This window comes from Protopterus annectens, chromosome 10.part0 (genome assembly GCF_019279795.1).
Source record: "Protopterus annectens isolate FY-2018-M chromosome 10.part0, PAN1.0, whole genome shotgun sequence".
Classification (NCBI taxonomy): Eukaryota; Metazoa; Chordata; order Ceratodontiformes; family Protopteridae; genus Protopterus; species Protopterus annectens.
Genome location: NC_056744.1, coordinates 264,477,724 through 264,549,812, shown reverse-complemented (window position 1 = coordinate 264,549,812; position 72,089 = coordinate 264,477,724). Strand labels below are relative to the sequence as shown.

Here is a 72,089-nt window from a genome sequence, read left to right as displayed (position 1 = left end):
ATACTTCAATACGTTATGGTGAAACTCAATTTATAAGTAATGAGAATGTAGTATCATGCTTAGTTACTGAGTGCATGATTTTATATACAATCATCCTTAGAGTGCCACTATAGTATATCCACTGTAATTTACATATCCTTTAACTCTGCTGTAACAAGTCTAGATATTTCTATACATGTCAATGTCTTTCAAACTATGATCATAGATGTCAAAGGAAAAAACTTCAAAGACCAATTCACGTAAGGTTCAAGCAAGGCACCCTTTATTAACTTGCAGCAAGGAGACAAAGCATGCCGGCAGAATGGTTTGTCTGAACATTAATAATTAGTATGGCATTTTTATACAGTTCTTTCCATGTCACACAGAAATGTTACTTCTATTGCTGATGTAGTTAGACACAGTTTTCTGTATTGTTCTACAGAAAATGTTACTAGACTAATTGCTGACTAGTTGAGAATAACTGCTGCTTTGAAAACATATGAGAAAAACAACCTGGCCTTGGGGCTTATTTTAGCTCACTGCAAACTTTCAATTCTTCAATTGTGCAGTTCTAATATATGTGTTACATTTTGCCTAGATTCAAGGTACATTTTTAGCTTAGGTACAAGTAATGCTGACTACGGTTTGTACTTTCAAGCATCCATTGTGTTCCTTATTAAAGCTTCTAGCAGCTGTGTACTTTCTCATGGCATAAGCAGAAAACCAATAACTTTTTGTTAAGTCTCATGACACTAGTAGAAATGAATTACTTCTTGTTATTTGCTGACATTAGCAGAAAATAGAATGCTTCTTGTTAAGTTTCTAATAGCTGTGCAGATTCATGCTGTGTCAACAGAATAAATGTATTAACCCTTTTAAACCTTGAATGCACTAAGCATGCATATTACTAATACATATTTTTCTAACATTTCCCCCCTTTTAATACTTTTATTCTACTTTCAAAATAAGCATAAACATTTTTTTCTTCCCCTAACCTCTTCCTACTCAGGATTTGCAGTTAAGAGAGTCATTCAGTTTAAACTTATGAAAGCATTTTCAATTTTTTTAACAATTTTTCAAGTTCAGCACCTTGGTATAATGTTTCTGAAACTAACATGTCTATAAAGTCTTTAATCAGTCTTTTCATGCAGGGGATGCAGCAGCACACACATACCACCAGCAGGATCATTCCTACACAGATGGCAATCAGGATGTTCATTAAGATACTGCCCCAACCCCCAAAAAATCTCTGGAAAAAGTCCGTCAATGGATTTGTCCTGGCTTGGTCATAGCCGACACCTGCAGAATTACCTCAAGGTGATTGTCTATCTCGTGCTTGTGGTCAGGAATATACGAACAGCACTCCTCCTGGATTAAAGCACAAATACCTCCTCTCACCACTAGGGTGAAGTCAAGAGCCATGCGGTTTTGAAGCACTACAGTTCTCATGACAGTCAGTTCATTAGTCACCAATTTTAGAGCGGAAAAAGTTGCATTGCTTATTACTTTGAGAAGTTTAGACAATTTTTTTCAGTTCCCAGATTGATTTTGTTGCTCCATATGCTGGCAGTACATCTGCCCATGAGATGATGGTATTACCCAAGTCCATATGTGACAGTCCATTTTTTCCTAGGCTCACAGCATGATGTTTTTTCCAGCCTGCATTGATTTGTCCCACTGGGTTGACAGGCTTCTTGATTTCTCGTCGAACATTCCAAATTTTCCCCTGAGGTAAAACTGCTGTGTGTCATATGGCCAGAACCAGGTACCCCAAATAACAACTGCCGGACCAATTCTCAGGTGACCACTTATATGCTTTCCTACCACATACAAAGTAGCAATCTTTTACTTTGGTAGTAACTTTACTATGTCCTGGCTCTGGATGAAACATTTTTTTGTCAACTATAATCAGTTGTTTATAGAGGTCAGCATTATGTTTTACTTCATCAGTTGTCCTATGCATCAGTTCAAAAAATGAATCATAGCTTGTGTTGCAATAGGAACCTGTGCTATCAGTTTTATTGTAGCATCTATAGGAAACAGTCACATTGCAATTGCTCCAACCCACCTGAACTGTATTATTTTTGTAAAAACACACAGTCCCCTTCTGTCAAACAGACAAGAGCAATGCTACTTTATCTTGTGATGTGATATCTGATGTATCATAGACTAAGTTTTCCCAGGTCTTGTTGGCTCCTAGGAGGATTGAAGTTAACAATAACCCCCTGTACGCTGTTGGCAAAGCTGTGCAAATCTAGCAATTCGAAACATTGAAGGTCTCAGCATACACATATTTGATTGCCTGGTAAGTGTTGAAGTTTGGGTGCCACTCTATGTGCAACTCTCCACACTTATTCAGTTTAGTTTGTGTGGCTGGGAAAAGGAATGGCCACAACAAAAAGATTATTGTCACTAGTACACTCAACAGGATGATTATGCAATACTTCTGAGGAAACGGTTGTTCTGCATTCCTGTTTTTTCCGACTCTTCCGAGTAGGTGTATTTGGATTTTTCTGGATTCCATCATTTTTGCTTTTGACATGTGATCTTACTCTCTGCTCTAATAGGAACTTTAGCACTGATGGTTTCTTCACTGGGGTTGAGACGGATCAATCCTGTTGATCTGACCCCCTTTGTAGCCAGACATTGTGCTGAGGGCCCCGATGGAGAGGTAATATTTTTGTCCAGTTCAAAGTTCTTAACTAGTTTGCAGTGCATCAGGTGGATCCACAGAGCTCGCTCTACTATCTTGACTGCAGTGGGTGTCGAAAGAAGCACCTGGTATGGACCTTCCCACCTTGGTGATGACCAATTCTTTTTCTTTATGACTTTTATCCACACCCAGTCCCCGGGTGTCACTGCCACCTCTGATGTCTCGGTTTGCTTTCTAATTGAAACAGAATTTGACTGCAACAGATGTTTAGAATTCATGACTTTTTTCATATATTCAGCTAGTGTAAAATCAGCTTCCTGGTCTGAGGACATGAGAAATTTCCACTGGGGTGTATAATAAGCCCTTCCAAATAGTTTTTCAAAAGGAGTCAATCCTTTTGCAGTCGGAACAGTTCTCATGCTCAACAGTGCCAGGGGCAAACAATACAACCAATTCTTTCCTGTCTCAGCTATTAACTTTCTTAATTTGTTTTTTAATATACCATTATGCCTTTCAACTAGCCCTGCAGATTGCGGGTGGTATGCACAATGATTTTTTTAAAGAAATACCAAAATGCTTACTTAACTGCTGTATAGTTTGGTTTACAAATTGTGTACCATTGTCACTGAAGATCCTTTCCGGAATGCTGAATGAATTTAGGGATGACTTCTTTGACAAGTACTTTTGTTACCGTGGCTGCATCTGGATTTTTGGTTGGAAATGCTTCCACCCATGTGGAAAATATATCTACAATGACAAGACAATACTTTTTTTATTTTCACATTTGTTCAAATCTATGAAATCCATACAGATAGTGTGAAATGGATATGGTGGTGTAGGGAAACTCCCTTGCTTGGGATTTAACACCCATTGTGCATGATGTTTGTTGCAAATTTGACACATGAAACAGAATTTTTTAGAGTAGTTTGTAAATCCGTACGTTGTGAACACCTGGTTCACCAGCTGTACCATCCCCCCTGTTGAGACATGGCACTGCCCATGGCTCAACAAAGCTGCATATTTAAACAAATTAGATGGTAGTATTGGTTCCCCTTCTTTAGAGATGTACAGCCCCTTTTCGAGATTTGCTCCTTGTTTTACTCATTTTTGTTTTTCAGCTTGTGTAGTGAGTGTCTGCATTGTTTTTAACATTTCTAAGTCTAAAATCTCAGAGGGTTGTAGTTTCTCATTTAAAAGAAATACTTCTGTAGCTGCTTGTTTTTCAGCTGTATCAGCTCTTGCGTTACCTTTTGAAGTCCTATCTTGTTGCTTGTGAGCTGTGCATTTACAAATAGCTACTTTTTGAGGTAACTGAATAGATTCTAAAAGATCTAAAATAAACTGTGCATGATTTATAGGTTTGCCAGTAGATGTTATTATTCCTCGGTTTTTCCACTGTTGCGCAAAAACATGTACAGTAGAAAAAGCGTACTGGCTGTCAGTAAAAATGTTTATACGTTTACCCTTTGCTAAGGTACATGCCCATGTCAAGGCAATCAACTCTGCTGCCTGTGCAGATAAGTTGTGTGGTAAAGGTTTTGCTTTTATAATTTCAGTGTCAGAAACTACTGCGTATTTTACTAGGTTTTGTCCTGCAGGACCCCTTTTGCACGAACCATTCACGTAGTATTTCACCTCGGCATCATCCAAGGGGACATTTGTGAGATCTATTCTAGGTAGTTTTTTTTGCTCAATTACCTGCAGGCAGCAGTGCGGTGTGCCATCTGCAGAGGTCGGGAGCAGAGTAGAAGGGTTTAAAGTCATGCATCACTCAATTATCATATGAGGTTGGCTTAACAATATAGTCATACAGGAAAGATGCTTAGCAGGGGAAAGATATGCCACCTTTTCTTGTAGTAAAATAATCGTGACTGCATGAGGCACTCTCAAGGTGAGAGGGTGGAATAAGACTACTGAGGCCGAAGCCTGTACTGCCATTGCAGCTGCAACTACTGCTTGTACACAGTGGGGTAAAGACTGTGCCACTGGGTCTAGTTGTGATGAATAGTAAGCAATGGGGCATTGCTTATCACCATGCTGTTGTGTTAACACTGATGTCATATAACCTTGCTTACAATCTACAGTTTGGAAAAAACATTTATGGTAGTTTGGTAATCCTAGAACTAATGAGGATGCTATTAACTGCTTCAGTTTGCAGAAAGCAGATTTTGCTTCTGGTGTCCATTGTAATAAATTCTCTGCTGCCATAGGCTTCTTATATATAAGGTCAGTTAGCGGTGCAGATTCCAAAGCATAGTTTGGAATCCAGCTCCGGCAAAAATTAGTTGTACCCAGGAAGGACATCATTTCCTTCTTGGTGGTGGGTTTTGGTACTTGCAAAATTGCTACTTTTTTGTCCTTATCTAATGTTCTACCTTCCTTGGATATTACATATCCCAGGTATTTGACTTGTTTTTTCCAAAGATGCAGTTTATTTTATTTACCTTATGTCCTTCAGCGGCTAAGAATTGTAGAAGTGCTATGGTATCTTTTCTACAATCCTGCTGGGTGGGGCCTGCCAGCAAGATGTCATTAACATAAAGTAAAATCTGATTGCCTCTTGGTGGGGTGAATCCTGCCAAGTTGCTTGCCATTTCTTGTGAGAATATTGTTGGACTTTCACAATATCCCTGTGGTAGTCGCATGTATGTATACCTTTTTCCCTGAAATGTGAATGCAAACCAATACTGGCTGTCAGGGTGTATCGGTATCAAAAAGAATGCATTGCTAATGTCTACCACAGAAAAATATTTCTGTTGAGGTTTTAAATCATTCAACAGGGTGTGTGGGTCTGGCACCTTAGGTGCCCTTGGTATTACTGCATCATTTACAGCTTGTAAATCTTGGACCATACACCATTCTCCATTTGCTTTTTTAACTGGAAATAAGGGTGTGTTACATGGTGAATCAGGAGATTCTACTGGTATCCCTCCTTTAAGTAAGGCTGCTATAATAGGCTTTATCCCTGCCTTTGCATCTTTTCATAAGGGTTACTGCCTTTTTTGTGGTCTAAATGCTGACTTTGGCATGATGGTAACTGGTCCTGCTGTACAAATAAGTCCTACATCTGATTTTCCTGTTGACCAGAGAGTTTCTGGTATATTCTGTAAGGCATTCTTTTTCTCCTTTAATAGGAGCACTAGTCAGCTGTCCTTGCTAGACTGCAAGTGCATGGCTGGGTGGGTCTGAGTTATTCAATTCAACTTCTGTATTTGTATTTCCTGTTCTGACAGTTCTAATTTTGTCTGTTTCTCCCATTTCATGACTTTTTTTCTTAGGTCTGCCCATTCTATATTTTTGTTTTTGGTTAAGCTAACATGTGTTAATTGATTAGATTTATAAAGTGCAAAGAACTCCTGAGGCAATGAACAGCTGGCTACACTGTTTCCTTCTGTGTCCCAGTAAAGGTTACGTAATATCAATCTGTTTGCATCATTTCTAAACAATTCTTGCTCATATTCCTTATCAGGTCCTGGTGTGTTACAATAATACAGGGTACAGTGCAACAGGTGTTGCTTATCAGTGTCAAGGGAGGGGAACTTGCTGATGGCTACATTCATTAATTCTTCGGTCACAGTCCCTGGACCAGTCGTAACCAAGTCCTGGCTGAACCAATAAAACATTTCACCCACCGATTGCACTTCAAGGGTATCAATTTGTCACTGTGCTTTTATACCCTGCATGGTTGGGACTACTGCTATACCAAATAGTTGCATGAGGTCTTTGCCCAAGAGGTTTACTGGGCATTTTGCAGAAACAACAATTTTGCTTTTTTGTGTCAATCTGAAACTGGATCAGTTATTGCAATGTTACGAGAGAGGGGCTCCCGATACAGCTGTCCATTAGCTGCTTTGACCAGTATGAAATTAGGTGACTCTGTGTTTTTTGGCAGTTTGGAGGGATGTATCAGGGTTCGTGATACCCCTTAGTCACACAAGAATTTGACTTTCCTCCCTTTTACTAGGAGTGTAACTTCTGGTTTCGTGTCTGCTAAATAGAGCTCCAAGCTCAATAAAGCTAGGTCTAATATTTCATTTTCTTCACTGTCACTAATTTTTTTCACTTTCTCTATCGCTTCTGTCACATCCTCTACTCCCTCTATCACATTCTCATTTGTCCTTTCTTCACTATCCCCTTCTAGTAATTCCTGACTACCATATAGTCAGTCCTCACCCTCCTTGTCTTCCGTGGTTGCCTTCTTGTTTTTCCTGCAATCCTTTGCCAAGTGTCTCTTTTTACCACATTTAAAACATTTACCCCTTTTCTTTCGCCCTTCAAAGTCCTCTGATCGTTGATCAGATTGTTTGTTTCCCTGTGCATTTCTCTTGCCCTTTTTCCTGGACTGTACTACGTAAACTTTTGCTCCATCTTTTACAGAAAATACTTGAGCTTTTTTTTTTTTTTGCTATTAAAATGCCTTTTGTCATGCCTAGCATATTCAAGTAATGACTGTAACCTGCTTGTACGATAGTCTACAATGTGTTTTGTAATAAAACTGCTTATGGGTGCAATACTGCCCTTTAAAAATGCATTTTTTAACTGCTGTTCATATGAGGAATTTTGTGTTTGATCTTCAGGAACTTGCATTTCACAGTGGTTATTAAAACATTTTAATAGTCCGGCATAATACCGGTCAATAGTTTCACCTTCTTGTTGGATGCATTGATTAATGCATGTCCAGTCTGCTCTAGGCTTTCATTTTTAGAGATGCGGTCTGTAAGACCTTTTACTCTGTTGTCTAATTTTGCGCTGCTATGTGGGAGGGGTCATTGTGCAGCGTCACAGGGATTCCAGTTGCCACTAATCATGTGCCAATCTGGCCCCACAATTTGTCTAACTACTTTTTCTACCTCTTCTTCATTTAAGTTATAACTCAGCTTCATTTCTTGTAAATCTTCAGAGAATTTTTTTAAATTAACTTTTGGATGGGGAATTCCCTCAGTGGCTTTCCGGATATCCTCTGGAGTCCAAGGTCTATACACTAAGATAGTTGGGTCCTGATTGTCCTGACCTGCCTGAGGGTTGGATACTTCTATTAGTGGGCACATTTCTTTTTCACTCATAGATCATGAATTCTTAACCATTTGATATAACTCGATGCCTTTATTTGAGTTACCTGACCTTGTTCGAGACTTGGTCCCAATGGGATCTCTAATATGTGGTTTTATTTTTATAGTGCCTTTTTCTTCAGTGACCACAGGATATCGTGGGGGTGGACTAACCTGTTCACTTGCTTCATATTTTGGTAAGGGAGGCAGAGGTACTGATGCTATTACTAAGTTATTGTTCTCCTTATCTAAAAACATTGTTTTTGAATTGTTCTTTTGTTCCCTGTGGTTTGCTTCCTTAATTCACCTGTGTGCCTGAGGAATTCCTAATTTACATTGCTATTTACCCAACCTTTGGAATCAGTTTTGAGCTGTTTGACAAGTTTGATAAGTGAAGATTTTTTTAATTTTCCGTTGAATTCATATTTGTTAACCTATTTTGAATAATATTTAATATTGTCGGCGCGCTGCGACTGCATGTATTTTGAGTCTTCTATTAACGGCGGATTTTGGGGTCTTTTTGTGTAATTATTACCCATTTTGTTCTACCCTTTTGATCGTTACGTAACTTCTCTTAATTTTAATGTGGTACCATGGATTTTGTTATAGTCTCTTCAGAATGACTGCCTACTTATTCTGTTTCTCCTGATCTATGACAAGACAGTAATCTTTTTTTGTCCCTGACTTGTAAGCAAAAATACAGTCCTGACAAAAACAATACAAATCTGGTCCCTGATCTAAAACAGAAAACAGGAAAAAGTAGATTTACCTTACCTGAGCCTACGTGATTGATCACCTGATTTGCTGAGACCCGTCCTTCAGTCGCAGATCAGAAAGTGGCTGGACTCTTTTAAACGACAATTCAGTCGGAGGGCTTTTCAGATAAGAAGAACCGATTTGGTTTCTTCCCCATACGGTTTCAAACACCTGGCCCGTCTGATCCGAGGTGAAGAGAGGATTCCGGTCCGAAGGTCCAATCTGTCAAAGGAAAAAACTTCAAAGACCAGTTCACGTAAGGTTCAAGCAAGGCGCCCTTTATTAACTTGCAGCAAGGAGACAAACCATTCTGCCAGCATGCTTTGTCTCCTTGCTGCAAGTTAATAAAGGGTGCCTTGATTGAACCTTACGTGAATTGGTCTTTGAAGTTTTTTCCTTTGACAATAGATATAATGATTTAATTCACTGAATAACTCACTGCCTTCCCCTAAACATTATATTATATGCACATACTTATTTACATCTCCGGTAAGTTAAGCCCGCTTTGTTCTGCATGTTGTAGGTTCATAAGTTCATAGGGTAATACCAGGCTATTGACCTCTGAAGAGACCCTTACAAGAATTTCACCCATGTTCCCACAAACTCAGCACCCATTTCCCCTTTCCTGCAGGGCCACAGATGGGATCCCAGGGGTGCATTTTCTGTTTACCATTTAATCGTCCAGGTTCTTGTTAAAGAGGGCCAGTGAGGTACTCTGCTTGACACGGAGAGGGAGTCTATTCCACAGATGAAGGAGTCTTTAGTACACAAGTCTATCCCACCAAGTTCTATTAATGTCACTGACCAAGTTGAGGCCTTGCATGCAGGTTGCGCAAGTGGAGTTTGACTTATGAATATGCAGCAACTCCATCAAGGCTGGGTCTGAGACAGTCTTGTATGCCAGACATAGGTCACCTCTGAGCAGTCTGTATGAGACTGAGTAGAGGGACAGGGCTTTTAGCCTATCTGTATAGAATAGGTGTCTGAGACCCTGGATTTTCCTGGTCAGGAATCTCTGTGCTCTCTCCAGTTGCTGCATGTGCTTGGCAAGGTACATGCTGAAGGGGGCATTGTACTCAATAATGGGTCTGATAAGGGAGGAGTACAAGGATGTTATGACTTCCTTATTCCTGGATGAAATATCATTATTATGAGGTGGGACATGTAGAAAGCCTTCTGTACAATGGAGGCAATGTGGTGGTCAAATGTCAGGTTGCTATCAACCTGGGTGCCCAAGTCCCTCATGTCTGAATAAAAATCACACCGCTACTCCACAGCTATTATAAGTTTAAAATGAAATATTTATTAAAATTGCTTAAAAAGCATTCTAAATGTTTGGTTAACCTCCAAACAGAAAAGTTGTTCTTAATAAGACCACTGTCGTTTTCAAAATACAGAAGTCCGTATTGTTACAAGTTTAAAAAATGCAGCTTGTTGCAATTGAAATCCCTGAATGCGTATAACATGCCTAGATGTTTATGACCAAAAAGCAAATGCTCATATAAATGCAGATTCCAATTTAAAAACAGAATAAGCTTACAATTCCTGCTGTTGTTCCAAATTTGCTCATAAAGCAGAACACTGTATAAGGAGCACTGGTGTTCCTGTTTGCTATATGCAAATGTAGAAACTTGTAAACATCACACAAATTTCAAAATAAAATTCTTAGGCTTTAAATACTCAGCACCAGAGTGTTTAAGCAGCAAAATGTGACAGGCTGAAATGCTAGGTTTCTTTTAAAGTAAAGCTTGGGTAAGCTTAAAGCACTCGAGTGGAATCTGCACCTGGAGTGTCTCCTGTGCATCATACTGTTTGGAGGTGTGTATGTCTTTTGATAAATATTTGATAAATATTGAAACTCCACCTCTTTTGGCTTTGTAACTCTCCGTTTATGCTCTGAAAGTATGATAGGATGAGTAACCTGGTAAGGCTGGTGTGCTCTCTGCAGCTTTGAACCAGGTTTCAGTGACTGCACAAATGTCAGTATCTTCCAGGGTGAGGAATGCTTGCAATGAGTGCAGTTTCATGTTAAGACACCTAGCATTTAGCAGCATGACCTTTAAATTTCATTTAGAAGAATTTTTCATGTTGGTAACTTTGCCCTCATGACTTTGCCTAAAAACCAAGATGGAGAAGGGGTTAGGACAAGTAAATCCAGTACAATCTCTACTTTGTATAGGCCAGTTTACATGAAATGGATATCATTCCTGGAAAACCAGAGAATTGTATATTGAAAATGAATACTGTATGCTTATTTAAGCTTCATTTTATTTTGTTCAAAACAAACTTTGGTTATAGTCTTTTTATTCATGCAGCTTCCTGTTCCAACATATACCACTAATGTAGTGTTACCTTTAACTCCTTTAACAGTGGATCTTGCTTTAACAGTGGATCTTGCTTGCTTTCTTACTTAAGAGGCTCTTTTTCATCTTCTGAGCAGTTGTATCATGGATGTTTGTGGGGACTTTCCATTGTAATCTAGATTCTGTAATCCATGTTTGGTATGCCAGCATTATTCTACTAGTGTGTCTGAGTCTGATTTCTTTGCTTCTCCCCACTGCTACTTAAAATAATTCCCTCTTTCTTTTGTGACTGGTCTACAATGGCAGTGTGCAGTATGACCTCTGTTTTGTTTTGCTAATTGGAGGTGTTTGGTCAATTTGTCTGTTCCCAAAGTATGTTTATGTTTATGTCCTCCAGATTGCAAGCTTTGCTTCTTAGGTCTGACAAATCCTATATGTGATCTGTCCTTGGAATCATTTGATTCTGCTTTATTATGCAGTTTCTGTATTTTTCCTGGATGATTTTCCTCCATGTTATCTAAATTTTCTGAAGTGTTTTCCTCCTGTCTGTTTTTTTTTTTTTTTGTCTTGCAGATTGCTTCGGTGACATCTCTTCTGTTCATCTGTATTTATTTGCTTTCCATTCCATTTCTTTATAGATCATAATGTCCTCCAGTGCCTTCCAAAAAAATGTATCACTTTTTTTCTTTTTCGTTCTTTATAAAACTGCCATGCATCTGCTATATCTCCGTGTCTTTTTATCTAACACCTGGTTGAAACCATCAGCATAGCAGGGGAAATTACTGCCATTAGAATGTCCAGTTGTAGTAGCCTTTTCATTGAGTCATCTGCTTTTTTTTCAGTGATCATGTAATTCTGTTTAGTAGTCCTTCATAAAATTAGATATATTCTTGCCATGGACATACCTCTCAACTTCTTAGACCAAGAAATCTGGACAAAGCCTGACATAATGGGGGACAATGGCCCCCAAATAGGGACAGATTTTAAATATTGCTCTTATAAACTAAGAAAGTAGCTAGAATAACAGAACTCATGCTAAAATGCATTTATAAACTAAGAACATAGCTAGAATAACAGCACTCATGCTAAAATGCATTTTCTAAATCATATGAAGTCTAAACCTCAAATGTATTTCATTATTTAGTGATTTAATTCCTCACAGTGATTTGCCAGAAAACCATAAATTTTATGAGGAACACATTGGAATTTTGAGGCAAAAATCTGGACATTTTGTGAAAATCTGTACAATTGAGAGGTATGGGAACCTTCTCTTTCTTCTGCTGTATCTGATAATCCACTCACTTGCTGAAATCAGCTAAGCACCATAAGCTCATGCCTGGGGTTATTTGTGTACCCTTTACTCCTTCCAACACAATGAATCTGTTCTTTTCTGATGGTAAACCTTGATGGGATTTGCACCTCCTTTCTAACCAGGTTTTTAATTAAATCTGATAGTTCTTGAACATTTACACTGTCTGGAATACCAATAATTCCCACTTTACATATTTGTCTTCTGTTTTCCCAATCAAGCACTTAATAGTTGTAATATTTGCACTTTCTTCTCTAACTCTTGTCATGTGATTGATTCCACCATTATTTTTTGTTGTCTTTGTTTACTTTCTTCCACAGCAACATTTATCTGGCTCTGCATGTGTTGAAGCATACCTTGTTCATGCAGTATTGTTGTGTGATGGGTCTCCATGTTGTTCATGATCACCAAAAAGCACCCAAACAGTGATATCCTCATTTCTTCAGAGTTAGCCTCCTTTGTTTTTCAATTACTGCGGTACTCCTGCCTCTTTGCATCTGATTTCTGCTGGTCTGATATCATTGTACCTGTATTTATTTTGCTGAGCCACTGAGCTGGTGGGGAGAAAGAACCAAATAAACTGCCATTTTTCCCCCTGGTCAAGGCATTCCCTATCTGCTTCTCATTGATTGCCACATTCACACTGGTCAAACCAGATTACTGCTCCTGGCTATTTACCAGATGATACTCAACCAACAAGGTTTTACAGTGGTAAACCAGGATTAGGACAAAGTAGTAAATCAGTACAAAAAACAACTTCAAGAATGCCACAACTCTGATGATCAGAACTAGTATCTAAAATATGTAAAATAATTGATTTGTATTAGCACTGAAGAAGGGAGTAGTCGGGTTTTTTTTTTTTTTTTTTGCCTTGTAGGCTGGTTGGGTAACATCTCTTCTGTTCATCTGTATTTATTCATGGGTTTTCCTACAAATATTAAATTTGTGCTCAGTTATTCTTTCTTTTAACTTATGAGTAGATATCCCCACATAGAAACAAGAGCATTTATTAGAAGTAGCAAGGTAAACCACGTAAGTGGTGTTACATGTTGCAGAGAGGTGAACGAAGTCTTTTCTTTATCCTTGGATGTTGAAAGACATTATTGTTAGAAAGAATATCTTTACAACAAATGCAGTCCAGACATGGGAAGGTGCCAATTCTATTAATAGTATAGTGATTGTTAATAAGTTTAAAATCCTTATAACACAATCTCCTTTTTAAATTTTTACAATTCCTATATGGAAAACTGGGCTTATCATCCAAAACCTGCTGTAATTCTGGTAAAGCTAATAAAATGGTCCAATTTTTTGTAATTATTTTCTTAATTTCATCAGTTCTCATATTGTAAGTTGTTAGGTACCTAATGTTATTATTCTCTCCATCTATAGCTGTATTATAAGTCTGACCTGCATTAAATGTAGGTTTTGTAGAACTACATCTATTGTTAGGAAAGCCCAGTCAAATGCTTTGAGTAAACATGTTTTAGATACTAGTTCTGGTCATCAGTTTAAATTTAAGGTAATAGATATGGCTTATAAGCATGCTAGGAGTGGTGATATTAATAATGCTCTGGAAAATGAGGAATACAACTGGATTATAATACTACAGGCAGATATGCAACCAAGGTTAAATAGTACTGTTCACATTAAACCTGTGTTAGCTAAGAGACAAATGCAATTGTACTAAGTATGACTTTGTATATTTTTTACATTGTATTGTTTGAGAATATTTGTAATTGAACGTGATTTACAACTGGCTGGCTATGATCACATTTTAAACATTTTGTATTTAAAATGGATGAAATTATTGATTTGTATTAGCACTGAAGAAGGGAGTAGTCCCAAAAGCTTTGCAATCAAGTGGAGTTGTGGCATTCTTGAAGTTTTTTTTGTACTGATTATTTACCACATAATCTCATTACAGGCCAAAAGCCAAACCAACCATCTCAAGAGACTTCTCCTAGGCAATCTACTTGCCCTTGATAAAGATTTGAAATGATTCAACATCCTTCACCACTTGGAGACCCAATAGCAAGCAATGCTGCATATATCCAAAGTCTATACTCCCACTTCATTTCTTGCATAAAGGTTCATGCACGTATGTGCAACAAATACTGGCAAGTTTGGAAATAAATCCCTCTGATGGAACTCCACTATGAATAAATTCTGCAATAAAAGGTAAATGGCTTGTAGCCCTGAAGAGTGCTACAATCAACATCAAATAGGTTAACACAGAATTCAGGAGCAAGATCAAATCCTGCACAGCGAATTATGAACTAAACATTGTTATATCAGTGATGCTTAACTGCAATACATCCTTTAATCATGTAAAGACCTCGGAATAATACCCAGCATTGTACTGAGCTTATCACTAATGGCAGCACCCACTCAAACCTTAAAAATATTGCTAGCATTATTGATGATAACCTCTTCTGTAACATTTCCCCTCTGTCATCTCCCAATTTCTCAACATCGAGTATCTGGTCCATACCACAGCAGCAATTGCCTTCGAGCAAAAACTAAAGCTGCTCCTCTGTAAGACAAAAAATACTAGATAATATATCAAGTGCTTTATGTTCAGTATGAAATATCCCATATCAGACTCCCCTCAACCTTAGCATCTTCACTAGATATGTACCAGAATCCTGGAGAACAGCTGTAGTAGTTCCCATATACAAAGCAGGCTCCTCAATGAACCCTGATAACTACACCAGCATAATTTGCAATGTGATGCAAATGTAAATCAACTGGTTTACATTTGTATATATCTATATTGATATATATATATATATATCTATATGGTTTACTATCAAAATGTTGAAATTCACATGGTCGATGCTCATAACATCAAAAGTCATTACACCAAATGTTCAATACCAGGAAAAAAATGGCTAAATTTAAATGGTCGAAAAACACCTGTAAACTAACACTAGTGTTTTTCCGGGAGAGCTGTGCATCCCCCTCACTCCCTGCTATTTATATATTACAACTCCGAGATTGCACAACAGTGCAGTCAAGGGAAAATCCTTGCCCTGTTTGCAACATAATGTCGACAGGTAATTGGCATACACTTCCTGTCGACCAAATGAACTACTTAATATTCATGTCGACCATATGGGTTGATCATATGAAGGTTAGACCAAATGAATTTCAACATTTTGATAGTAAACCTATATATATATATATATATATATATATATATATATATATATATATATATATATATACATACACACACACACACAAATGTAGAGTGCTGAAAAAAGTAAAAAAAAAAAAATGACTGCAAACACAGAAGAGCAAATCTCAAAAAACTCCCTTCTCTTTAAAATTTCTTTTTGCTGGGTGTGGGTGAGGAGCCCTACTGCAACCTCCATACTCCCCCAACTTATATATACCAACTCCAAGATTTCCATACCTTGGAGAAAAGGGAAGATTACAAGAAATGCCATCTCGGACTTAACATATATAAGTCCATTCTTTCTGCAATTCAGTCTCCGTATTTCAAAACTCACTCTACTGGGTCCCAACATTTGAATATATATATATATATATATATATATATATATATATATATATATATATATATATATATATACACACATTCCCGGTTAGGGGTTGCCACAGCGGAACTCCGGTCCACTAATGATTGGCAGTTGATTTTTACGTGCCAACTTGCCAGCTCTGACACACAACATTCAACGAAGGTACGCCCATTCACGCATGTCTCTACACAGAAGACGCTCTAGCTGAGAATCGAATGGGACGTCTTACTGTGAGGTGACAACTCTACCGCAGCACCACCACCGCAGTATATACACACACACACACACACACACACATATATATATATATATATATATATATATATATATATATATATATATATATGGTTCCCTATCAGAAGCCTGAAACACTATAAGCCTGAAAATCAAAATCCTGAAACCAAAAGCCTGAAAATTCAAAATCCCGAAAACCCAAAATCCTGAAACTCAAAATCCTGAAAACACAAAATGGACATACTGACGTCATTGTGGCTTTGCTGTTGTTAGCCCTGTGGTGTTAGGTCATGCGTTGGGTTCAGGTAAGTGTGCGGTTGGTTTTATGTTAGGGTTAGGGGCGGTTTAAGTGAGTTAGGGTTAGGGCGCAGGTTAGGCATGTATGCAGTAGTGACAAATATTGGGGTTAGGGGCGGTTTAAGTGAATTAGGGTTAGGGCACAGGTCAGGTGAGTGTGCGATAGTGACGGACCTTAGGGTTAGGGTTAGGGTCAGGGTCAGTTGGTAGATATTAGTGTCTTTATAATGACATATTAGCATTATTTGTGTTTTCAGGATTTTGAGTTTCAGGATTTTGGGTTTTCGGGATTTTGAATTTTCAGGCTTTTGTTTTCAGGATTTTGATTTTCAGGCTTATAGTGTTTCAGGCTTCTGATAGGGAACTATATATATATATATATATATATATATATATATATATATACGCACACACACATAAATATATGAGTTGTGTGAAATTAAATAAAAGACCCAAACAATGACCATAAATTGCAGACAATGCAAATGTCGAAAGGCTACTCTGCATGCACCAATCAATAACCTCAGTGCATGCAAAATTAAACTTAAAAAAATAGAAAAAAAAGTTGTTCCTTTTGCAGGTGGGGCTTGCCCTGCTAATTATATATACTAGTTGCATGCTCTAACAATATCAGGGAAAGAGCATATTTCCTAACAATGAGAATTGTATAATCTTACACACCTGTTGACCATCTGCCTAGTCGACCATACTTTGTCAATTAAACAGATATCAACCAAACACACTTTCAAAAAAATTCAGTGCTCCCATATCTATCTATCTATCTATCTATCTATCTATCTATCTATCTATCTATCTATCTATCTGTCTGTCTGTCTGTCTGTCTGTCTATCTATCTATCTATCTATCTATCTATCTATCTATCTATCTATCTATCTATCTATCTATCTATCTATCTATCTATCTATCTATCTATCTATCTATATGGGTTCCATTAGTTTGGCCAGTGAGCACGTTTATCTCATGGGTCATGATGAGTTTTGTGAAAAATCTCATTGGTGGTAAAGGTTTGCAAGTACTACAGATAATAGGGGGTCTGCAATATTACCACAGAACCAAAAAAGATATGTTGTATGGAAGGAGAGAAGGTAAGAAAAAGATGAGACACTAACTAGCCCAAGGAATGAATAAGGGATGGTAGCTGGACATATAAAGGAATAAAATATTAAAATGAGAGGGAATGTATCTTTACAAGTAACATTTTAGTGCAGGCAAATAGATTACACAGATCCTCAGATAAGGAAAACCTAATGGTAATAACAGAAGAGATGCAACTATAGAAAAGACACAGATTAGGCAGCAGTGACACTTAAGGTAGGTGTGCAGGAACAGAAAACAGTGAAAAGGGGCAGAGGGGGGCTAGCAATAAATAGGAGAAAGATGACACGAAAACACTTCAGGGATAATAAAGGAGTCAATAGAGGACAATATGAAGGGATAAACTAGAAGAATGCTGGTAAGATGGAATCATAAATTCCTTGTTATTTCATGGTTTTGAGGGCAAAATAATGGTGTGCTACAAATTCCCAACTGACTTTTTCAAATCCCGATTTTTTTGGGTAGGCTTAAAAAAAGTTAACATGTTAAACATTTTACTTACTATTGCCTTACTATTTCTATGGCAACCTGAACCTGCTGAGGAACTCTTGAGAATATCATACATACAACTTTACTTTATAAGCAATAGTACATATGGGTGATCTATTTATCAATCTTCATGGTGTAATACGTATACTGAGTTGAATGTAAACTGAAGTGCATCGCTCACAAAAACTGACAACTGTCTACCTTATACTCTACTGCCTGTTCCATGAAGTACTTTGTTCCTTTTGTCCTCTTTAGACAGTCCACTGACCACACATAAGAATTTAGCATTGCTTTTACAGAAGAGCTGCAGCAACTGTTGATCTATATAAATTTACAACATACTCTGGCAATCTCGACCATCTTGGCAGTTGGCATTTGGCAAGTTTTCTATTCAACCAGAGTATGTGTTGTCCTAACAAAACAACCCTATATTCAAGACAGGTAGCATTTCTTTACAAGCCAACCCAGCAAGTGTCAATACACTGCTGACAGAAGTTGTACTGCCCACAATCTGTCATCATGGGATTACTGAAGAAATCGAGATATACTGCTGCCAGCCATTCTCTCAATATGAATTTGCAACTGGATGTGTAACATGCTAGCAGTAGTTGCATTAGATATGCTAACAATTAAAATTTATTTACGTTCAGTGACCCAGCTATCTTCTGTGAAAAAAATGACAGAAAAAATATACTTGAACAATTAATGCTGTTAGATACTTTAAGCTTTTAATGTGTGCAAAACGAGTGCAATTTGTTTAAACAAGTGCTTTCACTTTTTAGCTTCATCAAATCTGCCTGTGTTTACACTGACTCATGAACCAAGTCATTGTTGCTGCTAAAGAGCCTGGGGGTGGAGAGTGTTTGATCAGCAAAAAGAAATCAGTCAGACTTGTGTCATTAACTCATTACAGCCAAAGTGATGTCACCAGGCATTTTTGCAGTTACATCCTACTGCGCTTCTAGGTGTCAAATATTGCCTGTTCATATTTGAATTAATAATTCCAAAACCATGCTGCATACATGGTATCAGAATACTTTTTCTTGATGCATACATGATGGCAAACACAGTTGTATTGGTATACGACCTCTGTCAATGAGTATTTGTTAGAACTGTAAGGTGATAACTTCATTTTTTAAAGGTTAAAGCCACACCCACTGGGAGTTAAAGGTACACACTCAAAAAATCTGTACTGCAGGGAATATGTTAATAAAACATATCCAGTGAAACTCAGAACGTAGAAAGGAAAGAAGAGGATTTGCAGACAGTAAGTGGTTGCTATAAGTAGTTATAACAAAACAAAGAAAAAACAAAAAACAAAAGAGCCGTGGGAAGCTGAATCACCAATAAATTCACTGAAACTGCAGTTAAATAGACTTATTTCAAGCACTTTCACTCCTTTATTAAAACACAGGACTTCATCATTTTTCTGATGACGTTCCTTGCTCTAATAAAGGAACAAAAGTGCTCAATAAAAGTCTGTTTAACTTTGGATGTTGTGTTGTCCTATCTCGCTGTAATTCTTGCAGGTTGGGTTCAGAGCCGATCATGGCTCTTACTTGGACGACTACTAAAGCTCGAGAATTTCCAATGACTCAAGGCTAATCCCTATCCCATGATGCTCTGGGCCACAACCCCAGATCTCATTTGCTGCTCAAGCAATCGAGAAGTGTTCTTGCTAGCTCATTGGCTAAGTATAGGCTTTGTTGGTCTATTTTCTCTCTAATTTCTCTCTTGTACCCCCTTTACCTCTCTAGAGAGTTAGTTTTCGTGTGGTCTGCATTAGGTTACCATAGTTAGTCAGAAACCCCCTCTTCCCAACCCGATGAGAGTTTCCATTTAACTTAGAGGGCTCTTGCGGCCCGTTTAAGTTAGAGGGCTGCTTCCCCTGTGTTTTCCCTTGTCTTGTCTGTGTAGAAATTAGAATCCAATTAGGTTAGAGGATTCTTCTTCTTCTTCGTCTTCCCTCTTTCTACTTTCTTGTTGTTAATTTAAAAAAAAAAAGCAGTTTTCCCCATATAGTAGCTTTTCTGTTGAGTTAGTTTAACTGTCTTTCAATAGTTATGGCCTTATTTTTTTAGCTGCACAATGTCCAAAGACAAGGATAGAGAAAAGGAACCCAAGGATCATAAACAGCCAGGGTTCAAAAAGTGTGATAGATGCACACAAATAATGTCTCTTATGGACGGGCACATGAGTTGTGTCTATTGCCTCATTGCCATCCATTTACAGGACCCCTGCAGCATATGTCATGTGTTCAGTAGCAGGGTGCTCTATGAGCATAGGAATAAACTAATGGCAAGGGGTTTATTGAAAGGGCCTTTTCAGAAAGCTTTAGACAACTCTCAGAGCTCCAAATCTTCCTCCCCTTCTTCAACCCAGTCTAAATCATCCAAAATACCATTTTATATTGTTATATAAAAAATGCACTTTATTCGTCTGCTTTTACTGTATTTGTGTTTCTTCCTACTTTATTGCATTTATTCTGCTGCATTTATTACTGCTTTTTAGTAGCCTAATTAAATTGTAACTGTTATTTTAAGCCTTTGGTTGAAGCACTTGGGCTTCAGATAGTTGTTTTACATTAAGAAGGCTTGTGGTCTGCACTGTTGTGGCAGGACAGGTAGCTTACATCCTTCTTAGTTGGGAGTTGTTGATTGAAGGCTTAGTGTCTGTTATTCTAAAAGTGTATTATTCTGGTTTAAGCACTTGGGCTTTGGGCCAGTTATTTTACATTACGAGGGTGTGGTCTGCACTCTTGTGGGAGGAGAGGGTAGATTCTGCCCTTCTAAGCTGGGAGTTTCTGGTTAAAGGCTTATTGTGCCTGCTTATTTGAACTGTTTCTTTCTGAAATTGTTACACTCTGTTTGCTGTAGCATATACTAAATTCAGACCTGCTGAATCTAGCTTTGTTTGTATAACTTAAGCAGTAATCCAGACCATCTTTTTTGGAGAAGGTTCCCCTGCACCCTAGAGGCAGGAGTGTGCAGTTAGAACTTGTCTGATCAAAGACTGCTGGAACAGGGCTCAGTTCTTAGCTTTTTATTGGTTAATTGGTTAATTTGTTTAAACCAGTTTGCTCATTTGCTACTGTTATATTAAAAAAAAAAAAATATATATATATATATATATATATATATATATATATATATATATATACACACACACACACACACACACTTTATGCATCACCACTTAGCTAGGGTTAAACTATTCCCAGCGCCATAAAGTCTGCTTTTCAACTTTTCCGTTAGAACTAACCAGTTTTTAGTTTTAGCACTCAAATCTGTTTCTTTGAGCTCACCACTTGTTCAGAACCCATTGTAAGCACTAAATAAGCTACAAATTACTATAGCACTCAACTTTCCTCACTTGTCTAGAGGAAAACAGTTTTTAGTACTTAATAAATAAGCACATATCCAGGCATGTCTAAGGGTCAGCTCCTGGTTTTGTCTCCTGTCTGTCTGACGAATCTGGGCATCCTAGGGCAATGCAGCAATTGCCTCATGTACACAGACAACCCTCTCCTCCTACCACCCAACATTACAACCTGTGAGAGATGCATTTATATAGCCAAACTGGAAGCAAAGCTCTCTTCACCCAAGACTGGACTAGACAGTCAAGAGGAGAAGGCAAACACTTGCACCACACCAAACCCATCACATAGTCCCTCAAAACCCACACCACCAAAACACACATAACACAAAACACACACCTACACTCACAGAAGCTCTCAATAAAAATCTGCTCAAGCAACAGAGACCTACAAAGCAGAAATGCAAGCAACCTCCACCCCCAACACAACCCAAATGACACATAGCCCACAACCTCAGTGTACCACTCAACCACAGCCTATAAGGCTTAACAATGTATCCAACACTCTAGTCATAGGTGACTCTATAGTCAGGCACACTGATGTTCCACTCACCAGGCTAAACAAGAAGAAACTTACTGTCAGCTGCCTGCGGGTGCCAGGATCCACCACATAACTCAGGTCACTCCACAAGAAGTACAAATATGATTGTCATTTTCCATGTTGGTGTGAATGACCTGAGATGTACCTCCCTGGACTACATGAAAAGAGACATGGAGGAGCTCTCTCATCTTGTAGCCCAGGCAGATATGACCCTAGCCCTGAGTAGCATCCTGCCATCACCCAGAATGATACCACAGTACAAGGACAAAATGATTGACTTCAACAATTAGCTAAGCTTCTGGTGTCATTCTAAGGGGATACAGTATCTGCCTGCCTGGGATGACATGACTGACAGACCATGATGCTTTGCCAGAGATGGCCTGCACCTATTGTCCTTGGGATTCCGGATACTGGCTAAGGCTCTTGCCATCCCTATAGTGCCTTTTTTAGGCAAGGTTCAAATGAGAAAACTCCACGGCACAAAAAACTATTAGTAACAGAAAACAAGTCCAAGCAACTGTAGAGTCAACACTCTAATTTAATTTGATAAAAACTTGAAGCGCTTTTCGTTTGCATTCATGCAAACTTCATCAGAAGTGAAAATACATAAAATTACGTCATCCTTTAAAAACACTTGATCCAAAAAAACGCAGGACAATTAGCTAATAATTGCTACTTAACTGACAATTACTAAAATTACATAATACCTGTATCAAGTGGGACTTCAAAACTTCCTATTGTACAATCTATATGTTATACAACTTCATATACACACATACTAATCCATAAGTGAAAATAAAACACTACATTATATAATAAAAAATATTATTAAATAAGAAATACACTGTTACCCTAAAGAACCTCATGTACATTACTAATAACCAATGTCAAACGCAAATTAATCTAGTCACTGTACTAATAAACTAGTGCAATAATATCAAACTATTACACTTTAATAATATCATCTTTGCAAACTCCTCAGTTTAAGAATACTACTGATGGAACAGGATTCATTTAAACCTGGAACACTGTATGTATTGAGTTTGATCTGCCACAAAAACTCCAATTCTTCAAGTTTAAGAGGGAAAGGTCCACCTCTAATGTCCTGTAATACATTATCAATTGCCATGAATTTAAACTGATGGTCCACATTAAGATGAATGTATTTTGCTAATGCATTATTGGTCTTATTATGGCTAATTGCATACAAATGTTCATACATTCTGTCTCGGAGTCTACGCTCTGTCTTACCTATATAAAAGGCTGTACAGTGTGTACATCTAGCCAGGTAAACTGTAAACCTGGAATTACAATTAAACGTAGATTTTAATTTGAATTGTCGTCCATTTACCACAAAGAAATTAGCTACCTCCACATTTTTACAGTAATTGCAGTTCTCAAATTTGTTCATCCCAACTATTCTGGGAATCTTAATATGCTGTTTTTCCAATAAGTTCTTGAGATTTCTTCCATGTTTAAAAATAAAATTTGGTGTATTACCAAATTTATTAAATAATGCTTGATTAGATCTAAACAGTTCCCAGTTTTTCCGCATAATTTTAGTGCAAAGGTTACTTTGTGCATTAAATGTAGTTATAAAGCTATAGTATGATGTTTGGTTGTTGCGTAAAATGGACTCACAAAAAACTGTGTGAACTGACATATCTGAATCTATTAAGTTATTACACACAGATGGTTTAATAGCCAAAATGGGTTTGTAAACTTGATTTGCTCTCTTAAAGTTGACTTCCTCAGTCAAAGAATCCAACAAAGATTCTGGGTAGTCACAATGTAAAAAAAAAGTTATTTAAGAATGTGCATTCTTGTACAAAATCTTCCTCCTGGCTAATAATATGAGAAGCCCTAACTAGCTGACCCTTGATGACAGACCTTTTCTTATGAAAAGGATGGCAGCTAGAAAAATGGAGGAAAGAATTAGAATATGTATTTTTCCTAACAATTTTGGCCGTGTAACAACCCAATGTTCTGTTTTTACTTAACCAGATGGCTAAATATGCTATGGCTTCAGTGTTGAAAGTGTAAGTAAAATGTAAAAATTCAGTTGATTGACTGAACATTTCCAACATCCCTGATCTCCTTTCAACAAAATAAATATGTCATCCAGGTATCTGGTGTAATATATGAGGTCTTTTTGTACATTCATGTTGTTCAGTACAAATTTGAATTCCCAGTGCGCCATGACCAGATTGGCTACACTGGCTCCACATGGGGAACCCATTGCTATCCCCACTTTCTGCAAATAAAATTGGTTGTTGAACATAAAAAAAAATATTTGTTAGTACTAAGTCAAGGAATTCCATCACTAAAGAAATCTTCGAACTGGGAGCTCCATGTTTCTTCATCAGTAGAGCTACCCATTCGGTACTGACCTCATGTGGAATACATGTGTACAGGTCCCTGACATCAAGCGTGAGAAAATTGTGGTTTTCATTATATTCTAAGTTGTCAATTTTAGCCAAAAAAGACCAAGAGTCTTTACATATTTCATTGGTAAAATCAGACCATAAATTAATCTCACTGGACATCCATATTCTGTCCCCACCTCCCCACCCCCAACCAAGGAAACCACGGTGAATAACTTCTCAAAAGCAAACTTCACACGTCTCAAAACCAAGGTGGAATCTTTCAAAGGCCCTGGGCCAGTGGAGACTATGACCCAAAATGCAGAATCCTTTACAAAAGCATTCTATGGACACCTACAGAAATGCATGGAGCATGCTATCCCAAATAAAACCAAGACTCAGTCCTCCAAAGGCAGGAGACCTGTCTGGTGGACCCCGGCCATAAATAAGCTATATAACAGAAGGAGGAAGCTACTACATATAGAGCAAAATCCCAAAAAGGGAAGGCGTCTCTGATCAGTACTAGCAAGAAACTACGATCCCTCATAAAACCATCTAAGGCAAACTTCGAAAGAAAAATTGCATAAGACACTAAGGATAATCACAAGGCCTTCTTTAGTTATGTCAGGAACCTGGGTGGCAACACCCAGATATGCTTGCCAACATCCTGGCAGAAAGGTTCAGTACAAACCCCCCCCCCTTCTCCTCCAAAAGAGCAAGTGCCTCTCCTAACAGAATGTAGCCTCCCTGTGATCACAGATGCACAGGTGAGAGCTGCCCTCTCCAAAGCAAAAAACACAGCATCAATGGGACCAGATGGTGTCCTGGGCTGTGTCTTACATGAGCTCCAAGAAGAAGTAAACCCTCACTTAAAGACACTGTTCAATCTCAGCCTTACTACAGGATATTTACCCAAGAAATGGCATACAGCAACAGTGGTCCCACTCCACAAAGGTGGTGCCACAAAGGACCCCGGAAACTATCGCCCTATAAGCCTGACAAGCCTAGTCTGCAAGGCTATTGAGTGCATCATCATGGAAATCATAAAAAGGGACATTGGGAACCTCCAGACACTGGATCCTACCCAATTCGGCTTTGTTAAAGGCAGATTTTGCCTCTTGAATCTGGTAGACTTCTTTGAAACTGTTACCAAAGCCATAAATGAAGGGAAGGTAGTCCACACAGCCTACCTGGACCTTGCAAAAGCCTTCGACACAATACCCCACTCGGGCATCATAAATAAGCTCACCAGCTTAAATATCAGCCCCTATGTCACAAGATGGGATGCAAACTGGCTCAGGGATAAAACCCACATGGTCAGAATTACAGGTGCCATGTCAGACTCTAAACCAGTTACAAGTGGCATCCCACAAGGCTCAGTCCTGGGACCTCTCTTGTTCAGTATATATTTCTCCGAGGTACAGGCTAACACGGGTGGACCATGGCTGACAAAGTTTGCAGATGACTGCAAACTGGGTGCCATAATCGACTCTCCGGCTGACACGAGCATCCTCCAAAAGGGTCTCACAGAGACGCATAACTGGTGCCAGACCCATGGCCTAAAGCTAAATGCCAAAAAGTGCATTGTCATCCCCTTTGGGAAAAACAAAGTGCCCACAAATTACTACATAGGTGGTAATCCATTAAGTACAGAAGAAGTAATTAGGGACCTGGGATCCAAGTAGATAGTAATCTCTCCTTTGTCAATCATGTTGCCAAAGTAGTTAGAAAGACCTTCTATATAGCCCACCTTATCATGAAAAGGTTCGCATCTCGATCAAAAGAGATCATTGTGCCCCTCTACTCATCACTTATCAGACCCATAATTGAATACAATGCCCCATTTGGGATGTACCTTACCCGACACCTGCAGCAACTGGAAAGACCCCAAAAGTACCTCACCAAGAAGATCAAGGGACTCAAACAGATGCCCTATGCACTTCGGCTAAAGAAACTCCAGCTCTACTCAGTTGCGTACCGCCTACTCAGAGGAGATCTGTGTCTGATGTATAAAGCCATGTCCATCCCAGAATTAATGGACATGCTCCACCTCAATAGGTTCATAGGTTCATAAGTTCATACTAGGCTATCTGCCTTGAGGCAATTATAAGCCTAGCCAGATTCTGTATGGCTTACGCCACCCCTTGATTTGAGCATACTGTGCCCTTTTTAAGGTTTAGTTTACTGTGCCTCTGTCTAATAGTGACTCGGGAGTAATCCCTGGGACAAACCTACAATCCCCCATCCACCTATCGAGATTCTTCTTGAAGAGATTCAGTGAGGTGCTCTGCCTCAGATGAACTGGAATTCTATTCCAGAGCAAAGGGAGCCTCTGGGTTATGAAACTGTCCCTCCAGCAAGTTCTATTTATTACTGTGCTGAGGTTCAAGTCCCTCGAGCATGTGGCTCTAAGGGATTTAGATTTACTGAGGTGGAGCATGTCCATTAATTCTGGATTTGACATAGCTTTGTATGTCAGGCATAGATCGCCTCGAAGTAGGCGGTATGCAACTGAGTAGAGATGGAGTTTTTTTAACCGAGCAGCATATGGCATCTGTTTGAGACCCTTGATCCTCTTGATGAGATCCTTTTGGGGTCTTTCTAATTGCTGCAGGTTTCGGGTAAGGTACATCCCAAAAGGGCCATTGTATTCTATGATGGGCCTGATGAGGGATGAATAAAGGGGCACGATTACCTCTCTTGATCTAGATGTGAAACCCTTTGTGATGAGGTGGGCTATGTAGAAGGTCTTTCTAACCACTTTGGCAATGTGGTTTTCAAAGGAGAGGTTGCTATCAACTTGAGTCCCCAGGTCCCTAATACCTTTCTCTGTACTTAATAGGTTTCCGCCTATGTGGTAATTTGTGGGCACATTGTTTTTGCCAAAGGGTATGACTATACATTTTTTGGCATTTAGCTTTAAACCATGGCGCTGGTACCAGTTATCTGTCTCTGTGAGACCTTTTTGAAGGATGTTTGTGTCAGCTGGAGAGTTGATTATGGCACCCAGTTTGCAGTCGTCTGCGAACTTGGTGAGCCATAGTCCTCCCACGTTTGCCCGTACCTCGGAAAAGTATATACCGAACAAGAGTGGTCCCAGGACAGAACCCTGTGGGACACCACTTGTGGCCGGTTTCGAGTCTGACATGGCTCCAGCAACTCTCAGTATGTGGGTTCTGTCTTTGAGCCAGTTTGCGACCCATCTTGTGACATAGGGGTTTATGTTTAAGCTGGATAGCTTATCTATGATGCCCGAGTGGTGTATTGTGTCAAATGCCTTTGCAAGGTCCAGATAGGCTGTGTGGACTACCTTCCCTTCATCTATGGCTTTGGTGACTATTTCGAAGAAGTCAACCAGGTTCAAAAGGCAGGATCTGCCCTTGACAAAGCCGAACTGGGTAGGATCTAGTGTCTGTAGGTCCCCAATGTCTTTGTTTATGAGCTCCATGATGATCCTCTCCATAGCCTTGCAGACTAAGCTAGTCAGGCTTATGGGGCGATAGTTTCCAGGGTCCGTAGAGGCTCCACCTTTGTGGAGTGGGACCACTGTTGCTGTACACCATTCTGTGGGCACATATCCTGTAGTGAGGCTGAGATTGTATAGCTGTTTTATTTGAGGGATTAGTTCCTCTTGGAGTTCATGTAGGATGCGACCTGGGATGCCATCTGGTCCCATGGAAGCAGTGTTTTTTGCTTTGGAGAGGGAAGCCTTCACCTGAGCATCAGAGATGTTTGGGAGGCAGCCCTCTGCTGGGATAGATACTTGCTCTTTTGTGGGGGGGGTGGAGAAGTTTGCACTGAACCTGTCTGCCAGGATATTGGCAATGTCTGTGGGTTCAGTGTATTTTTTGCCATTTAGAATCAACTCAGAACAAGTCTGGGAGTTGCATCCCAGGTTTCTAACATAACTGAAAAAAGCCTTATGATTGTCTTTGGTGTCCTGTGCAATTTTTCTCTCGAAGCTGGCCTTGGAGGATTTTATGACGGATCGTAATTTTTTGCTAGTACTGATCAGAGATGCCTTCCCTATTAGGGATTTTGCTCTATTATGTAGTAGCTTCCTCCTTCTGTTGTACAGTTTATTTATGGCAGGGGTCCACCAGACTGGATGCCTGCCTTTGGATGATTGGGTTTTGGTTTTCTTTGGGATAGCATGATCCATGCATTCCTGGAGATGTCCGTAGAATGCGTTTATATAGGATTCTGCAGTTTGGGCCGTAGTTTCCACTGGCCCTGGGGCCTTGAAGGATTCCACTTCAGTTTTGAGAAGTGAGAAGTTTGCTTTTGAGAAGTTTTTCACTGTGATTTTCTGGGCTGGGGGTGGGGTCGGGATGTGGACATCCAGTGAAATTAATTTATGGTCTGATCTTACCAATGAGGGATATACTTCTGGTGTGGAGCATAGAGTGCCCATGTTGGTAATGATCAGGTCTAGTATGTTGTACCCTCTTGTGGGAGTGGTGACTAGTTGTTCCATAGCATTTGAGTTTATAATTTCCAGGAACCTTTGGGCTACGGTGCTGGTGCTTGAGTAGTTCTCCCAGTCAATGTTTGGGTAGTTAAAGTCGCCCAATATAATGGTGTTCGGAGAGATCTACATGTTCTCCAATGTTTTCAGGAAAGCTGAGTGAGATTCCTGACTTTGAGAGGGTTGTCTGTAGGATGCTATAAACTGAAAAGCAGTCTTGCCCACTGTTAGTTGCACATGGATGGTCTCCAATACTTCGTGCAATGCCACTAACCTGGAGGTGTGGATATCCTTGATAAATATGGAAACTCCCCCTCCTTTTGTGGTTCGGTCCAGGTTTTGGGGCCAAAAAGCATGATATGAGGTATAGCCTGGTAGTGCTGGGGTGCTCTCTGGAGCCTTGAACCAGGTTTCTGTCACTGCACAGATATTGATGTTCTCCATACTGAGGAGAGCTTTGAGTGCGTGCATCTTGAGGTTAAGACTTCTGGCATTTAGCAGCATTACCCTTAGTTTCTTGTTCCTTGTGCTGTCTATGGGGGTGGGTTTGACTTTTGAGCCTTGCCTAAAAAAGGCACAATAGGGTTGGCAAGAACCTTTGCCAATATCCGAAAGCCCAGTGGTGACAGGTGCAAGCCATCCCTAGTGAAGCAACGTGGCTTGTCGAGCATGTCATCCCAGGCTGAAAGACACTGGATCCCCTTTGAATGACACCAAAATTTTAGCCAATTGTTAAAATCAATCATTTTGTCTTTGTACTGTGGCATCATTCTAGGTGAGGGTAAGATGCTGCTCAAGGTCAGAGTCATACCAGCCTGGGCTACATGATCAGAGAGCTCCTCTATGTCTTTTTTCATGTAGTCCAGGGAGGTACATCTCAGGTCATTCACACCAGCATGTACAATGAATGAGTCATATTTGTATTTGCTTTGGAGTGACCTGAGTGCTTGTGTTATGTGGCGGATCCTAGCACCTGACAGGCAGCTCACCGTGACCTTTTCTTTATTCAGCCTGGTGAGCGGGACGTCAGTGTGTCTGACAATAGAGTCACCTATTACAAGAGTATCAGGTGTGTTATTCAGCCTTAAGGGCTGTGGCTGCTTGGCACACTGACTTTGTGGGCTATGTGTTGTGCGTATTTTGTTTTGAGGTAGCGTTTGCTTGGATGTCTGCTTTGGAGGTCTCTGTTGCTTAGGTAGATTTTTATTTAGAGCCTCCGAGTATGTTTTTGTGTATTTATGTGTTTGGTTCGCTGATGTGGTGGGACAATGTGATACTGGAATTGTGTTGTGTGAGGTTACCTTCTCCTCCTGACTGGTTACACCAGTTTTGAGATGAGAGAGCTCAGCCTCCAGTTTGGCTAAATAGTTGCATCTCTCACATATATTTGAACCTGTTTGGAGGAGGAGAGGGTTGTCCATGTACATGAGACAGTTGTAACATTGCCTCAAAATTCCCAGATTCACCAGCTGGACTGGATAGGAAACCATTGACTGACCTTTGGACATGCTAGAGTAATATAGGGAAACTGAATTTAAGACGGACCAATAGAGGACAGGGTAAAGAAATCCAAATCCCTTAGCGCTACATGCTCCAGGGACTTGAACCTCAGCACAGAAATAAATAGGACATGCTGGAAGGACAGATTCATATCCCAGAGGCTCCCCTCACTCTGGAGCAAAATCCCAATCCATATTAGGCAGAGCCCCTCACTGACCCTATTCAAGAGAAATCTTGACAAGTGGATGGGAGACTGTAAGTTTACCCCTGGAATCTCTGCTGTGACCTTGATAGACAGAGGTACAGTAAATTAACCTTAATATGGCTACCTTCTGTGACCTGCTCTACAGAGGCACAGTCAACTAATCTAAAAGGGTGGCAAAAGCCAAACACACTCTGGCTAGGCTTATAAGTGCCCTAGGGCAGACAGCCTAGTATCAACCTATGAACCTATGAACAGACAAATGACAAATTCACCACCATAACAGGTACAAGCAAGCAAAATCTGAGGGTAATGCTACTCAGAGCCAGAAGTCTAAACCTCAAAATGCAGTCACTCGAGGCACTTCTTAAAATTGACATCTGTACAGTGGCAGAGACCTGGTTCAAGGCTCCAAAAGGCATCCCTGCATTACCAGGCTATAATTCATATCACACCTTTTGGCCACCTAACCTGGACCAAAACACTAAAGTCGGAGGTGTGTTCATATTCGTTAAGGATATCAACACCTCCAGGCTAATGTCTCAGCATAAGGGATCCAAAATTATCCAAGTGCAACTAACTCTGGGTAAGATTGCAATCCAAATTGTAACTTGCTACGGATCCCCCGCCAAACCCCAGGATTCCCACTCCTCATTTCTTGATACACTGGAAAATATTAGGGTACAGCCCAAGAGCCTAATAATGGGTGATTTCAACTACCCCACCATTAACTGGAAAAACTAATTATGTACCAACTCATTTGCTCAACGTTTTCTGGAATTCATAAATTCCAATGCCTTGGATCAACTTATCCACACCCCCACCAGGGGCAGCAATATCCTAGACCTCATCATTACCAACATGGGTGACCAGTGTTCCACACCAGAGGTCAATTCCTCGTTGGTCAGATCCGATCACAAGCTAATCACCCTAGACATCCACATCCCACCCCCACCCCCCATTAGGGAAACCACCATAAAAAATTTCTCCGAAGTCAACTTCACGCTTCTTAAGACAGGAGTGGCAAACTTCACAACACCCATGCAGATGGACAATAGAGGTATGACTGCTGAATCCTACACAAATGCACTTTATAACCACTTACATGAGTGCATGGATCACGCTATCCCTAACAGAACCAAGATGCTATCCTAAAAAAAGGAAGCCAATCTGATGGTCCCTTGCCATAAACAAACTTTACAACAGAAGTAAGAAACTGTTGCAAAAAAGAGTAAAATCCCATGATTGGAGGAACTCCCTGTCACCCTCAGTAAGAAGCTGACATCCCTCATAAAATCCTCGAAAACATAGTTATGAAAACAAAATCACCACTGATTCTAGAGACAATTACAGAGCATTCTATAGCTATGTCAAGAATCACAATGGCAACACTCAGATCTGCTCTGAGTTACAGTACAATGACACTAAATATACAGAACCAACTGATAATGCCAACATCCTGGCAGATAGGTTCAGTGCTAACTTCAACCCCCTCTCACCCCCTAAAGGGCCCATCTCTATACTGGAAGAATGCAAAGTTCCTGTAATCACAGCTGCACAGGTAAAAAACAACACTCTCCAAAGCCAAGAACACAGCATCCATGGGACATGACAACATTCCAGGCTGTGTTCTACATGAACTACAGAATGAACTGGCACCCCACCTAAGCACCATGTTCAATAATAGCCTCACCTCAGGCTTTGTGCTTACTGAATGGTGTACTGCAATGGTTATCCCACTCCACAAAGGGGGGAGCAACCATGGACCCCAGGAACTACCGCCTCATTAGCCTAATGAGCCTGGTCTGCAAGGCCGTGGAATGTATCATCATGGAACTTATAAACAAAGACATTGGTAATCTCCAAACTCTGGACATCACCCAGTTTGGGTTTGTAAAAGGCCGCTCATGTCTCCTAAACCTGATAGACTTCTTTGAAGAAGTCACCAAAGCCGTAGATGAGGGTAAGGTGGTTTACATAGCCTATCTGGATCTTGCCAAGGCTTTTGACACCATCCCCCACTCTGGAATTATAGATAAACTCACTAAACTAGGTATAAATCCCTACGTCACAAGATGGGTTGCTAACTGGCTCACTGACAGAACCCACACTGTGAAAGTTCTGACTTCAGAACATTGACAAGTGGAGTACCACAGGGTTCAGTCCTGGGTCCTCTGCTGTTTGGGATCTACTTTTCTGAAGTACAGGCTAACAAGTTTGCAGTTGACTGCAAACTAGAAGCCATAATTGAAACTCCTAATGATGTGGACATCCTACAAAAGGGCTTCTCTGAGACAAATGCCTGGTGTCAAAGCCATGGCCTCAAACTCACTGCCAAAAAGTGCATTCTCATCCCCTTTGGTAAAAACTCTGTACCCATGAGCTACCACATAGGTGGTAGTCTACTTAACACCAAAAGTGTGATAAGAGACCTTGGGACACAGGTGGACAGCAGTTTCTCCTTTGATAATCACATTGCCACAGTAGTCGGGAAATCCTTCTATGTGGCACCCATCATCACAAAAGGTTTCTCATCCAGGAAAAAAGAAGTCATTCTTCCCCTTTACTTGTCACTCATTAGACCCATTATGGAGTACAATGCCCTTTTGGTATGTACCTCACAAGACATCTACAACAAATGGAAAAGGCCACAGAAATTCCTCACAAAGAGGATTACCAGCCTCAAACAGATGCCCTACGCAGACCGTCTAAAAAAACACCAGCTTTACTCCGTCACATATCTCCTACTCAGAGGTGACCTCTGCCTAACATACAAAGCTATGTCAAACCTAGAGCTGTTGGACATTCTCCACTTAAAGAAATCCCAATCCCTCTGAGCTACACATTCTAGAGACCTACACCTTGTCACCACAATAAACAGAACATGCTGGAGGGATAGATTCCTGTCCCAGAGACTTCCCATACTGTGGAACAAACTACCTAGCTATATCAAACAAAGCTTCTCATTAGCACTCTTCAAGAAAAATATTGATGATTGGGTCGGAAATAGGAGATTCACCCTGGGGATCACCTCTGTGGCTCTGCTCGATAGGGGCACAGAAAATAATTTTCTTGGGTGGCGAAAGCCAGGGTACCTTTTTGGCTAGGGTTATATAGGCCCAAGGGCCAATAGCCTAGTACATACCTATGAACCTTCAACAGCTCCAGTTTCAGAGCCAACAAAAATGATTGTGTCGTCGGAACCGAGGGCTCTTGACTCCAATAGACCTGGAACTTCTTCTTCAGTGCCAAAACTGTCCATGGAGCTGACAGAAGTATCAAGGAGTCGTCTCCTTTATTGGAGCTGATATCTTCGACTCTGAGATCTCCTATTCTGGATAGAGGTAGAGCTTCTTCTTTGTCCATCCGTTCTTCCAGGAGTTTATCTGATGAAGATGTGGAGCGGGTGGTGAAGAGATTGCTTTGAACTCCAGCCCTGGCAAAAATGTTGTTGTTTCTGGACTCAAAGGAATTGGAGCCAGCCCATATGATGCTTGCTTCATTGATTCCTCCTCAGATCACCTAGGAGTCTTGGAAGCCAGAGTGCTTGGATACAATAGTAGTGGAACTGTCGGCACCAAGACCACTGTTGGAATCTTCAGTTCCAACTTTGGCTCTGATTTCCTCAACTCCTTCTAATGTCAAGGAGTCTAGGAGCCAATGCTCACCAGTCAGATCTGGGGAAGGGAGTCGACGCAGACAGTCGTCCGTTCCAACTGTGCCCCTCAGTGCCTTGACTAATTTGAGCTCAGTTAGTACCTCAGTTTTGGAGCCACCTGCTCTGCCTCGGAGTCAATCTTCTGTCTTTTCGGAGTGGAGGGTCTCCTCAGAGTGGGGTGGGGGGGCCTTTTGAACTGATGGAGAGAGTGGTGTCTCCTCAGATGGCCCCACTCTTGGAGCAAACGTTTTGTCCCACCCTGGAGCCAGTGTCTATCTCATCACCACTGCTCCCTCACAACAGCAGAGATGTAGAACCTCAGGAATCCCCTGCAGGTGGCATTGTCTCTTCCAAAAATTCTCTGGAATACCCCTCTGAAGAAGTCCCTCGGAAGAGACTGTGCAAGAGGAAGCACATAGTCTCCCCTGAGTCTGTCACTTCTGATACTGATTTGGCTGAGTCAGAAGGGTCTCCACGGTCTCCGTCTGAGGATGTTTCCTTTGCCGACATCCTTGAGATCCTGAAACAGAGGGGTGGCTGGAAGCCCACCATCCCTTCAGAGGATGAATCTGTATACCTGGAGGCTTTTAGATCTCACCCTTCCAACTCCTGGGTGACTCCCCATATGACCAGCTGTTACGTGTTATATTCCGTAAGGCATGGACATTGCCTGATACAGTGGAGCCTGTTCTGAGGAGGCCTAACAAATTTATTACTGCACCCTCAGAGAAGGAATTTTTGATTAAGGGTGTCCCTGTAGATGTGATAGTGGTGGCGGCCACCAAGAAGGAGCTATCAGAGACCTCTTCATCTGTTCACCCTCCTGACAAAGAATCTAGGACTATGGACAGATATGGAAAGAGTGCCTTTTCTTCAGCGGTCTTCACCCAATGGTCACTGACTTACCTTACACATTTTATGAGACTTCAAAGGAATCTCCTCAAAGAGCTGGGAGATACCCTTCACGGTACCATAGCTTCGGGGTCCACGGACAAAGTATCCTCTCAGCTCTCTACCCTCAATTCCATCGTAAACTCCTCCATGAGACTAATTTCATATGTGTCTGTTGGAGCGAGTAGAGCAGCTGCAACAGGAATTTCCCTGAGGAAACATTCCTGGATGCACCTTTGCAACTTTGCCGAACCCTTCATGTCTTCCTTCACCAATGCCCCCTTTGATAATTTATCCCTTTTTGGACTGAAGGTGAAAGATACTTTGACCAGGTGTGAGCAGGAAGGGAAAACCTTATCTGCCACTGGAGTCTGTTTTTTTGCCCTGTCTAGACTCTTCCCCCAGGGGCAGAGGGGGAAGTTATAAAGAAAGATGCTGACCTCGCAGCAGAGGGGGTCTGCAGAGTCATAGTTACAGAGATACATTTTCTGACATGACCTTCCAGTGCTCCTGAAAGGAGGCCCATCTGCTCTTCTCTTGGAGGCAGTTGGAGGTCGAGTGTCACTGTACCCAAATGCCTAGCAAGAAATCTCCCAAGACAAATGGGTGCAAACAATTATATCCAGAGGCTATTGCATGCCATTTTCCATTTCCATCCAGTGAATCAGTCCTTACCAGAGGTTCCACCCTGTCAAATGGACTATGCAACACAAGAGATACTCACGTTGCTAGAAAAAAAGAGTCATCCAAGAGGTCCCCGCAGACCAAATGGTATCCAGAACTTACTCAAGATTCTTTATAGTTACAAAAAAAAAACAGGAGACTGGAGATCCATTCTAGATCTCAGCAAGCTAACCAAAGCAGTGAAGAAATCAACATTTCGGATGGTAACTCTACAGTCAATATTCTCATTTATCAGGAAAGATGATTGGATGTCCTCAATAGATCTCCAAAATGTGTACTACCATATAAAGATGGACAGGCAATCCAAGAAACATTTATGCTTTTGGCTGGGAGCCAGTCATTACCAGTTTTGAGCCCTGCCCTTTGGCCTCACTACAGCCCCAAGAGTGTTCACCAAATGCATGGCAGTGGTCATGGCTCACTTGAGACATCAGGGATTCCATGTGTTTCCATACCTAGATGACTGACTCCTCTTCGCCACCGCCAAGCATCTACTACTATGAACAAGAGATGAAACAGTGTCACTTTGTGCGAGACTAGGCATCACAGTAAACTTAAAAAAAAATCTGCCTTGCCGCCGTCTCAACATATTACCTTCTTAGGTACAGAATTGGATTCAAGAAATATGATTGCAAAACTTACCCCAGACAGAATACAGTCCCTTCATCAACAAATCAGGATTTTGATGTCAAAGAAGAAAGTTCAGGCCAGATATGTGCTGCAAGTTCTAGGTACCATGGCAGCAGCTATTCTTCTAGTTCCCTTAGCATGACTACACATGAAGGTTCTGTAGTGGTTGCTATTTTATCAGTAGTCAATGCAAGATCTTTCTCTTTCACATCAGATAATCATCATGGAATCTTGCAAAAAGATCTTTTTTGGTGGTTGCAGACAGACCGGTTGTATCAGGGCTGCCCCCTTGTCTTTCCTCAACCAAATGCAGTACTTACCATGGACGCTTCCCAGATCAGGTGGGATGGGGCATTATCTGGGGATGACAGTCCAAGGCCTGTGGCAAGAACATGAAAGTAGATTGCACATCAACGTTCTGGAGATGAGACCGGTGCTCTATGCATTGCAGGTATTTCAGAACTCTACCAATAGGGACGGTTGCAGTTCAGACAGACAACACGTCGGTAGTGTGGTACATAAACAAGCAGGGAGGAACCAAATTCTATCCACTACATTGGAAGGCACAACAAGTTTGGCAATGGGTGATCACTTCTCAATGCTTTCTGATAGCAATGCACATCTCGGGGAAATCCAATGTGATAGCGGACAAACTCAGCAGAGCTATTCTATTGACTCATGACCGGCCCCTGAAGACAGAGATTGTGGAAAAGATCTTCCAAAAATGGGGCCAGCCTTGCTGCGACCTTTTTGCCACATCCATGAATGCCAAATGCAGTAAATACTTTGCCCTCATTCCTCCTCTGGGGAAGTCACCAAGGGTTGCACTAGTTCATGATTGGCCCCTGGGGCTACTTTATGCCTTTCCCCCTTTTCCACTGATTTCCAAAGTACTGCAGAAAGCCAGCTCATTGAAAAGCACTATGATCCTCATTGCTCCTTACTGGCCTCGACAAGTTTGGTTCTCCTTTCATCAGACCCATCTGCTGGAGGAACCTTGGATTCTGGATCCATTTCCAGATCTCTTAACCCACTCTTCGGTGGATTTCCATCTGTCTATCCAAAACCTCAAGCTGACAGCATGCCTGCTCCAATTCCACACTTAGTCAGGTGTTACTCGTTTTCCCCTGCAGTGAGTTATATTCTTTCCTCATCCCATAAACCATCCATGAGGAGATTGTATTCCAGTAAGTAGAAAAGATTTTCATGCTGGGCTGCGGGATAGAACATAGAACCTTTTACAGCTCCTAATACGGCAGGCCTAGAATTTCTTTCCAAACTTTTTGATGAAGTAGCTGCAGCAGCAACCATCAAAGTTCAGTTGGCAGCCATTTCTAATTTCCATACAGGAGAAATGGAAGTTCCTATTATGTCTCATAGCTTATGTAAAGCTTTCCTCAGAGGTACTTTCTTACTCAGATCCCCGATCAGAGAACCCCCAGCCCCTTGGGACCTAAGTCTTGTTCTAAACTCTATGATCTTACCACCCTTTGACCCCACATCATTTTGTGATTTGAAGTATTTGTCATGGAAAACTCTCTGCCAAAAGGGTATTAGAATTACAAGTTCTTTCTATTCGTTTCCCTTATATCATTTTTCACAAGACTAGGGTATCCTTGAGAATGAATCCATCATTCCTTCCAAAAGTCTGTTCAGAGAATACTATAAACCAATCCATTGAATTGCATGTGATTTTTCCAAACTACAGAGCCAAGGCAGAGTATAAATTGCATCAGTTGGATGTACATAGGCAGTTACGTTTTTACCTGCATAGGACAAAAGACCTCAGGAAATCCAACCAGCTTTTTGTGTCCTTTTCTGACAAAAAGAAAGGATTGCCAGTTTCCAAAGTAACTTTGTCAAAATGGCTGACTGATTGCATTTCCTTCTCTTACAGTAAGAATAATAAACAACTACCAGGGAAGATAAGAGGACATTCCACAAGAGCAGTCTCAACATCATCGGCCTTTCAGGCCAGACTTCCTATTGACTCTATTTGTGCAGCTGCTACATGGGAGAGACCTCATACCTTTATCACTCATTACAAAGTAGATCTTCCTTTGGATCCACTGTATTGAAGAGTATTTTTTCCTTAGCCATCCTGGGATAAAGGTGTTAGGGACACTGTCCCAACCAGCAAGAATTAGGGTGAGACAGGACAACATAGCATTAAGAAGTTATGTACTTACCATAACGTCCCATGTTTGTTGTCCATCTCACCTACATTCTTGCTTCCCACCCTCTGGAGTCTCTGTTTTTTGTCTCATGCCAAACATCTGTAGATATATATATATATATATATATATATATATATATATATATATATATATATATATATATATATATATATATATATATATATATATATATATATATTTTTTTTTTGGTGTAGTTATTTGGGTTAGTCTAAATCTTTCACTTGCAAACAAGATCTGGGGATGTGGCCCAGAGCATCATGGGATAGGGGTTAGACTCGAGCCAGTGGAAGGTGTTGAGCTTTAGCATTCGGCCAAGTCAGAGCTTTAATCAGCTCTGAACCCAGCCTGCAAGAATATTGGCGAGATGGACAACAAACATGGAACGTTATGGTAAGTACATAACTTCTTATTTCAGTGAATTTATTGGTGATTCAGCTTCCCATATCTGTTTTGTTTTTTTTAGTATTAAGTTCTTTAACATTTTGTTTTACATTTTAGTTATAACAAATGTTTTTGGTGGATGATGGGCTCAAGAGACAAGTGTGGTGGTACGAGCATACCTCTCAACTTCTTAGAGCAATAAATCTGGACAAAGCCATAAATAATGGGGGAGGGGGTCAAAGGCTCAAAAATGTAGGTGATTTTTAAATATTGCTCTTAACAAAGTTAAAACAATTGGTAGAATGACAAGCCTTGCATTAGTGCGGTGCTAGGCATGAAGCTTCCCATTTCAGGAGCTCTGAGCTAGAGGTTTTCCTTTTCTGCCATATTGAGCACTGACAAACTGTACAAAGAAGAAAGACACCATGGATATTCGGGAGGTAAACACCTGCATTCAATTTAAATAAAGTGGGATTCCTTAAATTTTATGGAACAGTAAAGCAGTGGTTGGTTGTTATAAGTCACGTCTGTCAGTAATAAGTGTGAAAAGCTTGCAGTTGCATCACAGTTAAAGTGTGTTATTTTACTTTGACATGATTTCATTTGTGCACAGTGTTTCTATCAGATTTGGAATGGATCAGTAGCACTGTAAAATACTCGGGTTTACTGTCTTTGCTGAAACATACAGTGACACTTTCTTTGCTGGTGTAGTGACAGTCCAAGAACTCGCTGCCATTAAGAAATGCAACTTGGCACTTGGCTACATCCCAGAACTTGGCTGGCAAACTGCCCACCATTTCAGTAGATGTCTATTTTTCTTTCAGAATTTTTTGGAACAATTATGTTATTAATATGATGACTGATAAAAAAGTCTGAAACCATTATAGTTAGGAACAAATAGTTTTATGTCTGAAAGTGAATCAGCTTTGCAAGTGGTAACAAAGAAGTCTGACATCAGCAAATATGAAGCATGCGTACCTCAGGCATGCCTGGCTAACTAAAAACTTGCAATTAAGAATTTCCAAAGCAAGACATATACCTTGCAATGTCCAAAATAAGTTATGCATGAACAAAAGTCACTTTTTTTGGGATAGAAACTTTTGATTTGAAACTGTAAATTAGTTTTAACTATGATGTAAATTGTGCATTCAGAAACTATAGTGATTTTCTAATTTAAGACATTCATTTCAACATACCCCTCAATCACTCAGAGCAAGAAATGCTGACAAAGCCAAAAATAATGGTGGGATGGGACTGGGACAAGGGACGAAAACAAGGGAGAGAGCCAAGGGAGGCAGTGAGTGGCAGATTTTATATATTGCTCCTGTAAACTTGGATAGTTGCTTCAATAACAGGTTTTTCATTATGCATTTTTCTGAGGGTATAAAGTCTGAAATACAAAAATCTGCCATTATTTATTATTATTTAGGACTTCAATCTTCATGTTGGTATACCGCAATTCCACTGGAGTGGGTGGGGTTACATAATAATGTATGCAAATTTATGTAAATTAGCACACCCATTTTTGGTCAATTGTATCTACTTTTCATGGGCCTTTGCCCAGATTTTTGTTGTTTCCAGATTGAGAGGTATGGATGGAATTGAGGTCACTGTCAGGGGGAAACTGATGACTGCAAAAGGAAAAAAAAGAAGGGAAGAAGGAAGAGTGATTGAGGAGCTGGATATAGAGAGATAGTTCTGGTACAGAAGGAAGCTGGCAGTAATGAAAGTGGAAGGGAAGCACTACGGATAAGAGAAAAGGCAAATAAAATTTAATTACAGAATAAAATTATTAATGACCAAGAAATTGAATAGTCAAGAGACACAAAAGGAAACACCTAGCCAATAAATACAAGAAGAAGCAAGCAGACAAATACAAGAGATTAGGGGAAAATGGAGACTATTTAGAAGAGGATGAGCTAATAAGGGAAATATTTAAGGAATTCTACAGGGAGATTTATAAACAACAGAAAATGACAGAAGTCTCAGAATGGAACTGGGGAAATAATGTTGAGGGATATGTGTATATATATATATATATATATATATATATATATATATATATATATATATATATATATATATATATATATATATATATATATATATATATATATATATATATATATATATATATATCCTATATATATATATATATATATATATATATATATATATATATATCCTATATATATATATATATATATATATATATATATATATATATATATATATATATATTAGAAAGCTTCCCCAGACCAAAAACAGCAGGCAGGATGCTGGTCTCAGTCAATATTCACTTCCAATGAATAATTATCCAACGACCAAACGGTAAAAATACATAAATTTATTGAGAATGTAAGCGCTTTCGCGGATTCAGTGTTCCGCTTCATCAGACATAGTAAAATGCAACAGATTCAGTATATTTAAACACCTAACCTCCAACTTATTAATCAATTAAACAATTAATACATAAAGTCATTAAATTTTAAAGCTGTATTAAATCACTACACTCTTATATGAGCATAAATATAAAAATATAAAGATATAAAAATAAAAATAAAAATGTATAGGTGAGACTCAGTATTGAGTTCCATTTCCTATTGAAAACTAGGAATCTTAAACATTAGACAAAAAAATCTACAGATTTATAGTAAATGGAACTCAATACTGAGTCTCACCTATACATTTTTATTTTTATTTTTATATTTTTATATTTTTATATTTATGCTCATATGAGAGTGTAGTGATTTAAAACAGCTTTAAATTTTAATGTAATATTAATGTCTTTATGTATTAATTGTTTAATTGATTAATACGTTGGAGGTTAGGTGTTTAATTATACTGAATCTGTTGCATTTTACTATGTCTGATGAAGGGGAACACTAAATCCACAAAAGCAGATACATTCTCAATAAATTTATGTATTTTTACCATTTGGTTGTTGGATAATTATTCATTGGAAGTGAATATTGATTGAGACATGCATCCTGCCTGCTGCTTTTGGTCTAGGGAAGCTTTCTAATATTATAAAGGTTTTTCCTTTTTGTTTACCATATATATATATATATATATATATATATATATATATATATATATATATATATATATATATATATATATATATATATTTATATATATGTATATATATATTTATATATATTTATATATATACACACACACACACACACACACACACACACACACACACACACACACACACACACACACACACACACACACACACTCACACACACACCATATTTCCCCAAAAATAAGACCAGGTCTTATACTCTTTCCCCAGGCGAAATACGCTTTAGGGCTTATTATCAGGGGATGCCTTATTTACCCCCACCATACAACAATCGACATTTATTCATGTACAAAAATTGACATTTATTCATGTACACAAATTGACATTTATTTGGTAATTTTCTGTTATTGGACAACAGTTCTAAGTAACCCGTTAACAGTTGTGTGAGAATTCTACATAAGCAGTGGAACAAACATTTCAACTTCAGAATATCTACACCTTGGCTTTCACATTTCAATATTTTTATGCGTAACAGAAAGTGCAGAAAAATCTCAATACATGTGTATTGGAGGAGGGGACTAAAAGTGAAAGCAGAAGCAATCCATTCTGTTGCCCCGATAATGGAAAATTATTTAAATACAGTCATGTCATCTCCTTCTGGAATATTGTCATAAGTCTCCAACCCCTGAATTCTGGCCTGAATTTCTTGCGACTCCATTTCCTGTAGAACAATTGGCTCCAATCTGTCATGCCTAGCAATAGAGCCCTCCTTAAATGAGCACTACTTGTCCAAGTAGCCTGTTTGTAGTACATTGGCAACACAGCTGTCAGTGATTTTATCCCATGAATTTTTCACCCAAGTCACGACCTCTTGCAGGCTAGGCTTCACGTTTCCATACTGATTTGTCTCCATCCCATTTTCAATATAGTCTTTGAGTTCCATGTGCAAATGGTCCTTGAATAGCTTGTTTATTGTAATATCAAGAGTCTGGAGATAGGCGGTCATTCCTGCAGGAATCAATATTTGATCTGTTCTTCTCTGTGCAAGGAATTTCCTAATTTCTTTAGCACAGTGAGTGCTGTCTGAATCCCAGACTAGCAGACCTCTTTTGCCACCTCGCAAAACAAGTGGCAACTTTACATCAACCCACTTCCTTATAACTGCTTGTGTGCACCAGGCTTTTTGGGTTTCAAGAATGTAAATGCCTGAAACATGTTCAATCTTATCTTTCTTGCCCTTACTAATGATTAGAGCTGGGTTTTTCTTTCCATCTTAGATGAATTGCCAAACTACATGTAACATGTGCACTCTCATAACCAGTGGAGGAAATGTAGATTGATGAGGCACCCCTCTGATCAATTGTTGTTTGAAATCCTTGGCCCATAAACACTGCAGTTTCATCCATAGCAATCATGTTGGAAAGCTGGTATTTAGAAAAGTCGATGCCTTCAACAAAGGACTTTACTGCAAGTGCATGTTTTATAACTTTAGTATCTTCTAGCTTGAACAGTGTTCTTGATCATCTTAGAGACAGTTCATATTGCTGAAGAAAGCCATCCAGCCAATGTTCTGATTCTTTGAATTCTTCTGGGGATATTTCTAACTGTGGTGCCATTGCAAGGGTAAATGCTTGAATATCAGCCCTGCACACAACCAAAGCCTTTGCTCTCCTGTTAGCAATCCATTCACAGATGACATCTTCCAGCGTAGGAAATAATGGTTGCCAACCTGATCCACACTTGCACTTCTTAGCATTTCCCTCGCCGGCCTATTGACTGAGGTTATTGTACACTGCAAGCCATTTTTTGGACCATTTGGAGATCTAACTTCTTCTCTTTGCAGAAAGCCATCAGATTATTTCCCCGGGAGTCCTCAATGATTCCTTTCGTATACTCGATGGAATAGCTCTTTCTTTTTGCACTCATCTTGTCTGGGGGGGTTAACTGAAGACTTACAAGACCGGAGTGGGAACACAAAATGGCGACGGTTAAGAGGAGAAGACACAACCACAGCCATCCATTATCAAGTGCACTTGCTTTATGCACGTTGTCTGTACTTTGACCAATCAAGTACACCTGCCAGTGTTTATGGGCCAAGGATCTCAACCGTCAAGTGTGAGTGATGATTAGTAAGAATTGTGAGGACGCCCAGGGAAAGAATCTTACGACTTTCTGCAAAGAGAAGTCGGGTGTCTGAATGGTCTGAAACTGGTGAGCAGAGTATGATAACCTCAGTCAACGGGTGTCAGTAATATTATTTTATAATTCAACACGTCCGTCGTGTGTTGTTGACAATCATAACTGGGTCTTATTTTTGGGGTAGGGCTTATATCTTGACCACCCTGTTAAACCATGCTAGGCCTTATTCTCTGGTTAGGTCTTATTTACAAAGAAATATGGTATGTAACTCAGGAAAAGAGCTCTCCCAACTTAGGTAGAAGTGGAAGCTATGAGAGGGTCCCTCCCGAAGGAAGTCCTTAAGACTGCATCCCCAAAATATTGCATAGTCTCAGGAGGTGCTCTGGACGGGAGAGCAGGGGCACATGGAGTCTTGATGAGGGTCTGGCTGAGGCCTTGTGGCCCAGCAGAGTTCCACGAGGCTGGGAAGGAAGCTCCCCTGAGAGGCTCCGAGGGCAGGGTTGACACATTATGATTTAGCAGCCTCCACGAGTTATGTAATGTGGGAAAAGAGCTCTCCCACCTGGTTAGAATTGAAAGCTATGAGGGGGTCCATCCTGATGGACGTCCTTAAGGAAAAGAGAGGTGGAAAATAGCCAGGCTAAGAGGGCTGCCACCTGGGTGAGCGGGTCTGGACTGTGGCCCCCTCTGGGATGGAAATCCAGAAGGGGGAGAGAGGTGGAAAGCAGCCAGACAGGGAGCGCTCACTCCTGGGTGGGAGGGTCAGGATCGTGCCCCCCAGTGGGACAGAAGTCCCCAAGGGAGCATCTGGCAGAAGGCTGCAGGGCCAGGAGTGCTAATGCCTAGGTGAGTGGGATCAGGTGGAGTCCCCCATGACAGAAATCCTCAAGGGAGCATCTGCCGCATAGCTGCTGGGCTGGAGAGCTCCTGCCAGGCAAGAGGAAGGTGTCCAACCTTGCCCAGTACCTGACGGCATCCCTGAAATGTCATGAAGTCCCCAGAATGGCTCTGGACCAGAAAGGAGGGGGATGTGGAAGTCCCAATGAGAGCAGGCCTGCCCCTCAACAGACGAGGAGAGTTCCACGAGGGTGGCTGGGATTGGAGGGAGGTCTCTCTGAGAGGCTTCAAGGGCATGGGGATATAACACAGTTTGGCAGCTTGCAGGGGATATGCAGGAGGCGGGGACTGTGTTGCTCTGGACAGGAAATGAGGGGGATGTGGAAATCCCGATGAGAGCGTGCCTGCTCCTTGGTGGCTGAGGAGAGTTCTGTGGGGCCAGGTGGGATCTGAGGGAGGTTCCGCTGAGAGACTCCGTGGGCATGGGGAGACGGCATCGCTCGGCAGCCTCCAGGAGATATGCAACCCGGGAAAAGAGCCCTCCCACCCGGGTCAAAGTTGAAGTCCAGAGGGGCAGTCCATCCCAGTGTAAGTCCAGAAGGGAGAGATAGGAGGAAGGTGGCTGGGCAGGGAGTACACCCTCCTGGGTGAGAGAGTCCAGATCATGCCATCAGTGGGATGAAGGTCCCAAGGGAGCATCTAGTGGAAGGCTGCAGGGCCAGGAGTGCCCCTGCCCAGGTGAGTGGAGTCAGGCAGAACCCCCCCATGACAGAAGTCCTCAAGGGAGTGTCTGGCAGAAGGCTATGGGGCCAGAAGTGCTCCTACCAGGAAGGGGGAAGGAATCCGACCTCACCCGGTACCCAGCTGTATCCCCAAAATGTCACAAAATTCACAGAATGGCTCTGGACTGGAAAGGAGGGGAACATGGAAGTTCCGATGAGAGCAGGCCTGCCCCTTGGTGGCTGAGGGGAGTTCTGCGAGGGTGGCTGGGATCGGACCATTTGAAGATCTAACTTCTTCTCTTTGCAGAAAGCCATCAGATTCTTTCCCCGGGAGTCCTCAATGATTCCTTTTGTATACTCGATGGACTATCTCTTTCTTTTTGCACTCATCTTGTCTAGGGGGGGTTAACTGAAGACTTACAAGACTGGAGTGGGAACACAAAATGGTGACGGTTAAGAAGAGAAGACACAACCACAGCCGTCCATTATCAAGTGCACTCGCTTTATGCACGTTGGCTGTACTTTGACCAATCAAAGTACACCTACCAGTGTTTATGGGCCAAGGATCTCAACCGTCAAGTGTGAGTGATGATTAGTAAGAATTGTGAGGATGCCCAGGGAAAGAATCTTACGACTTTCTGCAAAGAGAAGTCGGGTGTCTGAATGGTCTGAAACTGGTGAGCAGAGTATGATAACCTCAGTCAACGGGTGTCAGTAATATTATTTTATAATTCAACATGTCCGTCGTGTGTTGTTGACAATCATAACTGGGTCTTATTTTTGGGGTAGGGCTTATATCATGACCACTCTGTTAAACCATGCTAGGCCTTATTCTCTGGTTAGATCTTATTTACAAAGAAATATGGTATGTAACTCAGGAAAAGAGCTCTCCCAACTTAAGTAGAAGTGGAAGCTATGAGAGGGTCCCTCCCGAAGGAAGTCCTTAAGACTGCATCCCCAAAATATTGCATAGTCTCAGGAGGTGCTCTGGACGGGAGAGCAGGGGCACATGGAGTCTTGATGAGGGTCTGGCTGAGGCCTTGCGGCCCAGCAGAGTTCCACGAGGCTGGGAAGGAAGCTCCCCTGAGAGGCTCCGAGGGCACAGTGACACAGCACAGCTTGACAGCTTCCAGGAGATCTGCAACCCGGGAAAAGAACCCTTCTGCCCAGGTAGAAGTGGAAGCCCAGAGGGGGAATCCATTCTGGTGGAAGTCTAGAGGGGGAGAGAGGTGGAAGGTGGCTGGGCAGGGAGCACTCTCTCCTTGGTGAGAGGGTCTGGATCATGCCCGCAGTGGGAGGGAAGTCCCCAAGGAAATGTCTGGCGGAAGGCTGCAGGTCCAGAAGTGCTCCTGCCCTGGTGAGTGGGGTCAGGCAGAGCCCCCCCACAATGGAAGTCCTGAAGGGAGCATCTGGCGGAAGGCTGCGGGGCCCAGAGTGCTCCTGCCAGGCAGCAGGAAGGCATCCGACCTCGACCGGTACCCAACAGCATCCCCAAAATGTTTTGAAGTCCCCAGAATGGCTCTGGACCAGAAAGGAGGGGGACATGGAAGTCCCAACGAGAGTGGGCCTGCCCCTCAGGGGCCAAGGGGAGTTCCGCGAAGTCATCCAGGATGAGAGTGAGGTCCCTCTGAGAGGCTCCAAGGGCATGGGGGACACAGCACGGTTTATCAGCCTGCAGGGGATATGCAGGAGACTGAGACTGTGTTGCTCTGGACAGGAAAGGAGCAGGACACGGAAGTCCAGATGAGAGTGTGCCTGCCCCTTGGCCGCTGAATGGAGTTCCGCGGGGCCAGCCAGGATCTGAAGGAGGTCCCCCTGTTAGGTTCCAAGGGCATGGGGGCATGGCATGGCTTGGCAGCCTCCAGGAGATATGTAGCAAGGAAAAAGAGCCCTCCCACCAAGTGGATGCCCAGAGGGGGAATCCGTCCCAGTGGAAGTCCAGAAGGGGAAAGAGGTGGAAGGTGGGCGGGCAGGGAGTGCTCTCGCCTGGGTGAGAGGGCCTGGATCGTGCTCCCAGTGGGATGAAAGCCCTCAATAGAGCATCTGGCAGAAGGCTGCGGGGCCAGGAGTGCTCCTGCCAGGCAGGGGGAAGGTATCCAACCTTGCCAGGTACTCAATGGTATCCCCTAAATATCACAAAGTCCCCATAATGGCTCTGGACCAGAATGGAGGGGGGGCTTGGAATTCCAGATCAGAGCATACCTGTCCCTTGGCGGCCGAGGTGAGTTCCACGAGGCCAGCCAGGATTGGATGGAAGTTCCCCTGAGAGGGTCCGAGGGCACGGGACACAGCACGGCTTGGAGCCTGCAGGGGATATGCGGGAGATGGGGACTGTGGTGCTCTAGACCAGAATGGAGGGGGATCTGGAAGTCCCGATGAGAGCAGGCCTGCCCCTCGGCGACCGAGGGGAGTTCTGCAGGGCCAGCTGGGATCTGAGAAAGGTCCCCTGAGAGGTTCTAAGGGCACAGGGACATGACACATCTTGGCAGCCTGCATGGGACTTGGAGGTGGTGGGGACCCCGAGGTGAGCCTTGGGCCACAGCTGGTTAAAGAGATCTCTCTGCAGGGTCGAATGGGATGGCCACTGTGATAGGCCTTGATGGAAGTCCTTATGATAGCTTCATGTGGAGGTCTGTGAGCCTGGAGAGCTCCTGGCCAGGCAGAGACATTCGACCCCACCCTATTCTCAAAGGCATTCTTGAAAAATTGCAAAGTCCCCAGAATAGCTCTGGATCAGAATGGGGGTGGACTTGGAAGTCCGTATGAGTGCGTACCTGCCCCATCTCAGCCAAGAGGAGTTCCATGGCGGTGGTCGAAACATGCAGGTTTCTTCCCTTGATCTCCCAGTGGGCACGCGTGATCTGGCACAGTTTAGCAGCCTGCAGGAGTTAAGGGACTACAGGGCATCTCATTAGAGTATGAGTCTGGGTCCCAGCCCCGGGGGAGAATGTCCTCTCAAGTGTCTGTGTGGGGTCGAGGCTCCCTCATGGGCCTCTTCTTCCCAGCTGGAAGTCCGTATGAGAACGTATCTGCCCATCAGTGGCTGAGGGGAGTTTTTTGGGGCAAGTCGCACCCTGCAGGCTTGCTCCCCCAGTCACCCAGTGGGCATGATTTGGCAGCCTACAGGAATTAAGGGATGATGGGGCATCTCATCAGAGTGTGAGTCCAGGTCCCAGCCCCGGGGGGAGAACATCCTGACAGGTGTCTGTGTGAGGTCAAGGTGCCCTCATAGGCCTCTTCCTCCTGGCTGGAACTCCGTATGAGAGCAGATCTGTCCCTCAGTGGCTGAGGGGAGTTCTGCAGGGTCAGTTGGACCATGCAGGTTTGCTCCTCCAATCGCCCGACAGGCATGTGTGATCCAGCATGATTTGGCAGACTCCAGGAGTTAAGGGACAATGGGGTGTCTCATCAGATTGAGAGTCCACGTCCCAGCCCCAGGGGAGAACATCCTGCTAGGTGTCTGCATGGGGTCGAGGTGCCCTCACTGTCCTCTTCTTCCCAGCTGGAAGTCTGTATATGAGAGCAGATCTGCCCCTCAGTGGCCAAGGGGAGTTCTGCGGGGCCAGTTGGACCCTGCAGGTTTGCTTCCCCAATCACCCTGCGGGGCAAGCATGATCCAGCATGATTTGGCAGCCTCCAGGAGTTAAGGGACAATGGGGCGTCCCATCAGAGTCTGAGCCCAGGTCCCAACCCCGTGAAGAATGTCCTGCCAGGTGTCTGCATGGGGTCGAGGCTCCCTCTCTTGAGTCTCTTCATCCCAGCTGGAAGTCTGTATGACAGTGGATCTGGCCCTCGGTGGCTGCGGGGAATCCTGCATGGCCGGTCGCACCCTGCAGGTACATCCCCCAGAAGGGCCAGCGGGCATGCATGATCCAGCATGATTTGGCAGACCTTCGGGAATTGAGGAATGCCGAGGCATCCTGTCAGAATGTATGAGTCTGAGTGCCCCAGTCTGGGTTCCAGCCCAGGGAGAGGGAAGATGGCGTGTCCCATCAGAGACCAGGTCCCAGCCATGGGTGATGTTCCGCCAGGTGTCCACATGGGATCGAGGTGCCTTTACCTACCATCCATCGATTGATCGGGCAGACTGACTCCCACTGGCAGAGGGTCCCTCTGATGTGGCTCTGTGGGTAACGGCTTGTGGGTTGAGCTTCTTCACCCTGGGAGCGAGGCATGGGTTGGGGAGCAGAGCACTCTGTGCCACTCAGGGTGGAAATTGAGGTGAGACGAATGAGCCCGGGCCAAGGAAAATGAGTCCTGTGACACGGCCGCCATCCCTGGCATCCATGCATGGCTGGTGTGTGTGGGGGGGGCTCTCTCCCACCTTTCTTTGGCTATGAGTGCTGATGCACACTGCGCCAGCCCATGGCCCTCCGGGGTTGTGGTCACTGGTGCACAACCAGCACCCGGGGTGCCCTCTCCACAGGGAGAGAGACCCCTCCTGTTGGTGGAGGTGCAAGCTCCGGCCCCTCCTCTCCACCCGCCCGCCGAGTTGCTCCTATCTTGTTGATCCTCCCAGTAGCATATGTTTGTCTCAAAGATTAAGCCATGCTAGTCTCGGTGCACATGGACACTACAGTGAAACTGCAAATGGATCATTAAATCATTTATGGTTCCTTTGATCGCTCCACCGTTACTTGGATAACTGTGGTAATTTTAGATCTAATACATGCTGACAAGCACTGACCTCCGGGTATGCGTGCATTTATCAGACCAAAACCAATCCGTTTCTTGGCCCCGCAGTTTTGGTGACTCTAGATAAAGTCAGGCCGATCGCGTGCCCTTGTGGTGGTGACACGACATTCGAATGTCTGTCCTATCAACTTTCGATGCTACTATCTGTGCCTACCATGGTGGCCACCGGTAAAGGGGAATCAAGGTTCAATTCCGGAGAGGGAGCCTGAGAAATGGCTACCACATCCAAGGAAGGGAGCAGGCGTGCAAATTACCCACTCCCAACTCGAGGAGGTAGTGACGAAAAATAACAATACAAGACTCTTTTGAGGCCCTGTAATTGGAATGAGTACACCTTAAATCCTTTAACGAGGATCTATTGGAGGGCAAGTCTGATGCCAGCAGCTGTGGTAATTCCAGCTGAAGTAGAATATATTAAAGTTACTGCAGTTAAAAAGCTCATAGTTGGATCTTGGGATCAGGGTGGCAGTCCGCCATGAGATGAGTTACCGCCTGTCCCAGGCACTGCCTCTCGGAGCTCCCTCGATGCTCTTAACTGAGTGTCCCGGGGGTTTAAAATGTTTACTTTGAAAAAATCAGAGTATTCAAAGCAGGCCGGTCATCTGAATACTTCAGCTAGGAATAATGGAATAGGACTCCGGTTCTATTTTCTTAGTTTTTGGAACTGGGGCCATGATTAAGAGGGATGGCCGGGGGCATTCGTATTGTGCCACTAGAGGTGAAATTCTTGGACCGGTGCAAGACGAATGAAAGCAAGAGCATTTGCCAAGAATGTTTTCATTAATCAAAAATGAAAGTTGGAGGTTCGAAGACGATCAGATACCATTGTAGTTCCGGCCATAAACAATGCCAACTAGCAATCTGGTGGTGTTATTCCCATGACTCGCCAGGGAGATTCCCGGAAACCAAAGTCTTTGGGTTCCAGGGGAGTATGGTTGCAAGGCTGAAACTTATAGGAATTGATGGAAGGGGACCACCAGGATTGGAGCTTGCGACTTAATTTGACTCAACACGGGAAACCTCACCTGGCCTGGACACGAAAATTATTAACAGATTGATAGCTCTTTCTCGATTCTGTGGGTGGTGTTGCATGGCCATTCTTAGCTGGTGGAGCAATTTGTCTGTTTACTTCCGATAATGACTGAGACTCCACCATGCTAATTAGTTATGCAGTCCAGTGTGGTCGTCTCCAACTTCTTAGAGGGGCAAGTGGCTTTCAGCCACACAAGATTGAGCAATAACAGGTCTGTGATGCACTTAGATGTCCGGGGTTGCACACATGCTACATTGAATGGATCAGCGTGTGTCTACTCTTGGCCGACAGGTCCGGGTAATCCATTGAACCCCATTCATGATAGGGATTGGAGACTGCAGTTATTCCCCATGAACGAGAAATTCCCAGTAAGTGCAGGTCATAAGCTTGCATTGATTAAGTCCCTGCCCTTTGTACACACCACTCGTCGCTACTGCCGATTGGATGGTTTAGTGAGGTACCCTGGAGTTGGGTCATGGCCCCGAAGGTGCGCCGAGAAGACAATCAAACTTGACTATCTAAAGGAAGTAAAAGTTGTAACAAGGTTTTCGTAGGTGAACATATGGAAGGATCATTAATGCTGAGAGTCCCGGGATGGTGCCATCCTTGGGTACCAGGGCCTTTTCTCGCTCCACTGCCCTAACCTTCTACATCTCTCTCTCTCTCTGTGTTTCTTTCTGACTCCTATCTCTCCATGCTTCCTGGTGGAGGCCAGCGGGACTGAGCCCGTGGCTCTCAGATGGAGGGAGGGATAGTGGAGGGAGTGAGAGGAGGGGTGGTGTCTGTCTACCTTGCCTCCCGGTGGTCGGAGGGAGGGGATCCATCCATGTGGTGGGAGGTGTGGGCACTACCATGAGGGGATGGTGGCAGAGGGTGCACCCGGCACAGAGGTGTGGTCCACCTTGCTCCCCAAAGATGGCTGACTCCCCATGCAGTAGGGGAGGGAGAGGGTGCCATCCCAGTGGGGAGGCTGTGGCATCCCCTCTGGCCATGCGGGGCCACCCTGGGGTGGCACACCGGAGCCCTCTCCCCTCGATGTCGGTCATGGGTACCTGTGGGTACCTGTGGTTCAAAGACCCGGAAGGTCAGCGGTGTGGCCATGTGCCAACTGCCACGGGACTCCCTGCTGTCCTGCGGCATTGTCCAGTAACCCCAGTCTGGGCATCCACGCTGCCGTCCATGAAACCTCACGTGCTCATCTTGAGGTGTGATGCCACACAGGCAGTGGTGCCCCTGGTGAATGAGAACTGTATGACTCTGAGCGGTGGATCACTCGGCATGTGCGTCAATGAAGAACACAGCTAGCTGTGAGAACTAATGTGAATTGCAGGACACATTGTTCATCGACACTTCAAATGCACTCTGCAGCCCTGGGTTACTCCTGGGTTATGCCAGTCTGAGGGGCGTCGTGCCTTCCATCGCCCCCGGGGCTGTCTGTTGTCCATCGAGGGCATGGCCGGGAAGTATGGAAGCCCACTGTGGGCCCTCCGCTCCCCCAGGGAGAGAAGCAGACGGAGGAGATGAGTCCCCTGCTGCCTCGAGCCAGGAAGCCCATCCGAGGATGGAAGGAGCAGGTGCATGTCTGGCCCATGCCCAGAGGCTGTTGGTTGTACAACCACCCAGCTGCCCTCCCAGGACAGAGTCCAATGCCCACCCTCTTAGTTCCTGTGCATTGGGGCCATGTTGGCCATCCTCCTCCTCAAAGCGGAGTCTGGCAGCAGGGAGTGTGTGCATGGGCGCTAGGCAGGACGGGTCATTTGTCTGCCCCCGAGCTCCCTGCTGTCCTACTCCCCCAAGACCATGCTTGGAGCATGACCTCAGATCAGACGTGGCGACCCACCAAATTTAAGCATATTGCTAACGGAGGAAAATAAACTAACCAGGATTCCCTCAGTAACAGCAAGTGAAGAGGGAAGAGCCCAGTGCCAAATTCCCACCCAGGTAATAGGTGTAGGGAAATGTGGCGTACTGAAGTCCATTTCCCCAGTGCTGCCCAGGGGCCCCAAGTCCTTGTGATCGAGGCTCAGCCTGCGGTTGGTGTTAGGCTGGTGGCGGCCCCCAGCATATCAGGATCAGGTCTTCCTGGAGTCGGGTTGTTTGTGAATGCAGCCCAAAGTGGGTGGTAAACTCCATCTAAGGCTAAACACTGGCACAAGACCGATAGCGGACAGGTACCATAAGGGAAAGTTGTAAAGAACTTTGAAGAGAGAGTTCAAGAGGGCGTGAAACCATTCAAAGGTAAATGGGTGGGGTCTGCGTGGTCCACCCAGAGGATTCATCCCAGTGGTTGCACCAGCCGCCTGGGCGAGGCGGATCCCCTCCCCCTCCAGGGGGGTGGGGACCATCCTTGGGCGTGCCGACCACTATCGTGCGCACTTTCTTCACAATTGTGTGCCACGTCCAGCTCTGGGCTGGCTAGGAAGGCCGCCCAGAAGGTGGCTCCCCTCCCAGGATGGGAGAGTTACAGCCCATGGCAACAGCCCTCGCCATGCCCTGGGGTCATGGGAGATGACTGCCGCTGCCCCCACCCTCACGGTGTGGGGTGCCCAGCTCCTGATGGGACTGTTGACTGGGCTGGACTGCCCTCAGTGCAGCCCGATGTGTCCTGTCACCAGGCCGATGGACTCATCTTGGGTGCCCAGGAGTTCACGATGATGTCGGTGACCCACCCATTCCATCTTGAAACATTAATTAAGGAGTCTAAAAGGTGCGTGAGTCTGAGGGTGGGCAGGAGACCCCACAGCACAATGAAACTGAGGGCTGGCACATGCCGGCTGAGGAGGAATTCCCCCACCCCACGTGAGGGGTGCACCGCTGGACCATCTCACCCATCTCGTTGGGGAGGTGGAGCGTGAGCGCACCTGGTGGGACCCAAAAGACAGTGAACTATGCCTGGGCAGAGCAAAGCCAGTGGAAACTCTGGTGGAGGTCCATAGCGGTCCTGATGTGCAAATCAGTCATTCGACCTGGGTATAGGGGCAAAAGACTAATTGAACCATCTAGTAGCTGGTTCCCTCTGAAGTTTCCCTCAGGATAGCTGGCACTCGGCGGATGCAGTTTTATCTGGTAAAGTGAATGATTAGAGGTCTTGGGGGTGAAAAGATCTCAACCTATTCTCAAACTTTAAATGGGTAAGAAGCCTGACTTGTTGGCTTGGAGCCAGGCATGGAATGCGAGTGCCCAGTGGGCCGCTTTTGGTAAGCAGAACTGGTGCTGCAGGATGAACTGAATGCCGGGTTAAGGTGCCTGATTCCAGTGCTCATCAGACCCCAGAAAGGTGTTGGTTGATATAGACAGCAGGATGGTGGCCATGTAAATCAGAATCCACTAAGGCATGTGCAACAACTCACCGGCCGAATCAACTAGCTCTGAAAATGGATGGCACTGTAGTGTCAGGCCCATACCCGGCCATTGCCAGTGCTGGGAGCCGAGAGGTCTATGCCACAATGAGTAGGAAGGCCCCTGTGGTGGCACTGAAGTCCAGGACAAGGGCCCGGGTGGAGCCACCACTGGTGCAGATCTTGGTGGTAGTATCAAATATTCAAACGAAAGCTTTGAAGGCCAAAGTGGAGAAGGGTTCCATGTGAACAGCAGTTGAACATGGGTCAGTTAGTCGGTCCTGAGAGATAGGTGAGTGCCATTCTGCAGGGATGGGCAGTGGCCTCCATCACCCTTGGCTGATCAAAAGGGAGTCGGGTTCAGATCCATGAATATGGAGTGTCGGAGATGGGCAGCTCATGGTATCCAGTGCGGTGATGCAAACGATACTGGAAAAGCTGGCGGGGGCCCCTTGGAGAGTTCTCTTTTCTTTGTAAAGGGCAGGATGCCCTGGAATAGGTTTGACTCGAGAGAGGGCACCATGCACTGGAAATGTTGCGGTTCTGGTTGTGTCAGATGAGCTCTTGCCGACCCTTGAAAAACTGGGGGAGAGGGTGTAAGTCTCACACTGGGCTGTACCCATATCCACAGCAGGTCTCCAAGGTGAACAGCCCCTGGCATGTTAGAACAATGTAGGTAATGAAGTTGGCAAGCCAGATCAGTAACTTCAGGATAAGGATTGGCTTTAAGGGCTGGGTCAGTCAGGCTCGGGCATGAAGCGGTGCTGGGTGTACACTGCGGCTGGATGAGGCATTGCCCCCACCTCACCACTCCCCCCTCCTGGGGGGCTGGGGGGATGGCAGCAGCAACTCTGGATATGCGGTAGGCCTTCACTGTGGATCACGCCAGCTGTGGTGGGCGCCGGTCCCGACCGGCATCCCACATCATCCACCAGCTAGCAGCTGACTTAGAACTGGTGCAGACTGGGGGAATCTGACTATTTAATTAAAACAAAGCATCACAAAGGCATGAGATGGGTATTGACGTGATGTGATTTCTGCCCAAGCTCTGAATGTCAAAGTGAAGAAATTCAATGAATCACAGGTACATGGCAGGAGTAACTATGACTCTCTTAAGGTAGCCAAATGCCTCATCATCTAATTAGTGATGTGCATGAATGGATGAATGAGATTCCCACTGTCCCTACCTATTCTCTAGCGAAACCACAGCCAAGGGAATGGGCATGGCAGAATCAGTGGGGAAAGAAGGCCCTGTTGAGCTTGACTCTAGTCTGGCACTGTGAAGAGACATGAGAGGTGTAGAATAAGTGGGAGGCCTTGGCCACTGGTGAAATACCACTACTCTTATAATTTTTTCACTTACCCGGTGAGGCAGGGGGTAAGCTCCAGGGGCTCTCGCTTCTGGCTCCAAGTGCCCGGGTGTCTGGCCGTGACCCGCTCCAGGGACAGTGTCAGGTGGGGAGTTTAACTGGGGTGGTACACCTGTCAAAGAGTAATGCAGGTGTTCTAAGTTGAGCTCAGGGAGGACAGAAACCTCCCATGGAGCAGAAGGACAAAAGCTCGCTTGCTCTTGATTTTCAGTATGAATACTGACCATGAAAGTGGGGCCTCACAATGCTTCTGGCTTTTTGGGTTTTAAGCAGGATGTGTCAGAAAAGTTACCACAGGGATAACTGGCTTGTGGTGGTCAAGCGTTCATAGTGATGTCACTTTTTGATCCTTCGATATCGGCTCTTCCTGTCATTGTGAAGCAGAAATCACCAAGCATTGAATTGTTCACCCATTAATAGGGAACGTGAGCTGGGTTTAGACCTTCGTGAGACAGGTAAGTTTTACTCTACTGATGATGTGTTGTTGCGATAGTAATCCTGCTCAATATGAGAGGAATCACAGGTTCAGAAATTTGATATATCTGCTTGACTAAGGAACCAATGGTGTTAAGTTACCATCTGTGGGATTATGACTGAACACCTCTAAGTCAGAATCCCGCCTAAACGTAACAATACCACAGCACTGTGGATCTCCGGTTGGCCAGGGATAGCCGGCTGCAAGGTTGGCGATGAGCGCTGCTCATCACTGAGTCAGAGCACGGACAAAAGGGGGCCGCCTCTCTCCAGCAGTGCAACACATGTTTGTGGGGAACCGGGTGCTAAATCATTCGCAGACAACCTGATTCTGGGTCAGTGTTTCATGCATAGCAGAGCAGCACAAAGCTGAGATCTATTAAATGTCAGGCCTTCAGCCAAGCTTTTGTTGCAGGTGGGAGGATAGGCTCTGCACCCTCATGGGAAGGGGGGACCCATCCTCGGCTGGCCCACCCTGCATGCTGCCCCCCTCCACTAACATCTAGAGTGTCAGTGGGACTTTGTCCTTTGGCGATGGGCTTGGGGTCTGGCTGGGGGGATTGAGGGAGCGGGGTCTGTGCATGACCCAGCAGTGGGGTGTCCCCATGGGAGGAGGTCCCTGGTAGCACCCCTCACTCTGCACCCCCCAGCGCCTCTGTCCAGATATCCAGAACACCTGCAGGCATGGAAGGGGCTGAGGATTGTGTACTCAGGCTTAAGGGTCATTCCCAGAGTGGTGATCTGGCGGCAAGGCCTCCCATGTGACAGGATGTCCCCCATTGCACCCCTCACTTCACACCCTCCGATACCTCCACCCAGGTCCAATATGTTGTCACCTCTGGTGGGGGTGTTGACCAGTTGATCCAGGGCATTTGAGTTTATAAATTATAGGAAATGTTGAGCAAGGGAGTTCGTACTTGAGTAGTTCTCCCAGTTAATGTATGGGTAAATGAAATCACCCAATATCAGGGTGTTTGGTAAGACCTTTATGTTTCCCAGTGTTTCCAGGAATGTGGACTGGGGGTCCTGGGACATGGTGGGTGATCTGTGGGAAGCTATAATTTGAATAGCAGTTTTGCCCATTGTTAGTTGCACGTGGATGATCTCTGAAGCATCGTGCTGTGCCACTAACCTGGAGGTATGGGTATCCTTGATGAATATGAATACTCCCCTGCCTTTTGTATTTCGGTCTGGGTTTTGTGGCCAAAATGTATGGTATGAGTTGTAGCCTAGTAGTGCTGCGGTGCTTTCTGGAGCCTTAAACCAGGTTTCTGTTACTGCACATATATCAATTTTCTCCATACTGAGGAGTGCCTCGAGTGTATGTATTTTGAAGTTTAGACTTCTGGTATTGAACAGCATTACCCTCAGTTTTTTGTTTTTGTGCTATTTACAGCAGTGGGTTTGTCTTTTGAGCCTTGCCTAAAAAAGGCACTGTGTGGGTGGCAAGAGCCTTGGCTGTTATTTGAAAGCCTAAGGGTGACAGGTGCAAGATGTCTCTCGCAAAGCAGCGTGGCTTATCGAGCATGTCATCCCAGGCTGACAGACACTGGATCCCCTTTGAATGACACCAGACGTTTAGCCAATTGTTGAAACTGATCATTTTTTCATTATACCATTGTAACATTCTTGGTGAGGGCAGGATGCTACTCAAGGTCATGGTTATAACGGCCTGGGTTATGTGATCAGAGAGCTCCTTCGTGTCTCTTTTCATGTAGTCCAGGGAGGTACGGCTCAGGTCATTCACACCAACATGGACAATGACAGAGTCATATTTGTCCTTGTTCTGGAGGGACCTGAGTACTTGTGTTATGTGTCGGATCCTGGCACCTGACAGGCAACTAACAGTAACCTTCTCCTTGTTCAGCCTAGTGAGTGGGACATCAGTGTGCCTGACTATAGAGTCACCTATTACTAGTGTGTTGGGTATATTATTTTGCCTTAAGGGCTGTCATTGTGTGGCACACTGGTTTTGTGAAGTATTTGTTTCATGGTTTGTATTGGGGGGTGGAGGTTGCTTGGATGTCTGCTTTGGAGGTCTCTGTTGCTTTTGCAGATTTTTATTTAGAGCATCCGAGTATATTTTTATGAATTTATGTGTGCTTTTTACCAGTGCTGGTTTCATAGGTCTATGTGAGACTGGTAGTGTGATGCAAGTAATTCCCTTCTCCTCTTGACTGCCTGGTCCAGTCTTGGGTTGAGAGAGCTTAGCCTCCAGTTTGGCTGTATAATTGCATCTCTCGCATGTATTAGTGTTTGGTGGAAGGAAGAGAGGGTTGTCTGTGTACATGAGGCAATTGTAACATTGCCTCAAAATGCCCAGATTCACCAGTTGTACTGGAGAGTACACCTGAAACTGCCCTTTGGACATGCCTGGATAGGTACAGTGAGCTGTTTTACTGATTGGCTGGTAAGGTCGAATAGAGAGCCTTGTCCTTCTCTACAGCATACGGGGGTCTAGTGCTAAGGTTTATTAGTCCTTGCTATGAGTTTTGGGCAAGTGCCGGGATGAGAAGTGAATGATTTAAGTACTTAAGTTTAAAGTTTGTCCAGTTCCAAGGGAAAAATTGAAGAGTAGACTTTGTGGAGCTGGGAGTAGTTATACACTAGCTAACCGGCACTGCTCGGTGTGCAAAACTGCTCAAATGCGGGTTTTATAGCAGAGAAATGAAAGAGATAGAAATTATCCCAAAATGGCCAATAAACTACTAATTTCTGGGCTGAAACTACTCCTCCAGGGACAGATAGGCTGCTCAAAGCTCCCTCTCTCACAGTGAACAGAGAAACTTCCTTCTATCCAAGTAAGGTATGAGCAAACACAGCAACTTATAACACAGCCCTGAATTCAGCACTAACCTGAAAACTGGACTAAACAAGCTTAGAAAGGTGGGAAAACAAGTATTTTTTGTTTGTTTTTTCAGATAATAAAGCAAATACAATAAAAAAAAAACACTTTAAATGCACAGAAATTTTGCAGAAGTGGAAGCCCGGAAGGGGAGTCCATCCTGGTGGAAGTCCAGAAGGGGGAGATAGGTGGAAGGTGGCCTGGCAGGGAGTGCTCCTTCCTGGGTGAGAGGGTCTGGATCATGCCCCCAGTGGGACAGAAGTCCTCTAGAGAGCATCTGATGGAAGGCTACAGGGCCAGGAGTGCTCCTGCCAGGCAGGGGGAAGGCATCCAACCTTGCCCAGTACCCGACGGCATCCCCGAAATGTTGCAAAGTCCCCAGAATGGCACTGGACATGGAATTCCCAATGAGAGTGAGCATGCCCCTCACTGGCTGAGAGGAGTTCTGCGAGGGCGGCTGGGATCAGAGGCAGGTCCTGCTGAGAGGCTCCGAGGGTACAGGGACATAGCATTGTTTGGCAGCATGCAGGGGATATGCAGGAGACATAGACCATGGTGCTTTGGACCAGAAAGGAGGGGGGCATGAATGTCCCGATGAGTGTGGACCTGCCCCTCGGCAGCCTAGTGGAGTTCCACAGGGGCAGCTGGGATCAGAGGTAGGTCGCCCTGAGAGGCTCTGAGGGCACAGGGACACAGCACAGCTTGGCAGCCTGCAGGGGAAATACAGGAGATGGGGACCATGGTGGTCTGGACCAGAAGGGAGCGGGACGTGGAAGTCCCAATGAGAGCATGCCTGCCCCTTGGTGGTCTAGTGGAGTTCCGCAGGGCCATCCAGGATCAGAGGGAGGTCCCCCTGAGAGGCTCCGAGGGCACATGGACACGGCACAGCTTGGCAGCCTCCAGGAGTTAAGGACGATGGGGTGTCCCATCAGAGTCTGGGTCCCAGTCCCAGGTGATGTCCCGTGCTCGTACCATATTGCCCCAAAAATAAGACTGGGTCTTATACTCTTTCCCCCTCTGAAATACACATTAGGGCTTATTATCAGGGGATGCCTTATTTACCCCCACCATACAACAATCTACATTTATTCATTTATTCATGTACACAAACTGACATTTCTTCATGTAAACAAATCAACATTTATTCATGTACAAAAACTGATATTTATTCATGTACACAAATTGACATTTATTTGGTACTTTTCTGTTATTGGACAACAGTTCTAAGTAACGCATTAACAGTTGTGTAAGAATTCTATATAAACAGTGCAACAAACATTACAATGTCAGAATATCTACACCTTGGCTTTCAGAGTGCAATTTTTCATGCTTAACATAAAGTGCAGAAAAATCTTAATGCATGTGTATTGGAGGAGGGGAATAAAACTGAAAGCAGAAGCAATCCATTCTGTTGCCTCGATAATGGAAAAGTTATTCAAATAAAGTCATGTCATCTTCTTCCAGAGCATTGTCATGTCTCCAACCCCCGAATTCCAGCCTGCATTTCTTGTGACTCAATTTCCTGTAGAACCATTGGCCCTGATCTGTCATGCCTGGCAATAGAGCTCTCCTTAAATGAGCACTGCTTGTCCAAGTAGCCTGCTCGTAGTGCATTGGCAACACAGCTGTCAATGATTTTTTTCCCATGAATTTTTCACCCAAGTCACAACCTCTTGCAGGCTAGGCTTCACAAAGTTTCCATGCTTATTTGTCTCCATTCTATTTTCAATGTAGTTATTGAGTTCCATGCCAAAATGAATGGCTTGGTTATTGCAATATCAAGCGTCTGGATTTAGGCAGTCATTCCTGAGGGAATCATTATTTGATCTAGTCTTCTCCTGGCAAGGACTTTCTTCATTTCTTTAGCACAATGAGTGCTGGCTGAATCCCAGACTAGCAGACCTCTTTTTCCACCTCGCAAAACAAGTGCCAGCATTATATCAACCCACTTCCTTATAACTGCTTGTGTACACCAGGCTTTTTCTGTTTCAAGAATGTAAATGCCTGAAACATGTTCAATCTTATCTTTCTTGCCCTTACTAATGATTAGAGGTGGGATTTTTATTCCATCTAGACAAATTGCCAAAATACAGGTGCACTCTCATAACTAGTGGAGGGAATGTAGTTTGCAGATGCACCCCTCTGATCAATTGTTGTTTGAGATTCTTGGCCCATAAACACTGCAGTTTCATCCATAGCAATCATGTTGGTGAGAAAAGTCGATGCCATCAACAAAGGACTTGAACGCAAGTGCATGTTTAATAAATTCAGTATCTTCCAGCTTGAACAGTGTTATTGATTTTCTTAGAGACAGTTCATATCACTGAAGGAAACCATCCAGCTAATATTGTGATGCTTTGAATTCTTCTGGGTATATTTCTAACTGTGGTGTGATTGCAAGGGCAAATGCTTGAATATCAGCCCTGTGCACAAACAAAGCCTTTGCTCACCTGTTAGCAATCCATTCACAGATGATGTCTTCCAGCTCAGAAAATAATGGTTGCCGACCTGATCCACACTTGCACTTCTTAGCATTTCCCTCATTGGCCTGTTGATGAGGATATCATACACTGCAAGCCATTTTCAGACCATTCGGAGATCTAACTTCTTCTCTTTGCAGAAAGCCATCAGATTCTTTCCCCGGGAGTCCTCTACAATTCCTTTCTTGTACTTGAGAGAATATCTCTTTCTTTTTGCACTCACTTTGTCTGGGGGGGGGGACGGGGGAGTTAACTGAATACTTAAGAGACTGGAGTGGCAACACAAAATGGCAATAGTTAAGAAGAGGAGACACAACCACAGCTATTCTTTATCAAGTGCGTGCATTTGATGCACCTTGTCTGTACTTTGACTGATCAAAGTACACCTGCAAGTGATTATGGGCCAAGGATCTCAACCATCAAGTGTGAGTGATGATTAGGGCTACAGTAAGAATTGTGAGGACTCCCAGGGAAAGAATCTTATAACTTTCTGCAATGAGAAGAAATTGGGTGTCCAAATGGTCTGAAAATGTCGAGATATATGATAACCTCAGTCAACGGGTGTCAATAATATAATTTTTATAATTCAACACGTCCGTCATGTATTGCTGATGATCTTAACTGGGGCTTATTTTTGGGGTAGAGCTTATATCATGACCAACCTGGAAAACCATGCTAGGCCTTATTCTCTGGTTAAGTTTTATTTACAGAGAAATACGAGATATATATATATATATATATATATATATATATATATATATATATATAAAGAATAAGTATAAATAATAAGGCAACTAATGGTTTTGTGGTGGTCATGATATAAAATAAAAAATAAATATAATATATATATATATATATATATATATATATATATATATATATATATATATATATATATATATATATATATGGATCTCAACTGAGCAAACGTCCTAATCCATAAAAACTGAACACACTTTACCAAAAGCGCTTTTATCGAAAAACTGCTTTCGTTAAAGCGTGTTACAAAAAAAAAAAATAAAATACTACATTTACATTTTAGCAGTGCCCCCCACACCCCCTACTTTAATATTCTCCCTCCGAGACCGCACTACAGTGGGAAAAAGGAAATTTCCTTTACTCGCACCATAGTACAGTCTCGGCAACAGTCATACTTACGTGAAAGTGCTTCTTCGGTGAAAAGCACTTTCGAGTAAGTATGCCAGGCCATTTGGATTTTGGTCATTTCCTCAGTCGAGCAAACGTCCTAGATCCATATATATATATATATGGTGGCATGGCGGTAGCTTTGTTACCTCACAGCAAGAGGTTCTCCCATTCGATTCTCGGCTAGGCTTGGGAGAGCCTTCTGTGTGGAGTCTGCATGTCCTCTCCATGGTTGGGTAGTGTTTGAAAGACATGCGTGCATAAATGGGCGTGCCTTCGTTGAATGGTGGGCATCGAGCTGGCACCTCAATGTTTCGTAAAAAATCTACTGCCAATCATTAGCAGACCGGAGTTCCACTGTGGCAACCCCTTATCTTGAAAAGCCGAAAGACAAACATATATATATATGTATATATATATATATATATATATATATATATATATATATATATCTTCTTCTTCTTTTGGCTTTTCCCGGTTAGGGGTTGCCACAGCAGATCATCTGTCCACTCCTGACTGGCAGTAGAGTTTTACGTGTTGAGTTGCCAGCCCAGCGCCCAACTTTCCACAGAAGGCACACACACACACATAGGGTCAATTTAGAGTGAGCAATTCATCTACTGCATGCCTTTGGGTTGTGGGAGGAAACCAGAGCACCCGGAGAAAACCCACGAGACCACAGGGAGGACATACAGACTCTACACAGAATCGTGGATGACAATTGAACCAGAGAACCTCTTGCTGTGAGGTGGCAATGCTAACCACTGTACCACCATGGCCGCCCTACATATATATATATATATATATATATATATATATATATATATATATATATATATATATATATATACATAGGTTTACATTCATTTACTCAAATTGCACTCAGTCGTGTGATCTCATAATCGCAAAGCTTCAACAAAAATTTGAAATGCCAAATTCTGTTATGCCTGAAATAAATCTTGACTTCAAAACTCCTTATCACTCTTGACCTAGGAACAAGTGCTAGCATGGGTTGAAAAGGGAGCCAGATTTGTCATTTGGACATATTGGTATTTGGCATTTTCAATGGTTGAATTTGCAGACATTGGCCAAAGTAGATCCAACCGACTTCATTTTGGGTAAATGAATGTAAACATATATATATATATATATATATATATATATATATACATATATAAATATATATATATATATATATATATATATATATATATATATATATATACACACACACACACACACACACACACACACACATATATATATATATATATATATATATATATATATAATGTGTGTGTATATATATATATATATATATATATATATATATATATATATATATATATATATATATATATATATATAGATATATATGTGTGTGTATGTGTGTATATGTTTACTATTACAATGCCAACATAGCATTGTACGGCTATGAACTATTTGAACTACAGATGTCATATATGCGAATGTACTGTGCATTCGCAAATATGAACGTTTGATTACGTACAAGGATCGCAGTACAGTGTGGTAAGGGAAATACATAGGAGATGGAATATATAGTAAGGGGGGGTGTGGGGGGTGCAAGCCCCCCACAGGGGGCTGCAGGTCGGCTTGACCCCTGCATAAATGGGATGTTAAGTGTACCAGTTAGGGAGCTAGGGCAGGGATGGGATTGCTGTTAAGTGCCGTAAAATGTCATGTTCGACATTTTGCAGCATTAACAACTGATTTTCGACATTAGGGCCATTAGGTAATGTGTACTTTCAGCAAAATATTCGTTGTTAAGTACCATTTTTTTTACTTCGATATTTTAGTAGTAAACCATGTGTATGTATATATATATATATATATTTATATATATATATATATATATATATATATATATATATATATATATATATATCTACATATACATATAGAATAATAAACAAAGATAAGAGATTAATTAAATATTCCAAAACAATACAAGCATGTGAAAATAGCTTCAAGAAGGGAAAGAAAGGAAAAACTGGTGAGTCCTGCTGAAACTTATGCATGGAGAGGAAAAGTAGCAGGTAGGGAAATATGGGTTATAGTCTTGATTTCTAGAAGGCCTTTAATATGTATACTTGGAAATTTCTATGTAATACACTGCAGTAAAGACAGGTAGGGGAAAAGCTCATACAGTGGATACAAGCCATATACCAAAACCCAGAAACTGAAATACTAATAAATGGAGTAGTATCTGAGGAGACAAAGACTGAAAGATAAATCAGACAGGGTTGACCACTAACCCTAAGCCTGTTCATATTTGTGACTTAGGCACAGGCAATGGAAGTCAGAAAAAAAAATTATCGATACTTGAAGAAAAGGATGGGATAAAATCACAGTTTGTATTACCCACAAATGACTGCATGCTAATGTCAGAGAATATGGCTGTCACAAAGGGAAGTGTAACAGTCAGATTTGAGAAGTTGAAGGAAGTGGCATGACTCAGATGCAACAACAAAAAAAAGACAGTGGTAGTAAGATTAGGAAAAAAATAAGTGGAATGGAGGAATGTGTGAGATAAAAGATGTAGAATTCCCAAAGTACATAGGGCTCTATGTTAGGAACATAATGAGAGAGATGACCAGGAAAAACCCAGAGGAAGCTGGAACAAATGAAAAGGATACTTTCCAGAGAGGGAGAGAAGAATTATACTCGGCTTGGGAGAATTGATGCAGTGCAGATAATGAGACTACTGATAATCAACCACCTGCAATGTGTCAGACAAATAGAGCATAGGGTCAAAAGGCTACAACAAATGCAAAACTCATCTGGAGGGCTGGTTCAATAAAGGCAAAAGGAAAAGAGTGAACAAGACGAAAAGGAACGGAGTGGGCCGAGGACACCCATATATCCTGACATATTCACTGACATGTAATATCATTCACTGGATAGAGGGAGCCAAATGGAGAGGTGATAGGGGTCCGAATGGAGAGATGATAAGGGTCTGATTGGAGAGAGATGATAAATTAGCAGACAAAGGAGAGTAGTATTGTTGAAATTTACCAATTACAATATCATTTTATCATTTTTTCTTCCTTTTATATTAGTTTTGAGTCTCATTTTTTCATGGTAATTATAAGTAACACCAGGTTGTTCTTAAGCACCCTTATATATTTATATTTATTATTTTATTAGGTAATTCATTATAGGTGCAGTCCATATTATATAATTGTATGAATGTTATAATCTATAATAACACCATGTAAAAATGGAGTTGTTTATATATTGTTATAACAGAACTGTAGATTTATTCTATGATTTATTATATGAATCTTCCATTGACGCCTTTATTAAATCATTTATATAGAGGTCCAGCAATAGGGTAACATAACTCTAATACACCAGCAATAATATAGTTAATTTACAGATTCCCACATTTCAGGCCATTAATTGATATTAAATTTATTATATTTTATATTCAGTGTTCAGTTAGGTAGATGAGTTATGCTGTTGTTAAACTGTATAATATTATTTGTGAATTTTGAGAGTTGAGTATTTGATAGTGCATTATTTACTATACATTATAATAAGTATTAATACTAGTAAGCATAGCATCGTGACTGTCAACTATGAAGAATTAGTGTATGAGCTACTTCAATGATTACAGTGGTTAACCATGGCTTAAAAACCAGAGGTACGACCAGGATTCCAAAAAATACCTCTGAATTAAACTGAGACAAAAGTTCACAATTTCAAGGAAAGGAGCAAATAATGTTCCAAGTTTTCAAACGAAGATCAATATTCCCAATGAACCAATTCAACAGGGTTTAGTCCAGCAAACAGGAACTTTAATAAAACAAAATATTTGCAGAGTAGTTAGCGCTTTCACCGACTGGCTTCATCAGACTAGTGAATAGTTAATTAACAATGAATTTAAAAAGTAACTGATTAGTTACTATAGGTTAAAAAATTTTGACATCACATCCTGTAGTCCTGGTATCCAAGTAACTAATAGGTAAACTCTATTTAACATAATACAAGCCCCTAAGACTGCATGTAGTGCAAATAGACGAAAAGGCTTAAGAATGTATAAATGAAAGCTGACAATCTACAAATATTAAAAATATACTAAAAAATAAAAACATTTCATCTAAAAGCTTATTCTGGTTTTTTATGGTGATTGCTTTTTACTACACAGTGGTTTTTGTCGTCCGGTGAAGCGTTGGTGTGATTTTATTACTTCAATGATTGTAGATAGTTTATGGAGGATTAGCTATATGTATATTATATAGCATGAACCTGGTTTTTATGTCGAATATTAATTCGATAGTGTTATTTAATTTAGGTTTATTATGCAAGTTTTCAAGTGTTATATAATGAGAGTAGTTTTATTCTAATGTCTTCAATAATGTTTATAAAATATTTGCACATTTTTTACTATATATTTTTTGTGGCTGGATTGGAATATGTTATGGGTAGATTATCATAAGTTTTTATGTTACATGTCATTTATTGCAAGTAATTCTAAATTGCTATTGAGTCATATTCATATGTACTATAGTTATGGGTATCTTTGAATTATATGTGAAGTATTGCTATAATACCCTTATGAAATATCTATATAGATTACTTAATATTCAAATGCAAGTTATACTGTATCCAGTAGTATAAGCAGTATGTACATTCAACTAAATCATGACACGCATTTATGAAAAGAACAAGCGCAACATATTAATAGACTTTATCTTGATAGGCAATGCCTTGATGATATCATGAATGTTTTTGTAATGGATACTAAGTTATATAAAAATGCATTTTCTGTTGTCTCTTTAAATGAGTTAATTACTTTGTTTGAGTCATCAAATGAAGTTTATAAATTTGTGTAATGCACGAGTTTAAATTTTAATGGTCTGATGAAGCTATGGTGAAAGCGCTTACCAGTTGTTTTAGAAATAAATAAGACTTTATTTTACTTTTATATTGTGGTCAACATTTCATTCACTGAATAGTTGATGCCAGATTTTTACGTGCGCCTTGGTTATCTCTCAGCTTTGATATTTGGATTTTTAGTTATATTTTTCATAAGCAGAGAGGTATTCGTACTGCTGGGAATATTTTTATTTGTGATTATAATTAAGACATTTCATAGAGACTCATGCAATATAACAGAAGTAAATAAGATATATTACTGTGCAGCTAAAATAATAACAGATAAAGCCTTACCACAAAAATACAGGGCAGTAAGGGAAAGGAAGTGAGCAATCAAATGCCATCATGGAAGTATCAAATAGAAAAAATTATAAAGCAATTACAAAGGGGTGCTGAAAAGTTCCAAGCCCAGCCAACTTTCTAAATCCTGAGCGCTGTTTTGCCTCTGTAGCTGAAAAGAGGGTTATTTCATCTTGTGAAGTGCCAATTTGCAAAATTGTAATGCTATAAACTTCAAAGGAAATCTATGAATGTGTGATACAAACATTGAGTGACAAGTGTCCTTCTTACTCAGCTATGACAAACTGGTGTGAAAACTTTCAGTGTGGAGATTTTGAGTCTGAAGATGCAACAAGGTCGGGGAGGCCTCAAAGTCAAGTCCTGAAATTGTTGACCATGTCCATGACCTGATTTTGGCAGATTGATGAATATCAGCTAAAACAATTACTGAGACACTACAGATATCCAGAGAATGTGCTGGGTTTATGATCCATGAGCAGCTGGGTATGCAGAAGCTGTCAGCCAAGTGGGTGCCCAAATCTTTGAATGCCGATGAGAAAAGTTGTCGAGTGGTCACTTCCAAGTTGATTTTGCAGCATTATCATCAAGCCGGTGCCAACTTTTAGGAATGACTAGTTACTGTTGATGAAACATGGGTACACCACTATGATCCTGAGACAAAACAACAGTCCATGCAATGGAGGCACTAAGGTTCACCAAGGCCAAAGAAGTTCAAGACCCAAAATTCAGCAGGAAAGTTCATAGCCACAGTGTTTTGGGATCAGAAAGGTGTTGTAATGACTGACCATCTTCCAAGGGGCCAAAGTGTTAATGCAAGCCACGATGGTACAGTGGTAGTATTGTTGCCTCACAGCAAGAGGTTCTCCTGTTCGATTCTCGGCTGGAGTGCCTTCTGTGTGGAGTCTGCATGTCCTTCCCACAGTCGAGTGGCCTACAAAAGGCATGCATGAATGGGCGTGCCTTTGCTGAAGGTTGTGCATTGGGCTGACAACTTGGCACCATAAAAATCTACTGCCAATCATTAGCGGACCGGAGTTCTGCTGTGGCGACCCCTAACCGGGAAAAAACAAACTACTGTAACTTGCTGTGATGATTAAAGGAGGCATTGAAAGAAAAAAGGAGAGGGAAGCTGCAGAAAGGAGTTCTCTTTTTGCAAGACAATGCACCTGTTCACAAGGCTGGCAAAATGATGAGTGTTTTGGCAAAATTCGGGTTTGAGTGCATAGACCATCAACTCTACTCACCAGATCTTGCTCTGTCTATTTCCTGTTTCCAAACCTTACAAAGAGTTTGAAAGGAGGGCAATTTTTATCTGACTCAGAGGTGATTGTAGCAGCGAAGCAGTATTTCAGTGACCAGACTTCAGGCTTTTTTTGGCTGGTTACAGAAATGTCAGACATGATATGCCAAGTGTGTTGAACATTAGGGTGAATATGTTGAATAACTTGCACAAAAAAAAAAAACATACATTTTGGAGCAATATCTATGAAGATCCTGTGGAACATGACAAAGATGCTAAATGGAGAGAAGAAGTAAAAGAAAGAATAAGAAGTTTAAAGGTACAGGATATGAAATGGGATGAAGCAACAGCCAGAGAGCTTGAAACAAGGTTAAGAAAAAGTACTAATGGGAAAACCCCAGGCCAAGATGCAGTACCTAACTTCTGGCTAAAAGTATTAACATTTTTGCACGAAGATTTACCCATGAGTAAGAACTATTTTTATGCACACCCCAAACAGACACTAACCTGGTTAACAACAGGAAGAACAATGCTCCCACTTAAGAGTGAACTTCAAGCTATTCTAAAAACTATAGCCCAATAACTTGCCTTACTACATTGTATAAACCATACCTCTCAACCTGTAAACATCAAAAATCTGGACAAGGCCCATGAAAAATAGGTACAAATCTGTACACTGATTAACATACAATTTGCATACATAATTATGTAACCTCACCCACTCCAATAGAATTGTGGCATACCAACTTTCAAATGCAAACTGAAGAACAGACAACCAAAATACAGCACCAGAGTCCCCCTGCAGCCATTCCAATGTCCCATTACCTGACTATTTTGCCCCATTTACCATAAACACTAATGTGTGCATGCTGTTTTAGTAATACAATGATTTGGATTTCATTTTTACATTTTACAGCCCAATGCACAAACACCAATAGAGATCTGCTAAACAAAGCAACACTGTCACATAACGAAAATAGACTTGGCATTAAAACTTCTCTGCCCTTGAAACTCACATTCATTGAAACAACATTGAAGCCCACAGACTACTAACTACATTTACATGCAGCTTCAAAACCCCTTTCTGCTACTTAGAGCACAGCTATGCAACACAGAAGCAAAATGTCTATAAATCATGAGACCCTAGAATTGCATTAAAAGCTAGATGTGTAGCTTTGCACACTATGCAAGCTATCTATAAATTCCAAAAAACAGTCTGTCACATTTTTAGACTCGTCTAGTAAGCAGCTACAAGATCTATGTAATGTTCTAACTAAATGGTCTTTAGGTGTACTTTTTCTGTACTGGGTAAAATTCAGATCCATTCTTAAACCTTCACTAATTCATTTATAAAGCAGGCACTACTATGTTTTAATGGCTAACTACAGAATTTTAATTCTTCAGACTTTAAACCAAGCCTTAAAAAGATTACTGCCATTCCTTACTATTATCCACATTAGACTATAATTTAGTTCTTTATTTAAACTGTAGTGAAAAGCCTTTCAAAGAGAAACAATGCACCATGCTATTCTAAAGTTTTGATGTGGCTCTCCCTTCCTGACTCCTTTTTGTTTTGAACAAACTTAGTTTATATGATACGATAAGGTATTTATTGGGATGGTTTACATTAAACCACTGGTGACCTATTGATGAACTCTAAAGGAATGTTGAAAAAGCTAAGAGATATTCTTCCTTGTTTACCTGCAAAAACTAATTTTATTTGAAACATATATCAACTAAATGAGCAGTTTTTAAAGTTGCAGTGTTTTATATACATTTATTTTGAAACATTTCTCCTAACCAGAGGTTTAAAATCTGTAAAATGGTAATAAAACAATATTTGTATAATAATTTTAAATATATATTTTAGATAGTTGTTTGTGTATACATTTCAATATATGTTAATTTGTTTTGTTTTGCTTGGTTAATTAAAGTTTATTTTTCTATAGCTGCCAAGGTTAAATACATAAACTTTGAACTTCTCAACTAAGCTTCAAGGGCAGTTTATTCCACAGAACATCCAGTAACCTTGCTATCTTCGCTTGTTAATAAACCGGTAACCTTGTCCTTCAATGCATGAGGATTCCAATTAACTTGCTGACCAATCCCAAAGTCCTGGGGTCTCTTTCCGATAATACCTCTTCCACTGCAACATCAGTCACACTCATGTAGAAGATTTCTTAAAAATGCTGGTCGTTCAGCACATATTCACACCTCTTTGGGTAGCCCAACCAATATCAATCTAATATCGGTTTACCTTGCTTTATTCTCCAGATCAGTAATTTTTCAACTCTAAGCTTTCCAGTCAAGCTTCAGTAGCCGAGTGCTTTATCCGTCCCACGTTTACCCGCTCCCACTGCCTGCTGCTTGGAAAAAATAAAACCTGTATTCCTGCTCGGCGACTCCAGCGAGTGCTCACAGCCAGCTTGGGAAAAAATAAAATGAGCAATTGAGCATTACTGTCATTAGTGTTGCTGCCTGGTTTTCTCGCTGCTGTATTCCCGCTTGCAGCCAGCCGGAAATAATGACGTGAGCTCCTTGAGCTCAATTCCGACTGGCTGGTAGCCCCGACTATGCTGATGTCATCGCACACATGATGACGTCAGCTTCGACAGTGGAATTTTTTTTAAAAAATTAAAAAAATGAAGAAAAAAAATTGGAAATGAAGGGGTGCCAATCGGGAATCGTGGCACCCCTTTATTTGGACCCCAAAACTCGGTAAATACCGAGTAATTCGGTATGTTTGGGAGGTATGGTATAAACTATACACTGGAATTGATGCTGACTTAGTTTATAGTAATTTAGAAGAAAACTCAATCATGGCAGTAGAACAAAAGGGTAACAAAAGAAAGACATTGTGTGAAACAAAGGATCCTTTGTTGTTAAAGTCATAATGGAGAGCTGTAAAAATGGG

At 42.1% G+C, this 72,089-nt stretch overlaps 2 non-coding genes across 2 annotated transcripts; both read left to right on the top strand.

Annotated features, from left to right (window-relative positions):
- Positions 1-52,333: 52,333 nt before the first annotated feature.
- On the top strand, positions 52,334-52,486 carry LOC122814538. Its single transcript, XR_006366800.1, has one exon. It is a non-coding gene; the product is annotated as a 5.8S ribosomal RNA (ribosomal RNA).
- Positions 52,487-52,892: 406 nt separating this feature from the next.
- Positions 52,893-56,672, top strand: LOC122814700. Its single transcript, XR_006366896.1, has one exon. It is a non-coding gene; the product is annotated as a 28S ribosomal RNA (ribosomal RNA).
- The last annotated feature ends 15,417 nt before the right edge of the window (positions 56,673-72,089 follow it).